The sequence below is a fragment of the Haemaphysalis longicornis genome, unplaced genomic scaffold (genome assembly GCF_048455015.1).
Source record: "Haemaphysalis longicornis isolate Haplotype H1 unplaced genomic scaffold, Haemaphysalis longicornis Haplotype H1 scaffold_3, whole genome shotgun sequence".
In the NCBI taxonomy this organism is placed as follows: domain Eukaryota; kingdom Metazoa; phylum Arthropoda; class Arachnida; order Ixodida; family Ixodidae; genus Haemaphysalis; species Haemaphysalis longicornis.
The window spans coordinates 181,561,176-181,633,264 of record NW_027526335.1 but is presented as its reverse complement, the minus strand read 5'-3'; the positions used below and the strand labels follow the sequence as shown (position 1 = coordinate 181,633,264).

Genomic DNA, 72,089 nt, shown 5'->3' with positions numbered 1-72,089 from the left:
CTACCACAGAAACGGGAGGATTTCGGCTTCCTTGTAGCTCGCAAACGTGTGAATGCACAGTGAAGAAAGCAAATCCCAAAAATCGCTTAAGAATCCAGTTGTCATGCCAAGCCCAAGACAAAAAGGATGTATTCCCATGAACCCCCACGACGACATGGCTTACGAGGCGCAGTTTCCTCTCTAGTATACTTACTAAGAAACTCTATGGGCGCGTAAACCCTACAATCAATCAATGAAATACTTGACAACCAGTGACCACTAATTGAACACACTTTTTTATAAAGACCTATACGAAGCACGAAAACAAAACCATTATGCTACTTATATGTCACAGCGGGACTATTAGGTCACACTACTAACTTTACCCAAAATCTATATGGTGTCAAAGATTATTTCAATAAAATGGAACACGGTTACATAACATTTGGTTGTCGAAGTTCGTGCGAGCTCGTGATATAACCCCGTGTTCTAAATTGCGGCAGTAATGCGAATGTTGTTTAGCAGTTAGTATCGAAATATATTGACAAAATTATTACACTTTCTGAAGCAACGTACATGTACATGGTTTTGCAATAGTAACTTGAAACCAGGTTCATATCTTTGAAAAAAGGGTAATATTGGCTAGTATACACTACGTTGACCATTATTCGCATGTTTTTTTTTTCCAACGTAGGAAGTTTAGTGATGTTTGATTGGGTAGTTGAACTACAAACCACATGGCAATAGTCACGTTATGATAAAAATCAGAAACTATAAACAAGAATTTTCCCACTTTTGGGTAAGCAAAATCTCAGAAACAATAAAAAATGCATGAGCGACCCTATAAGACATTGTAATAACACAGTCTACGTGAACATTTTGGCCTATGTTCCTCAAAAAAATACACCAAGTAATATAAAAGAGGCAAAATCTCAATGTGCCTATTGTATAACCAGAGAGCGAAGGCAGTTTCATTCTTTAATTTCTCGTCGTATAAAGGACAGGATTCCTTGTTCGTGATTGATGTCGAGAAAATTACAGCGACTCCAACATTGTACTCTTTACAATGCTATTTCGATGAGTGAACAGGTTACCTGAATTTAAACCTCTAATATTCTTTGCATAATGCACACATGAACACATGAACACATGACATTGCACACGAACACATGAACATGAACAGGGAAACATGCACAGGAACATGCACACGAAAACATGCACATGAACACATGAACACGAACACTCAACACATGACATTGCAGCTGCAATGTCAATGTTAACTCGGTAATTTATATATACGCTGAAAGCAATGGCCCAACAATGCTGTCATTGAGCACACCGCCACAAACTGTGTTCAGGGGGGAATTGTATTGGTGTATATGGACTAATCGCTTCACTGCTGCAGATGTGAGTCGACGAGTTTCACAAAGGGGCCTCGTATACCATAAGGGCGCAGTTTTGTAAAATGAAATCAAAGGTCTCAGTGCCTGCGGGTATGCCTAGCGGTCACTGATGTTGTACAAGCAAGCCGATGTACTTTCCTTCAGTGCCAGGAAAACAGTTTCTGTAAAAATATTCTTCGTAAAACCAACCTGAGAACTGGTAATTATTTTATGTCTATGTAGAGAGTAGGACATACGGTTGCGTACTATTCCTTCTAAAACTTTTGAGAAAACCATATTTGTACCCACATTGGCTGACAATTCGGTGCGCGGTTTTTATCACCGCCCGTGTAAACAACTATAACTTTGACCAGTCAAGCCATTTAGAAAAACAAATCATGGCAAACAAGGAAAGATGGGGTTCTCGCAGGGGTAATACTAAATATTAAACGTTTCATAGGCCGCATTTAAAGCTCATCTGCGTCTGCACAAACCAACACTTGACAGTAGTGAAACCTCTAATTATTTCATTTGCACATGTCGGCAGAACGAATGTACTTTCTTTTGTTCTCTAACCTAAAGACGGTATGAAGCCTGGATCGTGGGAGTTGCCCTCTGTGTGTAGGACGAAATTGTTACTAGCTTTTCTCACAGCCGCAATGCGTCTAGTTTTTTTTTTTAGAGATAAATGATTTAATATTTCGGTATAACACAACGCCTTTCTAAAATACCGTTGAGTCATTGCCAAGTCAGATCAAATCCTTTTAATACATCTTCTTCGATTACATTGTCCATATAACAATATTAGCGATGCTCCTTGAAAACCTTCAACAAGCAACTAAATCTCGTACACACGTTTGCTTCACTGATTTTTTTTCCAGTGTCCACGTTTATTACAGCTTATTATTATTCATAAATGACGTACAATACATTCATTTGTACTTTCCTGAAACCCAAAGGCTAGCGTCGGGTCCATCATAGCAGATACATGCAATTCAATTGCGGCAAAGGCACACGAACATGTCTCTCTTGAATAATAAAATTTCAAGGATGGCATCACCAATTAGTAATCTATTCACCCAGTTAAAATTATTATAAGTGGCAGTCATAAAGTTTACAAATTCAGACTGAGTTTTTCAAATCCCACTGACTTTCGCCAATGCCGACTGCATATCAGTCAACCGTGTCTAGTAAGATGATTTGTGTTTCTTTCTGTTATTCGTCTCATAAAAACCTTCATACGGTACTTCCTTCGTATCTGAAATGTGTAATCTCGCGGATGCACAATTCTTCCATTCTCAATAGCTATGCTCAGTCGGGATCAATTTGAAGGTGATCGCTTGGGTGGCAAAGAAACAAGCAGCAGCGCCACGTGGTGGGTTGTATCAGGGTTGTGTTATGCAAGAGACAACTAAGAGAAAGAAGGTAGTGCTACCTTTATCTCCAAAGTTCTAAAAATGGACGCTGTTAGGTTGAAAGGCCCGTTTATCGATTCTCTAGCGATCACGTTCAAATTGAACGTGGCTGCACATGAAGCGGAAACTTTGTAGAGGAGCAATAGCACATGTCGGGCCGATCTGGAATAGTGGGATAGAAAACCCGCCTGCATTCGCCTCGCGTAGAGAGTGTTGATAAAACGGTGGTAATATCCCGCTATCGCCTCTGATTAATATTTTAGGGCGGAAGCTCAACCGCGCTAAATATTTCGAATCGCAATTAACCTTCAACCGCCGGAGCGCAAGCTGGGCCTTTCGTATTGCTTGGCTCGCTCGTAGCCTAACGAGCGTGTAGTACATCAGCCGTCTGTTTTCACAAAACATACCAATTTCAGCTACATTTCTGATCGCTATTCAAACGCAGTTTTTCAAGCAGATTGTTTGCAGACAGCGTTTAATTTGCAGAGATTGCGGCCCACTAGCATATTGAACAGTGGATATGCAAGACAGGTTGAAAAGCAAAAAGAGAGCAGGATTGTGCTTGGTACATGCGCAACACAAACACGCACGGACGCGCGCAGGAACTCACACACATTCACGCTCACCCAAACAAACACAACGAAACCCTACCGTCAAAACTGCACTGCAAATGTGCAGTTCGACTATCATGCCCACGAAGCAATACATGTACGCGGAACACCTGCCAGTAGAAGTCCAACATAGAATGGTTGGGATAGAAGAATCAGCCCTTTGGCTTTTTTGTTGTAAAGCCCACCGGTATTAGATAAGGGCCATCTGGTAATGCCATGACTGCACGGCGGCAATGCTTTCCAAACAAATGTATAGAATCGCACGCGTCACAAAAAGCTGTCCTTCCTATAGTAAGTTCATGAAAGAGTAAATAGACGTGTCAGGGCAAAAAAGCAATTACCACGATTTAAGGATGGATGTGGCTGGTCACTTCTTAAAACACCCACACACACACTCAGAGAGAGAGGGAGAGAGAGAGAGCGCGTGGAATACCACTCGCAGAACTGAACAATAAATCTTCCCCTAGCACGTCCTTATTAAAGCAATACATTTAGATGAAACAGCTGCCAGTAGTAGACCTCCAAAAAAGCAGCCAATTAGGAAAAGAGTGAATTTTGCTGTTTTTGCTGTACCAGATTGGCCAGTCGCTCAACAACTGACATCTAATAATTTGATGTCTGATTTACTAGTCTTGGCCAGCTGAAAGTTGGGTTCCTATTAAAACCCGTTGCTTGGACAGCTGCTTTGGTTTACAATAAAATGTATGTCAGGAAAAAACACAACGAACACACATGGACGTGTGAGGAGTTGCATCTGTGTTAGCGCGCATGATAGAGAAAAAATTCAGTGGGCGGGATAGAGTCAGTAACACCCTCCGGGAAGTCATGTGTTGCTCCAGCTGACTGCTCCCGGGTCACCAGAAAGGCGGGGTACTCCAGTATGCTCCTGGAAAACAGCGTGTCCCGCCGCTCAAGAAAGGAACGGGTAGAGGCGGGTGTTAGGACGGCCTTCTGTGCACATTCCAGAATCATATGTAGGAGGGTAACTAGTTCCGGACAAAAGTTGCGCACACCAGTGTTCCATGTGCATAAAAATAAATGCATTTGGGTTGGGTGGGCGCTTTTAAGTGTTTGAGTGCGAGTTCCTGTTTTACTGCTGGTAGTGTAAGGGCAGGAAAATATATATATATATTGTAACGAAGAGTATGAGCGGACGCGCCCCAGAGCAAGTAGAACTAACGCAGCGATATCCGCCTATGCGCTATGGCAACCGCTGGGTCATCGTAGCTGTTGACCATCTTACCCGGTACGCCGAGACTGCTGCGTTACCCGCTGCTACGGCCCGCGACGTTGCGTCCTTCCTTCTTCGCCATTTTATTGTGCGTCATGGGGCGCCCCGCGAACCCCTCAGTGACCGCGGTAAGGTTTTCCTATCGGAAGTCATCGAGGCGCTTTTGACAGCGTGCCGTACCGTCCACCGCACCATTACGGCCTACCATCCGCAGTGCAACGGCCTAACCGAGCGCTTTAACCGTACACTGGGCGACATGCTGGCTATGTATGTGGCGTCGGATCACTCTTACTGGGACGTCCTGCTTCCATTCGTCATATACGTACGCTTATAATACCGCCACACAGTCCACAACCGGCTTTTCTGCTTTTTTTCTTTTGTATGGGCGTGAGCCCTCCTGCCCCATCGACACGATTCTTCCATACCACGCCGATGCTTTCGAAACCAGGCCGATTTCTGACGTTGTGAAACACGCCGAAGAGTGCCGTCAGCTAGCGCGATCCTTCACGACCGAAGAACAAGCTCGCCAGAAGACTCGCCATGATGAGTCCACACCTGACTGCAGCTTTTCGCCCGGCTCTCTCGTCTGGCTGTGGGTCCCGAATAAGTCACGTGGGCTATCTACTAAACTGCTTTTGAGATACCACGGCCCCTACCGCGTTGTTGAACGCACGTCTCCAGTAAATTACGTTGTCGAGCCGGTCACCCCTTCTGCCGACCAGCGCTGTCGCGGCCGTGAGCTCGTTCACATTTAGCGCCTCCAAGCTTACGTCGAACCACTCTTCGTATCGTCCCCGAGAGACGCGAGGATGGCTCCTCTTTGACGGGGGTTGATTGTAACGAAGAGTGTGAGCGGACGCCCCAGAGCAAGTAGAACTAAGGCAGCGCTATCCGCCTATGCGGGTATGCGGCGCATCGGTGTAAGAAGACGAAGAAGCAGAACGCTCGGCGTCTCGGCTCGCGGAACCCTGCTCTCGGCTCTCGCGTATGCACCTCTCGACCGTGAATAAACCCCTCTCTAAGCGGCTACCCAGGAGTCGGCTATCTCCCTTACAATATATATATATATATATATGCATGTGTGTGTGTGTGTGTGTATGAGAGAGATAGAGAAAGAGAGAGAGAGAGAGAGAGAAGTGGTGTAGGAGGTGAAGTGACTTCGTGGTCAGTTCGTGAGCCTGTTGACGGGTAAACTTGTTGGCCGTTAGAGAGGCATGGACAGGTGTCCTCACCATGTCCCAGTGGTTAGTTGAATGGTGTGCTCTTGCACGTGTCGTTGCGACCACCCACTGAAACATCGGAAGGCTGCTTGTTAATCTGTATGTCCTGTCTCAAGAATAGAGTGAGGTCTAAGGCAGCGGCGAGTTCTTTGGTGTCACAGGGGAGAATATTTGGATGGGCGCACATGCGTACGAATTGCTTCAGGAGGTAGCCTTTCCAACCATGGTTCTGGTGCCTCGCAGTGAGCTGCATCGGTGCTGGGTCCGTCAGAGCGATTGCCATACTGCGTCCACAAGCTTGGCTGCGCGCGATCCTTCCATCGGGATGGAGGCTGGTACTGATTTTCTTGGGGAGCCGACATACCGAAATATGCTTTCACCACTCGTTCCAGGGATGGCCAAAGTGGGTTTTCTCGGCTTACGTCCCTCGAATTTAGATTTGTTGGCTAAACGATGTCGAGTTTAGATTTCTGGGGTGAACAATGTAAGCCGCAGGCCTGGGAACACTGGTTTACTGTTGCAACAGCAAGCTGACGTGTGTTCTCTAGCTCTCCGAGAAAATCAGTGTCATTGTCCAGGGCTGTATTCATCGGCGAATAGAGCGTGATGAAGGATAAGTATCTCCTTTAACAGTGGCGGTAAACTCAGGAAAGAGATATTAAAGAGGAGGGGAGATAACACCAACCGTTGAGGCGCGCCACGGCTTCCAAGAAATATAAGGTCACATCTGATGTCGCCGATTTTAGTACAGCCAGCGACCTGTGAGAAAGTCTAAAATAGAGTATATGTCCAGTTACCACAGCATGTCGGAATAAGGTGAGAGAGAATCCCCGCATGCGGCGCGTTATCTCCAACACGTTCTATTTAGAGGGCGAGAATTGTTCGAGGGGAGGGGGGTGTGGCAGGCGCGCAGATATCACCATTCAGCACGGCCAAATTCTATTGGTTTTGTTAGGAATCTTGAAAGTGTGCATAAATCTCGACGCTATTAGCGGCAGTTATACCGAGCCTTAAGCGTAACACCAGCCATGCCGCATACCCTGAGGCATACCTGCCAAGGCAAACGTCCGGAATTTCTTGTTTTATGCGAGCCCCACGCGATATTCCCTTTCGAACTCACTGAATACCGGGAAATTTTTGTTAACCTACCATCGTATAGTGGTTCTTCTTCATCAACTGCTAAAACAAGATTGGTGTTAAGGTGTACCTGGTGTCCTTGTTACTGTCTAAGTTCTGCAATAACTAAAAAAAAACCTGTATTGCCTAGCCAGTAGCGGAGTTAGTTTAGGCGTTTACGTGTAGGGTTCGAGGCCCAAACAGGTCTGCTGTCTTTTATTTTTGGGATATTTGTTCATATAAAATGCTGTATATAATTAAAAACCAGCACAGAAAGACAAGAATGCAGACAAGACAACAAGGACTGCACTGAACTTGGGGTTCAGCGCAGTCCTCATCCTTCTCCTCTGTCTTTGTTGCGCGGCATTTGGGATTATGTACCAACACAAGTTTTTCCGTTGTCGTTTGGATTAGTTCTGCCCATGTTTTTTTAAAAGGAGGGTCTGTTATCTCCTATTCCGGAATAGGTGCGGGGGGAGCCCAGCACCACGTTTATTTAAGGTTTAAAGGCGCTTCAGTGACTTGGAAAGGGAATTTCGCCCAATGCTCACACATCGTAACTTACCACCGGGGAAGCGAACATCCGCACGTGTGTGGTGAACAACGCCTACTCCTGGGATTTCCTTTCCGTTCCACACTTTAAACCCCACATCGTCTTACATGTCTAAATAGCGGCAGGCGCTTGTCCATCCCTGGGAGGGGCTTTCAGTGGTTCTCCCGTGTGTACACGAGTCACGGGTCCAGCCGATTTATCGGGCGGTCCAGAGTACGGACTGCCGTAGGCAAAGGCTGACACATTTGTTGCTTTTTCTGGTCTTGAGTGGCATTGAAGGACTGTCCCACCGAGGCGATCTGAGCATAGGTGGGTGTTCTTCACCGTCGTCGGCATCGCTGCGGGCAGTCGGTGGACCCACTGATCTAGGGCCCTTTACAGCAAATGCGCTTCGTGGTGGACAGATGAAAAAGTTATTTCTTTTGCAGTGCGCAGACAGAAGTGGCGAAGACCGGAGATGCCGAGCGGAACGCGTTCCGCTCCCCGCTAGCAGACGACGCTCGCTTTCCTAGCGCAACTCGCAACCGCAGCGCCGCGGTGGCGAGAGTCGCGGCCGGCCGCCTTCTCTCCACGGCCGCGGCGGGGAGATACGGAACTGAAACTAAAGCGTGGCAAACTGTTCGCATGGCGACGCAGTGAAACATCCCCCTCGCGAGGGGCACGATCAAATGCAGAGCATTTCCGGGGGCGCATGACGTTAAGTAGTTTGCGTTACGTTAATGTTGTTGCACTTGTGGCAACTGCTGACGATTGAGCGCTTGTCAGCAGTAAAATTGGAAGCCTCGGCGCACGTTGAGTCCGAGAGAGGGGAGAGAGTGTCCTTGAAACGTGCCTGGGCGCGCTATCGAATGTTGATCGCGCTGATAGCGAAACGTCTGAGCCGGGCATGTCGAGGCGAGCGATGCGGACAACTACGGACGCCAACAACGGGTGACATCGTGAGTTAAAGAAATGCTCTGCATTTAAAAGGCACCCCATCCTTAGAGATGTTAACTCGCCAACGCTTTTTCCGGGATTGCGACTTCCGGAACTCCCACATTGTGACCCAACGTGCCGTTTATCACATAACGGCTGATGTTACACCCAAAGAAGGTAGCGTCCGGCTGTGCGTCGATCCATGGTGGAAAGCCATGGCGAAATGCTTATCTTTTTAGTCTCATATGGACTAAAGTGAAACACAAGAAGAAATCGTAAGTAACGGGTCTCCACGGACGCGGCACTTACTCTCAAATTAATCAGCCGCACTTATACTCCTCAGTCAATGATAACTGGGCATAACAACGAGAAACCGAAAACAATGTTGCACAGATTTCTACGATATACATGACTGAGGCTCACTCATGCTCAGAACAGGTACGCAATCTCTCTTGGAGACAGTTCGAGATCACGAAAACTATTGCACTTTTAACGGCAAAGCTGCTTAGCAAATCGTAATTTTTCGTGTCCGCCGTTAAAGATACCAAGAGATTTCCGAGCGCGCGCACGAGAGCGCGAGCCTCGCGGCGAACGCCCGGCAGTTAACAAAACCAAGAATATGCCAATCGCTCGTGAGTGCGTGACTTGTGACGACCACCTAGCGTTCCTTGAGCACGTTTGTCAAGGCAAGTATACCCAGTTTGTATGATTGGCCAAGAGTGTGGTGACTGCTGGCAATTAGAAAAACCTAAAAAATGCCGAGCGCTCATATGCGCGTGCCTCGGGCGACCGCCCAGCGTCCCCGGCGCGCGTTTGTAAAGCCTAGCATAACCATTCAGGCAGATTTGCCAAGATTGGCTAAATAACTCCAAGGAGAAAAAAAGAGGGTATATATATGTGGGTACATAAAAAAAGTCAAAAACGACGCTATATATGTGGTAAGTGATGAATAAAAATCCAGTTGCTATGCGCTGGTCTTCGGGTATTTTTCGTTCAGTCCTCGTGCTTTGTGCTCTCAAGTTACAGTCATGTATGAAACCAATCAAACGGAATTTGTGCGTCGGTTTCGGCTGGCGCCAGTCTTTCGCAGTCCGACCGGAACATGGAAGTGATCTGGTCGGCGGTAAGAGCTGTCCTCGTAGATCAGAGGCACCTGTGAGGAACCTGGCTTCAAATGGCATCTAGGTCACTGTGATGGAGAGGGCGCCACTTCTGGCCTGAAGGCCCCCATCAATACCTGATTTTTTAGTGTCAAAGGCGTGAAATGCAACTGCCGCAGCGTCAGGGCTCTGGAGCACTGCTTATGGATAATGGGACTTTCTTTGCCCGCATGCGCTGGTTGGGCAGGCCAAAGGCCTATCCAGGTGATAACTTCTTTTGTTAACCTACTCTATCACTAAGGAGCTCTACTTGTTAACGAGCTCTACAAGCTAACAGACATCGAACAGTGAGCCCAACAGTCTTACAAAAATCGGCACCATTTCAAAATTTAACCATGCAGACGCACGCATCCAAAATATGCAACAACTAGGGTGGACCACACTGCGCCACATAAATGGTCCCCCCAACGCTGCCTGCTCCCGGAAAATGCTGTTGGTTGGCCCAGGGGGTTCCGCATGCCGATCACTCATACGGCACTTCGATAGCTACACAATTCTAGCCTAACAAAGACGTAATATGGCACCCAATATTTTCAAATAGCACGGAGCGAATAATGTACGGGGTGATGTTAATGTACCTTTTGTTCGCAGCGTGGAACCAACAAATATGATGTAGTAGTGCACAATTCGTGAATACGTGTTGCCAAGCTAACGCCTTTAAAGCACTCAAGCAGACCTAAGCACCACATGGGATTTATTTCTTTTTTGCCAAAAATAGAGATCTGAGTTTCTGCGCATGTTTCTCAAAGTCCTCCCATCCAAAGCAGATAGCACTCTTCCCGTGTGGCTCTTAACAGATGAAGTTTGTGTTTAAGTAACGGTACAGCTGTCGTAGAAGTATAGATACTGTTGGCGAGGGTGGGGGTCTATTTCAGCGAGTAGGGCTTTAATCGACCACATTTTGAGGAAATCCCCATGGTGGGGTAACTTTCTGTGATGGAAAATATGACATCCACCTAAAATGCAGCCGCACGGTACTATGGAAAGCTATACAGCTTTTTCAGAAATTTACAAAGACGTCCTGGAAACCAACCTCCCTCGTCTGAGGACGTCTTTGCTCATCTGGTAAATCAGCTTGTAAATTTAAATGAGGAAATCAAAACCTCCGCTCAGACAATGCCATTCTGAAGCAAGAATTTCAGTCTCTCAAGGAATATTTTGCCACCCACCGACAGGAAACGCCGGCAAATTTCGTCATCAATTCCGGAGGCCTTGAATTCCGTACCGACGCAGGGCCAATTAGACAAGACAGAATCGACGGCTCTGGCTACCGTCCCCATCGCCGCGCAGTACCATACGCTCGCACAGTGGATGGCATGACGGGCCACCCGCCTTCAGATGGCCATGACACCCTCTAAGCAACAAGCCACGGCGATCCTTCAACGGAATTGCCGTAGCTACCGAGGTAACAAAGCCTCTCTACAACAGTACATACTTACTTTAGACCCACCACCATATATTATAGTATTACAGGAAACAAATGGACCCATCAAGCTCCCGGACTACCTCTCCTATGAAGGTCCCTTAAAAAAAGAAAACAAGCTTTGGGTCTCCCGATGAGTACGTCTACAGCCAAGGAGCTCATCGAAGGACGCCATTCCAGTCAACGCCTTTGACGTTCCCAAACCAAAGCAGGCCGCGTGGTCCTTAGAAATATTCAATAGTCATGCCCTGACCAGATCCACCTGGTCACCATCAGCGACACTTGGCGCCAGTCCATTTTCGTGCACCCCATTCCCAGAAATATGCACCCGAACCGCCACCCTGGTCGTAGAGAAGCCCGGAGCACAGCCCACGAAAAACTTTACAGCAGCCGATCCGACGTAATCTACACAGATCCGCCCAGTTACCCAGATAACAAAACTATGGTGGCAGTGGTAACATCTAAGAACGCCCTCATCACCACCGCTTCAATCCGTACAACTTCTTCCCTGGACGCTGAAGAATTAGCTATTGCACTCGCCCTTACCCAAACCACCTCGAAGATTATATATGCCAATTCACAAGCCGTTTGTCTCAGGCTCTTGTCGTGACGGGTGGCCCCCACCACATGCCAACTTCTGAAAGGACATCGCCATGCTCGTCGGGTATACATTGTGAGCACTCCCTCCCACTCTCCATTGACAGGCAACAATTCTGCTCATCAACGGGTTCGACACCTCACTCACCGAGCCGCTGAGACCGGGGCTGTTCCCACACCTCTCCTCACCTACCAAGAAATGACCCAATACTACCGAACCACGAGACAGACCTTCCGCAGTCCTCACACAGCATTGACCAATCGGAAAGAAATCACAATCAGACAATGTCGAGGAGTCGCTTTTTCCCACCCCATCCGTATGCCTTTACTCTTTCCTAGACAGTACTCTGATAAGTTTGAATTCTGCCAGTAACCAGGAACCCTGACACACATATTATTCGACTGCACAAAAAACTCAGACCTTCCGCCCCTGAACCCGTTCCCTTTCCTTGAGCAGTGGGAGATACTGCTGTGGAGCTGTCGACCTGAGGACTAGCTTCTGCTTGTGACCAGGGATACGGCAGCGTGGGCAGATCATGGGCTCCTGATTTGATGAACCACTCTCATATTATTGCATTATGAAGTAGTCTCTCTGTCTCTCTTCCTACCAACTGCGCTAACCAGGAGGCTATTGGTTTGTAGCACGAGAGCGAATTGGTCAACAACTCGGATTAATGGACAGGCGTTAGTCGACCATATTTAGGTGAAATCGTCAAGGTGGAGTAAGTTTCTGTGAAGGAACATAAGCGCTGGGTGGTGCCAGGTTCGAATCCTAGACCAGGGCGAATTTTTCTCCCACCGCGAAGTTTCTGGGAACGCTCAATAGCTTTCGTTTGTTGCTGTACGGCTGAATTTCATGTGGGTGGCATATTTTCCTTCACAAGTACGGCTTTATGACCCACGAAGTACATGGAGATGGAGCATACGTTTTGAACAGTCTTTTTTGTGGAATGCAAGGTTTATGGAAATGAGCCGCGTTGCGACTGTGTCGTGGGGAAGTTTGCTGCGTGTTCACAGTTCTTATCGCACAGAAGCCCTCTCATGCCTGGGGCACGTTTCCGAGCAGAAACAGACCTAAAGTAGAAGAAAAGCATACTAATTCAGATATCAACACGCTAAAGCAACCTAAAACAAGCAAAGTAGCCCAATTTAAAAAAAAGCAATCATGCACATATGCTTACCGCAACTAGCTTTCGCTCAGTTGCTACGGAATGGGTAAAACAACCTTAAGGAGACGTAACCAAATTTTAAAAGAATCTGAAGCAAATGTACCAAACTACGAAAAGAATCACGCTAATCTCCAGAAATATTCTTGAAAAGCAGCAGAGAAAAACATATAAGAAAGCAAATACTCAAGTGTACAAAAGAAGACCTTCGAAGTGACCTAAACGAAAAAAACTACCGGAAATTTTGTTCATTATGCACATATTTGCCATAAATAGGCAACTCGTGGGACAACAAAAAATGAGTCTCAAGCAAAACATTTTCAAAGGGAAAAAACGGTCGCCATATCGTCCTGCGAAAGGGGGTGTCCAGCGAAGATGTTGCAAACCACTACGCGTGCTGCTGGGGGAGGGTGTGAAATGCGCCTCGTCAACTTGGCTCGCTTGTCGCTTGGACTCGGCTTTTCTGGCGGCTAATTGTGGGTCTTGCCTGTCCTGACGCATGCGCTCGGCGACACGACATTTCCCCACCAACGACACGACATTTCAACGACACGGCAGCGATACAAAATTTGCCGACCAATGACACAACATTTTCCGACACGACAACGACACGACATTTTCCGATCAACGCGTGGCTAACAGCTGCGCTGTAAAAGAACCAGTGCCTGCGGGATTTGAACCGGGGTCATAACACGGGCCGCTACCAGAATGGGACAAGAATTAGCTTGATGCGTGCGTCGTGACAAATGCACGTGGCAGCACGTGCGTAGAACAGGTGCGCGTGGAGGACAGCTCTGACCATGGGGAAGCTGTAGCGTGGAGCGCGGCCAGACTGTCTGCTAGAATAATTCGCGGCGAAGGATGAAGAGGAAGAAAGACGCTGGCACGATTTGTTGGCGAAGAAATATGATAGTCGTTAGGCTTTCCCCTTGAAACAACATAAACAGACCTAAGTGCCCGAGAAATGTTTTAGCGGTGCAGTTACTCCCAACAACGGATTCAAGAAGCTTGGCTGCTTTGAATACCAACTGATGAGCATTGTTTTAGGTTCAGGAGGGTGAATAACGAGAAGCTTAGTAAAGTAGTGTGGCCTGCAAAAACCAGGTTCGCAAACGTCTTTGACGCTTCGTTGGGTCTCTTTTTAGGATTCCGGTCATTTGAAAAGGAAGGTATTAAATGTACGACCAGGCGTTACATTGAGTGACGAAGGCGATATTAAGTCCATTGCTCTTAACCCAATGCAAATTAAGGGCCTCGGAGGCGCTTCCTGGTAAACATAAAGAGAGCCCGTTCACCGTTGCTTGACGAAGGCTCCGACGCCGACTTTCGCGGTTTCCAGCTCTACCCCTTCAAACCTTTCCCCACCGAAGGCGTAAGTTTGGGAGCTCTGGGTGCGTGTTAATACGCTAATAATTACGCCAATTAACGATATCAATGAGACTGCTTGCATCATTTTTATTTGATACCTGACGGCCGTCAGTCTTCAGCATGAAAGCTCTAATATAGCACCTAAGCGTTCACAGGCTACAAAAACGGCAATTCGTATTTCTAGTAGCGCGTTGCATTGGACGATTTACAGGTCATCACTCAGCCCGCTGCAGGTTTCTCCATCATAAGCATTATTCTTGACGCTGACGTCGCATATATCGTCGTAATAGTCAATGCAGTGCTGCGGAACATTGTCCTGGATGCCTTCCACAACCCATAACATGCATTCTGCGGGAACAAAAATTGCGTTAGTGCCATGCGTCAGGCAGGAAGCAACAGTTCAACCGTGTTCGACCACTTCAGTATCGCACATTCAGCCCGAAATCGCAGTGTTTTTTTTTCAACACTTGATCCACGAATCACAGTGTTAAATATATCGGAGCAATTTAAAGCGCTTAGCAAAAGTATGGCCTAAATTACCTCTAACTCTGGTTCAATCGTGGTTGACAACGTGTGAGGATGCAGACGAATATTCGATTGGCTCGTGCAATGCATGTTCTCTAATGCTCTTGAATTTGTAGGACATATCTGAATAGAATTCATTGCACTCCTGAAGCAGGTAACGACTAAAAACGGTAAAACCACAGAGTAGGCCTCACACGCAACTGAATCGCCTTATCGAAGACTAGCGGGGACATCCGCCGATTCCATGGTGTACCAAAAAATATTGAGTTGGGGGTAATCCACCTAAATTTGCCTCTAAAGTCAGATTCGCCTGATTAGTATTTCTGAAATAATTTTGTGGACGTGAGTAAGTGTCACAGGTATCACCAAGAATCGTTTTTATGTACGAATGGGACAGAGGTACAATCATCTATTTCCGGAAAAACCGGACAACCTTCTTCAGCCAAATTGTATATCCATACCATAGGTCGGCTTACTCACTCGTGAGTGCACTGATTTGTACCCATTTGTACTCAAACCCACGATTGAGTATGATGACGAGTGAGTAAATACCCAGACGAGAAAAGTGAGTGTGATGACGAACCCGAAGAGACGCTATTGCATGCATTCGGGTACAGTCTCCCCAGTGTATGTGACGACGCCTGCGACTAGACGATTGTGTTGAATTTATTTCGCGGTTGCGACCTGTGCGGCTTGTGTTTGAGCCTCTCTCGGCTAATATCGCATCATAGCCTTCAGAAAATGTTTTGATGTTGAGGAACTGCGGAGGCAAATTTTATGATTGTTCAACGCATAATGTCTAAAAGGAGGATTTTTGTGCTTTTTTTTAATGCGTAGCGTTCTTTGCCGAGTACCCCCACAGCCAGGACCGTGTAGCAACCTGCATTTCTACAAAAATGCAGATTTCGCGAAAGTTCCCCCTGTAATCGCTATAATACCATAAATGGAGATAACTGGTCGCACAGAATTTCAAGAACCTGACAAATAAGCAAAATACAAACAATTACCGACAAATGGCGAAACATGTAACGCCCTGCATTTCCACAATAATGCAGATTTCGCGAAAGTTTCACTTCTAATCGATATAATAGCATAAATGGAGATAATTGGTCTGACAGGATTTAGAAAAACCCAAAAAATTCGCTGGAAAAAACTCCCACTGAGGGCAAGCGGTTTTACAATGCTACGCATTGGTAGATAATTATCTGAATTTCTGCAAAAAATGTTCCTCTGATATTGCACATCTATAAATACATTAAACATTCAGCGCAATCGTCCAAACCTTTCTTAGCAACCCACTGAGCGTTGTAAGTGCGCAAGCTGTAGTGGCGACACTTGTGTTACTCATTTGAGTCAATACACCCACATCATCGCATGAAAGAAAGGAGTTTATTGCTAGTAGAAATTGGTAGTTGAGCAAAAGTGAGTACGGAATACGTACAAGTGAGTGCATATTGAGTACGAGTACAGGTTAGTACAGATTTATTACGAGTACAGGTGAGTATGAGTGAGTGCAAGTACAAGTGAGTAGAGATTGAGTACGAATACGTATTGACTGAGTACAGATTGAGCGCTTGTACAAGTGAGTGCAAGTACTCGTGAAAAGATGACTTGGAGTACTGGTGAGCACATTTGAAATGAGCATGGTGTAAGTGCGTACGAGTGATTTTAAGTATGGACCAGCTTTTTGAGTATGAGTTTGAGTGAGCACAACGTGAAGGAAAAAATTGTGATTCAGCTTTCCGTTGTGCTGACCTGTGGCCAATCCACCGCTCCTGAAATGGCTCAATCGTGCACGCCGTCCGCAGGCCAACATTAAACAAAATAAGCATTGCGGCAAAACTAATTGTATTCAGAATTCTTTGTAGCTCGCAACCAAATTCCCATTTATTTCAGTTTTTATCCGCATAATAAAACTACACTTTTATCGAGTTCCTACGCCTTATAGAAATTTACAGGCGCGGCCACCGTTACAGGTCACAGTGCCGAGCAGTGCCACGACTTGTGTCACGAGTAGTAGCGCACTGCGGGCCGCTCCACGCGTTGCTGCCGCGTTACATCTAACAGTGGCCGCGCTCGTACTTTCTAAATTTGAAAACGCTAGGCTTAACCCTTTTGGGTGGGCGTTGATCCTCTCCGCGTTCGCTTCCTTAGGTGATTAATTTTAGGATTTCGTCCACCATTTTACAGGTTCCTTACGACAAAATATTAAAATTGGGTTTTGAAAACTTTTACTCGTAAGAATTGCAAGAAGAAAAAAATGCTACATGTAAACGGGCTGCACCCACATCGAGAAACACGTGATTAACCTCAAATGTCAATGAACGCCATCAGAGGTTTGTTAGGGGACAAAATAGTTCTGAGGCACTATGATACATTCCCTATATAGTCAAAAATAAGGCATCTCATGTGTTTCCTGTCCATTTCGGGAATACTTAAGGCGATCGACGTGATGTCCAAATACATGGCTTTAAAAACTGCCCCTGCATAATTGTTGCCTGACGCAGTGATCAGCGACTTGTAATGTTTGAGAGTAGGACACATTTGGTGTATGTAGGTAGAGCCGAAGGCTGGAAGCAAAACACTCGCAAATTCTACAGGTTGCTCCAACTTCTGAAGGTGGCGCTGAGGAACCTATGACTGCCAATAGCCTGACTCATGTCGAATACTCGTGGGCCAATTTCTTGTTCGCCAACTGTAACTAACTAGACAACATAAATTCCATAACATAGTGTCCTGAGCGGCCATTACGGGCCATATAGATAAAATACGAGTATGTTTTATTCCAAAGATTTCATGTTTTAAAGTGCCTTTACTGTTTTGAGAAATAAATAATTGTTGAGAAATAATTGAGAAGTAAATAATAATAAAAATAATAATAAATAAATAAATAATTATTCACTGAGAAATAAATAATTGAAGCCAGAATTTCTATTAAACCCGCGGCAACCTGTGTTTTGTGGCGTCGGTAATGACTTATCCGGGACAGTTAATGAAAACAGAAGTTACTATGTTGATTAGGGCTGCCGCCAAGCCTAGCGAAAAGCCTGGTGGACGGTAACCAGGCTTTCCATAGCCTAGTTACCGTCCACCTCTATTGATACGTAACGATACTGATCAAGCACCACTGGCCGCACACAATGTTTTACCGGACTTGTACCGGGCTTATTATTACTGTCGGTAGTAATTGTGCCGTGAAAGAGGGTGTACGACTCGACAGGAAGAGTCACATAAGTGGCAGTGTCGCTTATGCCAGTTGGCCAGTGTCGTGTCAGACAAGCCACCACGCCCGACGGCTGTGCAGTGTCCGCCGGAATAGTGCCTGCCGTACGGACTGCTGCTTCTAGTTTACGTTATGGCTCATAAATTCCATTGTTTAGCCCACCATTCCTGCTGCTTTAAAAGGAATGGGCACTACATTTGAGCGCAAATAGCTCGTTCTAAAATCTTATAATCCCTCTCCAATTTGCGTTGAATTCTGCCAGCCTAGCCAACCGCAACAAACTGTCCATAATGCGTCGTAAGCACAGTGCGGAGAAGTCGCTAGTGAGTCGCATGCCTCTTCTTTGTTTATGTCATTATACAACTTATTTTAGCGAAATTTGTTAAGGTGTCAGTGTTTTTCTAGAGAAGCAATCTTTCGAACGAACCAAACATGCATTTTTTTCCTTCAGGGCCCCGTTAAATATCAAAGACAAAACAAAATTGAGCATATAACCGGCTGTTTAAACCTGGCAAACATAAAGATAACATTTTCGCAAAACCTACGGTACGACATATCCGTTCAGAAATTGGTCAGTGATATTTCGCATTTGCTACTTTAAAAATGGTGCGTGGGTGTCCATGTAATCTTTTTTTTTTTTTCAGTAAGAATGGGCACTATTTGTCACATCCTGTTGCATTCCAGCTGCCGTTTACGCAACAAAGGTAGTTTGGATGATTTTCGGGGTCTTTATTTTCCTAAAACTCGCTCCAGGCAGATTACTTTAATACTCAGTCGTTCGAACTCATTGAACGAAGTAGCACATGAGTCTGCCTTCTCCTTTTGTACCTATACCAACTCCAGTGCTAAAACTTTTTTATATAAAACAGACAAAATACCCGACTCCAACATTTGAACCTCACAGTCCCAACCGGCCTTCTAAATCCCTTCATCACCTCTCATCAATATGTGCGTAAATATTCGGCAAAAAGTTTTTCGCCAATCCCTCCTGTTCGCCTACAACATTCCGCAAATAGGTGCGACCACTTTGGAGCCCAAATGTCACTGCTGCTTTTAGTGAATTACACCCGACACCCGTAATTATGTAGTCCACATACCTTGGGGACGAACACACCAGACATAATCGCTCATTCCTCAATTAAAATCTTTAGCACGAGTGGTATGGCGTCGCATTGCTTCTGGAACCCACCTGGCTGTTCACATCGCTCCCTTCGATCTCCTTCGTAACTACTCCCAAGTCCCTAAGACACAATATTCAGCTCTTCCCGATGCGAACACCACGGCTGAAGCGTCATAAACTGTCCTTCACTATAGCCTACAGTAATAAAAGACAATAAAAGGTACAAACAACAACCTGCTGCCAAAAATATGGTACTGGCTGGCTTCCTAAACTGGGATGTAAGGGGACATTTAGGCTCTATATTTTCATCACCTTGCTAAGGTGGCGTGTACCCGTAGGTGAGTGTTCACTTCGAAAAAAGTGGTCGCGACTGGGTCCCTCTTCTTACCAGGCGTGTCCAGCTCAGTTCAATAACAAAACTGTTCCCGGCAGACCCTTCACACCACTCACCAAGTCGTCCCTCGTAGGGGATCTCGAAGATTGTGCAGTTGTCGTAGTCCGTGTAGATAAAGTTCAAAATCCTCTCTGGACTGTTCGCTGAAAAATGAGTTGTAAGGAAAAACTGTAGTAAGCATCCGTTCAACTCGCCTAGACTTACTGAACGAATCATTTTCCAACAGGATAGAACTCTGAAAAACGCCGAGCGAAAATTTGTCGTTCCTTCGAACTTTTTCAAAATTCTCAGTTTCTGGAGTTTCTCCTCGAGGAAACACCGCCAAGGCCACGCCGATGTTTTTCGTTGTGCTATTTAGGGTTTATAACTGCGGTGGAAGCATTGCAGCGTGACGCCCTTCTGTCCAACACAGCAGATCACCTGAAAGCAAGATTTTAAGTGCCCCACATCCAGCCTAAGACGATTACGGATTGTTGAGGGCGGCGGGTAAACAGCCTCAATGATCATTGAGGCTGTTTACCATGCTCCTGCGAAAGTGCGCGTATTGTAGGCTTCGAAGCCTACAATACGCGCACGTTCGCAGGAGCATGAGTAAGGCGGTGTAATTCAGGTGTTATTTTAAGGGAGCTTGTGTTTCCTAGGCTCGTTGAACGGCACAATTTTGGTGTCTGTCTGTCTGTCTGTCTGTCTGTCTGTCTGTCTGTCTGTCTGTCTGTCTGTCTGTCTGTCTGTCTGTCTGTCTGTCTGTCGGTCTGTCTGTCTGTCACTTAATCCAACGACTTGCCTTCCGTCCACCTTACGAGTAGAGACGTAAGCTTCCGTAAGATATCACGGGCGTGTCAAAAACAGGCTTTTTTCAGAAACTTCGGCAAAATTGAAAAAGAAGGCGATTTCGCAAAGATCTATAAAAAAAACTCGAAATGCCTCTTGAGGCGAAAGCCTTAGGTGTCTCATCAAACGCGAAAATTGACCGTAGTTGCTGGTGACTACGCCAATGAAGCCAGATTACCTCCGCTGTAAAAAGAAAATAAGTGCATAAAATATGCATAAAAACATATTTGGGTTCGAATGACATTTTAACCCTGGTCTCCAGAGCTGCAGCCAATTGCGGTAACTGCAGCGTTAACCCGGTACCCTGCCAGGATGGAGCAAAAATTTTCCGGGTGCGTGCCTCATGACAGGTGAACATGATGGCACCGCAAAGACGATGCAGCCGTGAAGAAGTCTTTGATAATATCTGGCTTTCGCCTTCAAGTCATTTATGAGACTTAACTGCCCAATAAATTTTTCCGTTGCCATTGAAAACAATATACTTGTTACACGCTGCATCACAAAAATCCTAGGAGAGCTTCCGCTCTCAAATTCTGCGCGCGATTTCACGTATGGCATTGATTTGAGGAAGCGTTTTCCTCACTGCATACTGGTTGCATCACAACAAATTTCACCGGAGAAGCTGTTTGTTGCTTCGATCTTATCCTTTCCAAATGGCTGAACATGTTATTGTTCTCCGCCGCTGCTAACGCGGTACCCCTCGGGTTTTTCGGGCGTACCAGTGGATAGGCTGCCGGTTTCGAGGCATAAAGATCTAGGGTTCGATTCCCGGGACGTCCCTAACCACATCTTTTCTTCAGGCGCGCACTCCCAACACCCCCTGTTTGGCTCATTGCCTCTTCGCCTCTGTCACTCACACTTCGAGATTTTTTGGTGCGACACACCGATAACAGATAACGCTCAGCCTAAACAGCCGCACTGTTAAAAAATTCCCCCGCATTTCCCCGAGGGGGAGAATGTGAAAGTGCGAATGCACGGTTGTCGGCCCGCTTGCGGCGCTTGCGCTCGGCCCCCGCAGCCCACCGCCTCGCCGCCTTCTCTTCCATCTCTTCCATCGGGTTTGTAGTATCACGTGTACACCACGCAGTTATCAAGCCGCTATAACGCCGCTGAGTCGCCAACGCACGCCGCTGACGACGTAGTTTGAATGCGTTAAAGATATAAGGCGCGTCACTAACACTGATATCAGCGTCGCGTCCGTGGCTTGGTCGGTAGAGCGTCGCGCTGCGGCCGCAAAGTCCTCGGATCGAAACCTGGCGCCGGATGCTGTTTCTTTTTTAAATATAGAGGAGCACTGCGGACGCCACCGCCGCCGCCGCCGCCGGCGGTGGATGGTTTGGGGTCGCTTATAAAGTGCATTCGCACTTAAAAGCGCCGTGTTTCACGGCCTGCTGGGGCCCGAGGAATTGAGGGCAAGCTCACGCTAGATTATTATTTTCGCAACTTATTTTAGCGCATTGCTGCATTATCGGCAGGCGAGCCTCGGGGCCGCCGCGGTTACCACGTCATGGTGGCTGCTGGGATGCGCCTTCTTCTAGACAAGGAATTTATCAAATCAACCGCTTGTCGACAGCCGCGATTCTGCGGAGCTCCCGCTTTAACGAAATAACTCGCGGTTGCCGGCGACATCCTTATATCGGGTTTTAACTGTAATGTGAATAGGTCGCTCCTCATCTACCACGCTTCGCGTCATTTGTTATGTCGCGACATAACAATATTAGGATAAACATGGGTTTTAAAGCAAAGCTTTCTAGCTCTACCCGTGGCCTCCGCGACTTGCTGCCGGCGGCGCGCCGTTGCTCCGGCCGTCCCATTCGGCGCGGAAGCAAAGGGAGCGGTGTAATTTTGCTAACTCCGACACACGCCGCGAGGCGGCGCCGTTAGCCTAAGGTTGAAGCGAGGCTCGTCTGGCTGACGCTGCCTGCGCTTTAGTTGTAAATCAGCCTTCGTTGTCGCGTCTTCGTGCTAGAAAACTCTCAATATGTGGTCTGTGTATTTTGACTCGATCCTACAAGTACAAAGTTGTTTAACGTACGTTGTTTAACACCCACGATTGCCTTTGCACGCAGCTTTAGTGGTCGTTTGCTTGAAAGGCGAATGCCATAGACCAGGGTTCTGTCATCTCCGGCAGAGTGAATGCCAGCGTGCTGAATTCGTTTTTCGCTGTTACAGCATTTTCGCGCGATATCGCTGCCCGAAAATATGCTTTTTTGCCTTTTAAGTTGTTCCGAACGCTCTGGGTATCCGTTGTGTGTGTGTGTGTGTGTGTGTGTGTGTGTGCGTGTGTGCGTGTGTGCGTGTGTGCGTGCGTGCGCGTGCGTGCGTGTGCGCGTGTGCGCGTGTGCGTGTGGGCGTGTGCGCGTGTGGGCGTGTGTGTGTGTGTGTGTGTGTGTGTGTGTGTGTGTGTGTGTGTGTGTGTGTGTGTGTGTGTGTGTGTGTGTGTGTGTGCGTGTGTGTGTGTGCGTGCGTGTGCGCGCGCGCGCGAGTGCACGTGCGCGAAAACAGCGTAATACCGATAAGCTCTCGTGTATTGTTTATAGGCAGGCGACTACGATAGTCAAATAATCTGTTAGGCTTCCACGGGTACGAATCAATTATTTTTTGCGTTTTATTTAATATGCTTAGGGGTTTCAAGTACCTACTGCAATCTCGCTACCAAATTATTTGCCGTGAGTGAAAAAGTCATGGTATTCCGCGATGCCTTTTATATCGCTATCGTCTCTACATATGTATTTTTTTTCGAAAGACTGTTTCTGAATTTCTAGATTTGCTGGTGTAGTATATTCTGCACATAATTTGTTGCCATGACATATTAAGGGCAATATTTTTTTTCGGTCAGCAGTTAAGCTGATCACTAATATCTGTATGCACGACATCGGCTGTAAGTAAGTTGTTCGGGATATTAGTGAATAAACACATCAGGTGAAGAACTATACCAATCGTTACTCGGGTAAAGATTTTTATAACATTACTTAGACCACGCCCATTTATGGTAGACTGGAAGTCTCTCTGTACGTTTGTATATGCAAGCATGCATGCCAATAAACGGCACCAGCATGTTTACCCTGCCTATTGCGGAAGAAATACCGATAGCCATTTCGACAGTATACACTTCAGATGCTGAAGTATACGACGTCTCTGTTAACAGTATCGCGGTAAAAATTACGACAAACGTTTCAAGTAGTGTTGCCACGTCATTTACTTTATCTGTCAAAGACCGCACGTTTAAAGGAGAAAAAAAAGGAAATGACATAGGGGGTATTTTCGTGTTTACTAATGGTTGGATTTCGGTCGGTTGAATTCCAATAATTTGGTTCTTGCTCGGAACGCACGGAATATGCGTTCCGTGCGTTCCAAACAACATGTACGAGATTTTCAGAAATTAAACCGGAAAACGTGTTGTGTTTTGGAACCATGCGTAACTACAAAAAGAATACGGCTGTGCAATGAATTCGCTTATGCATCAGCCAGGGCATAGTCTACGTCGAAAATTCAAAGGCACCAGTAACTACCTTCCCACTGCATTGGTGTGCGGTAACTTTTTTATTATTAAACGTCGCACACAGGCTGCGAAGGCCGAGTTTTCGTCCTCTGCGCCCGCCCGCGCCAGGGAAAGCGGCCTTAGGCTACGCGCGCCACGGTGCGGCGAAAAGTGCGGCGCGCCATGGTACGCCCCCTTTTCAACTTACGCTCTCTCCGGGCGATTGGGACGGCCGGATCAACGGCGAGCCGCCGGTAGCCGATCGCAGAGGCCACGCTCAACCAGCCAGCGATTCTTTCGTGGCATGCGGGAGAACAAACTCCCAACGTGGCGGAGGAGGCGGCGCGTGGGGAAAGGGATCGGAGGGTTTCACTTACGGAGCACACTGTAGACGGCGTGACGATTTACCCAGCGTTCCACGCGCGGAAGTGCCTGCTTGCCGGCGGCGGCGGCGTCGCCGGTACAGCTTTGTCGTCTGCTTTAGCGACGGTTGTTTTGGGCCTGTTTCGGAGCTTCTTTACGTCCATTGCGCGCTGCCGTCACACGGCTTGATTAACTTGTTCGACAGCGCCTGCAGGCTGGGAACCTCTTTCCCTCTCACAGTCACCTCACCTCCTGGGTAACCCGGACCCGACGGAATTAAGTGGTCGTACGGCAAAGATACGTTCAGGATTGGTTTGCCGGGCGGGAAAACAAAATGTACAAACCACATACAGACATCTGGCCGCTAGAGAAACGCTAACTTTTGCGCACTGCATGCCACGAAAGGGACGCCGTTTTCTAGGTGGTGAATACCAATTCCGTTGTTTTAAGAGGCATTACAAAAGGCGAAAATAGCAACTGGTTCTGGTAAATAGCGGTAAGAGAAGTTCCCTCAGCTTTCCCGCAATTCTCAAACATGCTAAGCAAACTAGTTTAAATCGGTATAAATGGGAATCACTAAGCTCACAAGCCGCATTGTTTCGGTGTCTGCGCTTGTGTCGTGCGGTGGTGTAGCCCCAAGCTAGCCGATCAGGATGGCTAGGTTCCGCTGTATCACCCTTCGAAAGACGCTCCTTTCCGCTTTCTTTCTCCCGACTCGCGGCCGGGCTACAGCGGCGCCCCAACGAATTCCAGGTAACGGCTGGGAGAATCTCTGGTTTCGCTCTTTGTAGAGCCACGTGTGCGAATTCACGTGACGCGGCATGGCCAACTGTTGTGGGTGTAGTTTAAAGCTTTGCTTCCCAACCAGCTTCACAGCGTGGATTGGAGCCAATTTATTTACGTGCACAATTCTTTCTGTATACACACTCCTCAGAAGATCAAGCTGGAACATAAAACTGACGAAGGTTCTTTTAAAGTAAGCAGTGTTCCCTGTAAGATATCCCCGAGGATCCATCCGCACATTCGTTGTATACGCGGCGTATTATGTTACGGGCCTCTTCTTCATCCGTTTAATTACCGGAGGATCTTATACGCAACAGATTTACACCTACGTCCATACGTCCATCCTCTATTTCATATTTCTTTCGTCTACACCCGACCTGGCGTAAAAAATGTCAGTTATCGTTCGACTGATGTTGTTGAACTGATGTTGACGATTGGGTTTGTTGCTAGTACGTATGTCTTTTCTCATGTTCTCGTTAAGCTATTTTAAAGCGCGTTTTTTCTTTCACGCGTTGCGCAAACGTAATGCGCCGCTTTTTTATGCGTGTGGTTTTTCAGCGCATAGCCATGATTAAAAATGCTTTGTGATTACCCCAACCCCATCGCCCGCGATGAATTATGCAATTCAGCAGCCCCTCACCGTTTTAAACCTTTTCCGTCACACTAATTCACATGGGCGATAAAGGATTACGATGTGCTTGCGCTTTCCTTTGAAATGAAACTAATCAGCACTCCATTTGTCCATTTCACTACCGAAAAGGGAACCCTTCAGTATAAAATCCCACTTCCCGAAATAAATCGTCGTGCATAATTATTTTTCTCAATTTTGCATCCGCCACCAGTGGGCTGACGCAGTCGCCCGCGCCTCGCTTCAGCTCCCAATTTATGCTGCCAAAACGCGGATTGACAACAGTATACGGCCTAAGCACTGTCACCAGCGTCTGTACAACGACGAAAGGAACCACTCGACACCTGGGTGAGCCGCATTAGACCCCTGCTGCCCAAATTATCACCGAGAGAGAGAGAGAATACATTTATTGAGCGTCTAAATTGGGAGTGGTTCCTTATTAACTCGAGCCCATATGATGTCATGGCCGCCTGCGCCCGGTCGACCAGCGCTAGCTGGGTCGCGAGTGAGGAGCTTGACATCAAAATCTCCCATTGCTCTCTAAAAGAGAGGGTGGGGGGATGGAGGAGGGGTGGATTTTCTGAGCTGAAGTCGCACTCACCAATTATGTGGCGGAGTGATCCTGGTTTTTTACAAAATTGGCATTCGCCGACCGACATTCGCGACCTTGCCGACTCCTCTAGGCCTACATTGTAGGCCTAGCTACATCGTTTCGAACCACCGCCGGCGCCTCGGGCCCGAGATGAGCGACGCGCTTCCTCCACACGCATCGCCAAGCACCGACATGGATACTGACCCTGAAAGCGGGCGAACCCTCCCGCCAGATAACCCATGGATTACTGTTCTGAAGAAACGCGCCAAGAAGACCACTACTACCGCCACGACGTCAAGCCAAGCCACCGGGCAACCCCAGGTATACACAAAGCGTCGACTCCCAAGCCCTCACCCCGGGAGCCTCCGCCACGTCTACCGCCTACCAACTGCACGGTCATCTTCCGCCCACGAGCCGGCCTCAACTTTGCTACCCTGACCATCGCTGCACTCATCGAAGCTCTGTCAACCAAATGTGAGCTGCCGCTTCCGACTTTCTACCTAGCCGTCACTCTCTTCGTACAACCTACTCCCAATGTACTCGTCGCAAGCACCGCGGATCGCGAGCTGGCCGTAAGGCTGAGTGAGATACAGCAACTGCAAATTTCAACTTCGACCTACGAGTTTTCTACGTATATGAAGCCACCACCGGGAACTTCTCGCGAGGTCATCCATGGCCTTGACTCTTCGATAAACAAGGACAACCTAGGTGCCTACCTTCAGGGCAACTACCCCACCCTCCTCCACGCGCGCATCATGGGCAACACCCGCTTCGCGCTTCTCACATTCCAAGGGACTCGCGTGCCGTTCTACGTGAAGGGGGGCAGTACGCTTCGCCGCTGCCGTCATTTTCGCCGCTCCATGTAAGTGTGCCGCGTCTGCGGTGAATTGGGGCTCCGTGTGGACGTGTGCCCTAACCCTGACAGCCCGAAATTCCTCCACTGCGTACAACCGACTCCGTCAGCAGACCATGTGTGTATCGCTAAATGCCGATTGTGCTCCCAGCCCCATACCACGGCGGGTAAAGAATGTCCACGCCGCTTCATCGCCAACTCGCCGACCAGCAAGACATCCACGCAAGCCGCCAAGGTAAGCTGGTCTGCTCTCGCCTCTCGCGCTCCCACTGCTCGACTCCCTTCCCAACGCGACACACAAAACTATCCCCCTCTATCCCCACAAACGCCACTCCCCGCTACCATTCCCCCGGCACTCCTCGACCTGATAAAAAACATGCAACAACAAAATGCCGACCTACTACACCGGGTCATCATCATCATCATCAGCCTATCTAAGCCCACTGCAGGGCAAAGGCCTCTCCCATTATTCTCCAATTGCCTCAGTCCTGTGCCAACTGTGACCAATTTATCCCCGCAAACTTCTTGATCTCATCTGCCCATCTAACTTTCTGCCGCCCCCTGCACCGCTTGCCTTCTCTAGGGATCCACTCTGTTACCCTTAATGACCAGCGGTTATCTTGCCTTCGCATTACATGCCCTGCCCACGTCCTTTTCTTTTTCTTAATTTCGAGTAATATGTCCTTAACATGTGTTTGTTCCGTGACCCACTCCGCTCTCTTCTCTGTCCCTTAATGTTACACCTATGGTTTTCCGCTCCATTGCACGCTGAGTCGTTCTCAATTTAGGTTGAACCCTCTTAGTGAGCATCCAGGTTTCTGCCCCGTAGGTGAGTACCGGTAAGATGCAGCTGTAATACACTTTCTTCTTCAGCGACAATGGTAGGCTGCTATTCATTATCTGAGAATGTCTGCCATATGCACCCCACCCCATTCTTATCCTTCTAATTATCTCTGCCTCATGGTTGGGATCTGGGGTCACAACTTGGCCTAAGTAGATATATTCGCTTACCACTTCCACTGTCTCGCCATCTATTTCAAACCGGTGTGCTGTCCCGAGGTTATTGATCATTACTTTAGTTTTCTGCATATTAATTTTCAGGCCCACGGTTCTGCTCTGCTCGTCCAGTGCGGAAAGCATGCTTTGCAATTCGTCCCCCAAGTTACTTAGCAAGGCAACGTCATCAGCAAATCTGAGGTTACTGAGGTATTCTCCATTAACCCTTACTCCCACCTGTTCCCAATCCAACGTTCTGAATACTTCTTGTAAATATGCTGTAAATAACATTGCAGAGATTGTGTCTCCTTGTCTGACACCCTTCCTTATAGGTATTTTACTGCTCTCCTTATAGAGGATGATGGTAGCTGTGGACCCATTGTAGATATCCTCCAGTATTCTTACATAATGCTCATCTGCCCCCTGGTTCCGTAATGCCTGAATGACTGCTAAGGCTTCGACCGAGTCAAATGCTTTCTCATAATCTATGAAGGCTATATATAGGGGTTCAGTATGCTCAGCGCACTTCTCTATCACCTGATTGATCGTGTGAATATGGTCCATTGTTGAATAACCTTTACGGAACCCTGCTTGTTCTTTAGGTTGACAGAAATCTAAGGTTCCAGTAATTCTGTTAGCGATTACCTTGGTAAGTATCCTGTAGATGACTGACAGTAAGCTGATTGGCCTGTAATTTTGCAAGTGCTTCATGTCGCCTTTCTTAAGGGTTAGGATGATGTTCGCGTTCTTTCAAGATTCCGGTACTCTTGCGGTCACTAGGCATTGTGTATACAGGTTTGCCAGTTTACGCCGGGTAGAAGCCCTTGAAGCAGAGCGAGCCACCCACTCCCAACCACCCCCAACCACCCTCGCCCGTCCCCGTGGTTACCCCTCTCCTCACACAAGCCGACGTAGAGGAAATCATCGACGCACAATTTACAGCCCGCAGCATCCCACAAGCTCCGCAGCAGGTACAGCAGTCTACAGAATGCCTAAGCAAAATTATAACAGACTCCGCCAAAAGTATCTTCGATCTGCTTTCAGAACGCATTTCCTTGCTTGAAGGCGCCCTACTCCCGGACAACCCACCTCAAGCCAAAAAGTCTAAACCTGACGACCAATAGACCCACAACGCATGTGCCCCTTACCATCTACCAATGGAATCGCCGATCGTTTAAAAGCAAAAAAGCAGCCCTCGAACTATACGTTTCCCCAAACCCGCCGGATGTCATTGTATTGCAAGAAACTGACATCCCATGCCCCAGCCTTTGCGGTTGTGATACACCAATCGCCCTCACCAGCGCACGGCCATCGTTATCACCCGGTCACTAACAGCCCAGGTAATACGGATTACGTCACCCATCGATCACGTCCTCGTTAAAATCCTTCCTCATCAGCCACAAGCACCAAGCCGCTACATACTGAACGTCTACAGCCCGCCCACACAACCCCTATCCGCAATCGAAGCCCTCCTCAGCGCGGCGGTGCGGCACACTCGCAACAACCCATGCTTACTCCTCGGCGCTTTTAACGCACCTTACCTTACATGGGGCTATCCCCACGCCTCCAAAAAAGGCACATCCTTTCTACAAGCAACACAGCACCACCACTTCACCCTGCAGAACGATTTGACTCTGCTAACACGTCTAGGCACTAGCGTGACCCGAGACACCATACCGGATTTGACATTTAGTCGCAACACCAGCGACCTTGTATGGGATCTGCTGCCAGATACTTTAGGCAGTCACCACTACATCATTGTTCTCACTGTCCCACTCACGAGTATCTGTCACAAGATGGGCACGGCGCAGCTCACTGACTGGCAAGCCTTCCGCGAAGCTCCACTTCCAAGCATACTGCTGACCGATAACCTAGAACAATGGACGCAACTCATTGATCTACAAAACTTTCCCGCCAAGAAAATCACGCTCACGCAGGATCTACCAGCAGTAGACAACCATCTCGGCCATCTATGGACGGCACGACGTAGCCTACTCGACCGATGGCGCCGAAATAAACACAATAGCAAGCTTAAACGTAGTATTGCCCAGAGAACAGAAGAGGCTCTTAATACGACAAACAACTGCAAGCCCAAAACTGGCGCTGCTTCTGTGACCAAATGAATGGCACTCTTACAACCAACAAATCTTGGCACATCCTACGCCACCTCCTGGGAAGCGCCCCTCTAAAACTGCCACTTCACAAAACATAACCCGACTTATACACAACCACTCTCAACCGCCTGATCAACTACTCTCTCAAATCCGCCACAAGTTATTCGGACCTGCATCATCTCAAACAACTCCCTCGCACCCGGACTACGCTGGAACTCCCAATGCTCAGCTCAATGGCCCTTTTACCATGGACGAGCTCACGCAAGCACTCACCCGGCTAAACCGCACAACAGCACCCGGACACGAAATAATAACGTACAAGCTACTTCGTAACCTTAATGGCAACCACTTAGAATCCCTCCTTGCCTGTTACGACCACCAGTGGAATAACGGCACAGTACCGCCCCAGTGGCGCCGCCCAGATATCACTTTACCTCTCAAGCTTAACAAACCCATCACTTTTGACAACTTACGAGCGATCTCCCTCGCAGCCTGTGTGGGCAAACTTTTTGAACATCTGGTGTCTCGCCGTCCAACGGACTTCCTTGAAGATACCAACTGGTTACCTCACATCATGTTGGGGTTCCGTACTCACCTCTCGGCGCAAGACGTCCACCTCCAACTCAAAGAACGGGTTCTCGACTACCTCAGCCAAAAACATCCCAGTTCCGTCCTTGCTCTCGATATACAAGGCGCCTTCGATAACGTCACTGACACAGCCTTTCTTGGCCAACTTCAAGCCACGGGCTGCGGATCTGCCACATATAACTACGTGAGAGCCTTTTTGACAGATCGAACTGCCACTCTTCACATTGGCCCTCACCAGACAGAGACCTTTCACGCACCGGCAAAGGGCACTCCCTAAGGCTCCGTCGTCTCCCCACTACTTTTCAATATAGCGCTCATGGGACTCTCCAAAGTGCTTGAACAAATCCCCCACGTGTCGCACGCCTTATATGCAGACGACCTCGCCATATGGTCCAACACAGGCTCTCCCGGACAACAGCAAGACAGTCTTCAACAGGCAGTCGACACTACGCTCCAATATATCCAAACCCTGTGGTCTCTGCTGCGCCCCATCAAAATCAACCTTACTCGTCCTCTGAGCGCGATCCCGGGGCCGCCCACCAAACCCTACCCCCGACCCCTCACTCACTCCCCACCGTCAATCCCCACCGTCAAGACCCTCCGCATCCTAGGAGTCCACTACCACCACGACGGCTCCGGGGCCGCGTACCTCCCAAAACTTATACAGTCTCCCAACTTAAACACCTAATTTAACGAATATGCTCTCACCGACATGGACTGAAGAGAACAGATACCTGCCGTATCATTCAAGCAATGCTGATCAACCGCATCACCTACGGGGCACCCTATCTTACCTTAAAACCACAAGAACATGCCAAGATTGATGTCTTAATACACAAATCTTATAAAAGAGCCCTAAGCCTGCCTACCTTCACTTCTACCGACCGCTTATTGAAACTGGGCCTACATAACACCCGCTCAGAAATTATTGAAGCCCATCTCCAAACCCAACTACAGCGCCTACAACTCACACCCGGCGGTCGGCGGTCGTCATCTGCCAGTGGACTCACCACAACGGACTCCGGACTCGCCACAACGCATACCTCCATCAATGCGACGCAACATCTATGTTCTTCCCATTCCGCGTCATATGCACCCTACATACCACGCCGACCTTCGTCACCATCGTACACGCCTCCTCATCGGAAAATACGGCAGCGACCTGACCACCCTTTATACGGACGCCTCTCCCTAACTTCAACGACGAACTCACGTCGCTACTGTTGCCCGCTTCGACAATGCCTTCCTCACCTCGGCAACTGGCAACTGTCTGCACAGCGTCTACTACCACGGCCGAAAAAGCAGCCATTGCCCTCGCAATGACCCAAGCCATGAGATCGATGCCATTATTCGAAAGGCCTTTAAACAAGCCCACGGACTTCCGTCATGCATTTCTTCGTCTCGTTTGATGGCGCTAGGGGTGCACAATACCCTAGACGAGCTTACAGAGGCGCACCTGAACGCCCAGAAAGCACGGCTAAGCACTACCCCGACCGGCCGGCAAGTACTTATGAACCTGGGATACGCCCCTTTAATGGAAATGGAGACTGCCGAAGACATTCCACCGGAAATTACGTCGAAGCTAAAAATTTCTCCCCTGCCAAGAAATATGACCCCTCAACACCATGAAGGCAGAAGAACAGCCAGGGCACAAACCCTTGAAAGACTGTACTGTCACTCGAAAACAACAGTATACACAGACGCAGCGGAATACGCACGTGCAAATACCAAAACAGAGGTTGTCGCCACCCCCACTCGTCTTATTACTGGTATCACCCTTCGCCAGGCTACCATCCTCGAAGCGGAAGAAGCGGCGCTCGCATTAGCCATAACCCAGACCCAAGCCCAGATTATTATTACAGACTCGCAAGCCGCGTTCCGGAACTACATAGCCGGAAGGAGTTCCACGAAAGCCCTACGCATTCTGGTCCAAAACCCTCCTGAAAGAACAATCAAAATCATGTCGACGCCTGCCCACTCATCCCTTCGCGGCAATGCAGCGGCTCACGCTGACGCCCGAGATATTTCTCGCCGGGCACCGCAAGAGGACGATGAGAGGACCAGACACCCACTTATTACTTAAAACGACGTCACCCAACACTAGATGCTCACACGACGCACCTTCCCGCCACCGGCAGAAAAATTAACAAAAGAACAACAAGTCATCCTCCGACAACTTCAAACAAACACATTTACACATCCTACACGGCTACATGCCATTCACCCCACATTATACTACCCCCTGTGCAGGCACTGCGGCAGCCCAGCAACGCTCTTCCATGTGGCTTGGGCATGCCCTTCAAACCCAGACCTTGCACCAATCCCCAGTCCTACATACGAGCAGTGGGAGAGTGAACTTGCCAGCTCGGACCTAAGTAAGCAGCTTTGGCTCGCTGAAAGGGCGAAGACGGCAGGTCGCACCAACGGAGTCCTGGACTGAGGACCCCGCCCACTTAGATGCTCGATCGCGTTGTTTAATAAAGTTTTCTCCTCCTCCACCTCCTCCCAGCATAACAATACTGTCTGACTCACAAGCTGCCTGCCGTCGTTTTGCACTCGGACGAGTCTCGGCTCTTACCCTGGCCATCCTTTCTCAATGCCCCACCCTCCCTCATGCCCGCATAGTGTGGACACCCAGCCACACTTCCCTCCCTGGGAACTACGTTGCACACGCCACCTCCTGAGCTCTCCTTCACCGGGCATTCCCAGAAGAGGCCAACAATGCAGCCAGTACAACAAACTCACGTTCGCCCCTTTCGCAAACCTACACTGACATCCTCTACCACTACAGAGCAACCCGACGCACCTGTCCCCCTCCCCTTTCTACCGCTGACGCCCGCATTTGGCGCCGACTTCAAACCAACACTTATTCCGATCACCTCCATATCCACCACATATCCCCTACTAACTGCCCACTTAACTGCCCCAATGCGATGAGCCTAACAACACAGCTCATATCTCGTCTGGACGTGCCCCACCAACCCTCCACCACCCAGATCCCCTATCCATCAGCAGTGGGAGTGCGCGTGCAGAGCTGTCAGCTCGACGACCAGGAGGCCCTGATCTCTCGGGCGAGGATAGCACCCGCGGCACGCGGCCTACCGGAATAGGATGGCCGCCCACAGCTCCTAACTCTTTTTCTCCCCTACCCCGTCCTTGCTGTTTCAATAAACGCTTTTCCTCTCTCTCTCTCTCTCTCTCTCTCTCTCTCTCTCTTTTCTCTCTCTCTCTCTCTCTCTCTCTCTTTCAATTTTGCATTCCACTAAACACCACTGTTAGAAAACAGCCATTGGCTGCCCTTGAAAAAAATTATTTCTTCCTGGGAGAAAAACAGTTTGATGCGTATTGTTCTCCCTTACATATACCGAAGCCATTACATCCGTCTACGTGACATTCCTCACGACCATGCTATATTTTTTTCTAAAACATGTCGTTTTCAGTAAGGACACCTCGTAATGAAGAGCTGTAAGAACTGCCGCAATGAACAGCCCGTTCGGCCATCTCCGGATTGTGTTGCATGACCAGGGCACAGCGAGGCACACTTCTTCACATATGAAGATCGCTGTACTTACGATCATCATCGGTGTACACTGCTTCGTTCAACGAGGCTCCAGGTTCTAGATGAATAACAAGATGCTTTCTGGAAGGATAAAATTTTGGCCAACAAGTAATTACTCAGAAATATTGACCGAGGCTTTGCGAAGAGAGTACGGGGTCATAAACATTGTGCGCCCCCAGAGAACGTGTTCTCATAGCCGTAATGCCAGGAAACTGTTCGTAATTTATAAACGTCTATACCCTGGGAAATACATTTCCACGTTATTTAGCCCACAGGAAACACGGGTGCATTTGAGGTATAATGGGAACAGATAACCGAAAGCAGCCACTTGCTTTTAAATAGGAATAAATGCGTCACGATCCCATCCCCCTCGACCTTGCCAAGCATGAAAAAGACAAATGCCGTCGGAAGGAACTTTTTACGTAGGGCTTAAGAGCTAAGGTGGAGCTCCGTCGGACGGCTGTGTGTACGGTTCATAATTTGGTGCGCATCCAGGGTGTTTAGAAGCCTTGAATCCAAATAATAAGTATTCTAAACCATCAACATGGTGTGTTCAAAATATTACATCGCCTTCGAAATCGGCGTATGTCTGTAAATTCAAAATTTCTACCGTCTTTTTCAGAAGCATAGAAAGGCATCTCGGCGGATTTCCTAAGGCCACATCACATGCAATGCGATGTACACAAGTCTCAATAGTACTGATATCCATTCAGCGGACGTTTTTGTTTTCATAACAAACCTAGAAACCTTGCAAAAGAACATGATCCGCACAATTTGCAACGCATCATACGACAGCCCAACCCGGCCAATTTATCTAAAATGTAATGTTGTACATATTCACCGGTTTCTAGATTACAGGTTCGCATGTTTCTGTAAAAGAGATACGCAAAGAAATGATAATTTTTTCCCAGCCTTGTTGCACTCGAACCACATGACACACCTTATGCCACAAGAAATCCCCACACTTTCGTGGTGCCCCGATGCAGAACGAATTATGGGTTGTATATGCTAAGTTATATCTTGCCGAAATTTCTGAACACCGCGTTTATTCTTGATTTGCACAATATATCTTTTTCTATGCTCCGTAGTCATTTCATTAGTGATTCTTGATGCATTGTTACACCCCTCAAAAAGATGTGCTTATTATATATATGTGTATCTTTTTCTATTGATTATGCTAAATATTTTTGTGTTAATGTACCGAAGTTGGGTTGTTAATTGTGACCACTTCCGACAAAAACGGATGGCGAGGCCTGTCAAGCGGTGGCTTAACACTGCTTTTTTTCTCGCTGCCCTCAGTGTTTTCCGACTTGTTTCTGTTTGTGAAAAAAGCTGAAATAAAGTTTCAAAGTTTCAAACTTACTTTTCGTGACCGTTGAGCCCCTTCAAGAACCAAATGTAGGTTGCACTCGGCGCCTCAGGGTCGTACTCCACACGCCTAGTGGTCAGGCAGTCCAGGTCTCCATCTTGGTCTTCATTGAAGATGGCGATAGAGTAGGGAAAATTATCAATAATCTGCAAAACGAAATGCGCCAATGGGGTGACACCGAGTACCGGAGCATTGCATTAAAAACAGGTGCAGAAATGAGCCCCGTATGTAATATACAATTTTCGGTCATTCCAAATACTGCCACGTGAGAACAACATGGGTCATTTCATGCGTGCATTGTAGAAGTATATACAAGTAAACGTGGATGTAACGAAACTCATTGTAATGAATTCCTGGATTTAACGAAGTTTTTCAATTCCCCATTGCCACCCCCATTGAAGCCCATGTGTTTGCGACCTGCAAGTAACGAAGGAGTTGCGATGGTTAGCGTTTATGTAACGAATTCGCAACGTTGGTTAGTCACTGTTCTACGCCATTTTTCTGAGGAATAGGATAGAGAAATGCACTAATTTAGCGAAGAATGTCCGCATCAGAAACTACCGTGCGTTTCCACGTGTGAGTGCGGCGTCGATTAGGTGCTAGACCTCCCCGTCAGCGTGTAGTTGCGCGTCGCCGCTGCTACTTGTAGTGTCGTTCCTTCTGCCAGAAAACGAAATTTTTTTTGTAATTTCAAAACAAACTCAAACTTCTCCGCCGACGAGCAAGAAGAATGTCGCCACCCGGTAAAGTATCCTAGCTGGAACCCTCTTAACAATTTTGAGTGCGTAAAAGAGCCTCAAGATCGCAAAAAGGCGCTCTTTCAGCACACGTTTGGTCCTTGAAACGTGTTAATGCAATGAAAAGTGTCGAAAGGCAAAAGAGATACTTGAGAGACGTTTGGGCATATGGTAAGTGACCTTGCTTTTCTAGAGTGCCGCGTAGTGATTAAAGGAGCGATGAAGACAAAATACAAGTTAGGTTTATTAGAAAGAGTGCTTAGTCCCGATAACAATGATACCAATATCATCGCAATATTCGAACAAGTAACGCAGATAATAAAGAAAACGTGTGAAGCAGTCGCGACCCCCTAGCCAATTTCCCGCAACTTTTATATGACGTCACGGAACCTTTTTTGTGCGATTGGCGGCCCCCTAACTGACCTGTCGTGACGACACATGACTGGACGTCTGTAATGGGGCCTCTAGTTCCATTTGACCGCATCACTTGAATTGATAACATCACGTGCAGTTAACGCGCTGAAAATTATATTTTTATTGTTGGCCCATATGACGTCATTCTTGCTCATAACACGTCACTGTGGCGCAAAGTTTGAAAGTTTTTATATACTTCTTGCTTAATTTTTGTTAAAAAAACATCTTTTGTGACTCTAAGAGAACTGAGTGAGATACTGAATCCTAGTTCTTTCAAATTAAACGAAGTTGTATTTTCTCTTCATGGCTCCTTTCAGCTCGTGAGGAAGCAGCAGGCGATAATCACGCAGTTTTTCACTCTGAAATAAATCCTTCAATGGTGAGTTCACCGTCACTGACGTCTAGCAGTCTGGTTTCATTTCTGCTTCATTCACGCAAGCGTTAACTCGAAACCTGCATGTAACGGAACCCTGGATGTAACGAAAAATTGCGAATTTTTGTCAACTTCGTTATATCCAAGTTTAACTGTATACAGTTAAACCTTGATGTTATTTACCTCTGTGTAGCGAATTCCTGGATTTAACGAAGTTTTTTAATTGCCCATTGCCACCCCCATTGGAACCCATATGTGTTAGCGGCCTCTATGCAACGAAGGCGTTGCGACGGTTAACTTTGATGTAACGAACTCGCTACGCTGATGAGTCCCTGTTTTTTGAACTTTTGTGAAAAACCTCTTGGAGAAAACGCATTAATTTAGCGAATTCAGCCCGCACCGTAAACTAACGTTTGTTTCCACGTGTGAGTGCGGTGTCGGTTAGGTTCTAGGCCTGCCTTGCGTCGTGTAGTCACGCGTCTACACGGCAATATGTGGTGTCGGTTCGTCGTTGATTAGTTCTGCTACCAAAAAAGAAAAAAAGTTTCGTCTTTTCAAGACAAGCTCGCAATTCTAAATGCCGTCTCCGCGGCCTAAAAGGAGAACGTGACCGCCTGGTACATTGTCCCACCCGCCGCGGTGGCTCAGTGGCTAAGGCGTTGCGCTGGTGAGCACGAGGTAACGGGTTCGATTCCCGGCCGCGGCGGCCGCTTTTCTGATGGAGGCGAAAAGCAAAAACGCCCGTGTGTTCGAGATTTCGGCGCACGTTAAAGATCCCCAGGTGGTCAAAATTAATCCGGAGCCCTCCACTATGGCGCGCCTCATCGCCTGCGTTGCGTCGGCGCGTTAAACCCTACAATCAATCAAATGGTACATTGTCCCGGCTAGCACCCTGTGAACAAATTTCGAGTGCGAAAAAGCGCATACTCTTCAACAAAATTCGCTTTGTCAGCATAAGTTTGGTTCTTGAATCGAGTTAAGGTGCCGAAAAGTGTCGAAAGGCAAAACGAATACTTAAATTATGTATCTGAATACGGGGGAAGTGACTTTGCCTCTTCGGGGCGCCGTGTAGTGCCCATAAGCTCGTGGGAAAGCAGCAGGCGCAAATTACGCAGTTTTTCACTGTCCAATAAATCCTTTCAGGGTGACGTCACCTTCAGTGATGTCTAGTATTTTGGTTTAGTTTCTGCTGCATTCCCGATAGCCTTACCTGGAAAACTACATGTAACGAAAAATGGCGAGTTTTTGTCAACTTCGGTACATGCAGGTTTAACTGTAAAGAAAAACAGAGAAATAAAGAGAGAGAGAGAGAAATAAACTTTATTCACGGGGGTTTCAGTGCTACCTCCGAGCTGGACGGAGGTGGTCCCCTTCCCTCGGGCATTTAAATACTGCTTTCACCGCCCAACCCCTGGTGACTAGACGTACCTTACCCCCCAGGTGGGGGCTGCCCAGAAACACCTTGCTTTCCGGGCATCCACCCGTTGGAAGCGATCCCTAGCCCGGGATTCCCTGATCGGCGGCGACAGCCCCCGTCCGCACAAGAGATGAAGCCGCAACCCTCAAACGACTTAAAAACAACAGCTATGCGCACTGCACCGTCCCACTGCACCATCCACTCTAACCAACTGAGTATCAAACTACCCGCAGTAATTGTCCTTTTCATGGCTCCGTATACGATGAGCTATTGAAGTGCCAGTAGACACGAGGTCTGCAACCCATCCTCAACCATTCCATAAAACATTGCACGGCGCGGTTGACCAGTGAGCGCAATGGAATAAAAGCGCTCTTCTTCTGGACGACACATGCTGTCTTCACTAGTCACGGAAACATAACGGTGGCGTTGTGTTATCGTAAACTGAAGCGCAGTGCTCTAATTGAAGCCATGAGGAACGTTTCCTTGCAATTCTGGGGCCTACAACACCAAACCCTTATTTTATTTCTTAGTTTGCAATGCAAGGTTCTAGTCATTCAACTCCAACTGAGTTTGCCCTTTTGTGGAGCACGGCGTATAATATGCCCCCACAGCTATCCTCCCATTACGCTATCCTATACCCAACCTGTCAGCAGGCCGTGAAGCCAAATACTTACCTAACAAATTCAGTGTGGAGGAGCCAACACCGGAATTGAGGGAGGAGGTGGCGAATGCTCAAAAAATTCAAGAAAGGGAGACCTTCGAGAATATCGTTTACGGTTTCAATGGACGAGATATCAGGGCCTCCCCCAAGCCTTTCTTTGTTTCATGGTCCACTGTACTGCGCCACCACTGAGTCAACAATGTGCACCCAGTTTCACGATCGAGCACAGGCGACACGTTGAATCCAAAATTTGTATTCCAGACACAAAACTCAGGGAACGACTGGTAGCGTCACTCTGACTTTCAAGCTGAGGCAAGGTCAAGTAAGCTCCTCGTGCTGTTTCACCGCGCCAACAGAAGCGCTTAAGCTACCGAGTGAACCAATTTGTGGCGCTTACGGCTTCCACAGTAAAAGCGTCTAATCGCTCGCTCGTTTTTCACTTTCTAACAACTATGGTCTAGAGACAAACAAGTATTGTACCCAGCGCTGCAGGTCTACTGAACGCGACCCAGTGTGCTAAGCAGTTAATATTGTTGCGCCCTTCCAAATGGAGACGCAAGCGGGCTACACACAGGAATCGGCGATTTATTAGGCGACACGCCAAACTGCCACTGTCAGCACAAGCGAGAATCGAAGGCGACCAAAATGGCGACCAAAGCACAAGCACGCACACCTCTTCACCGCCGTCTTCGGTGGTCCGTTTTTGTAGCGTGAGCTACACTGGCCAAAGTTGAGCAGTTTCGCGTGGCTCCTGGAGAACCGTGCTGTGCAAGCGCGGCACGTAGCGGTCCGGCCCACTTGATGATGATGCGGGGATGGCAGGGTGTGGAACCGATTGCTCGTGCGGGGTAGCAACACCGGCGTGCGCCTGTGGAACCAGCTTAGCTGTGGGGAGATTGGTTACGCTGCGCCGGAGCCGCTTGATAAATACACATGTGTCACATAATGCGTATTCCGTGTGTGTGTCATTGAAGCAGCAGTAAGCATGGTAATCAAGCTACTCCTAGACAACCAGGAAAGCCAAGAATAACCAGCTGAACCTTAACTCACGATACGTATATCCTGGCATAGCCGAGCTAAGCCACTGCTAATTTTTACACCGCGCCATAGTCCGTGCACATTCCCATAGGGGGAATAACAGCTATGTCGGGAAGGCGCCGAAGCACACGCGACGTCCCCTCCCCACCCCCGTCTCTAGAAAGCCACCAGGTCGATGCAGCACGGAAGTGCACGAAGGGGCCGGACATCGGTAAAAGTAAGGCTTCAGTCGCACAACTTGCACGATCTGGGGCCGACTTCGAGAACGCAATGAAGATCTTAAGCCAGAACCCTCCAAAGAAAAGGGTATTGGTTGTCTGGACACCCGCTCACACTTCTCTCCGTGGCAATGTCTTTGCCCACGAGACTGCTCGAGGTCTGACCAGCCGAGCGCCACGAAAGAGTTGGCTAGAGACAGCCATCCCCTTGACATCATTCCAGGAGGTGACGCAATACTACACTCTAAGAAATCGGGGGAGCAGTTGAAGAGTCCAACCGTCATTGTACTCTTGCAAGCGTTGGTGGACTCCCCTCGAAAGCTGCGGGGAGTTGGATGCAATGCTCGCTCCCCATGAGGAGGAGAGCAAAACTGACCGCGTACTCTTCTCGTGCGCGGCGGAGTGCAGCCCCAGTTCTGCTCCCGCACCAGTGAAGAGTAAACCTGCGCATCGTCTCCCATCTCCAGTACGAAGAGTACAATTGCAATTTCATTCTTGTCCAGTGCGGGAGTAAGCATGGAGATGCACTCCTGCCATCTGCGCACACCAACTCATCAGCGATGTTTGATTTGCATACGAATATATTATATAAAGCGGTTGTGTAAAAAGCGCCCGATTACTTCTGCCGCGCATTCTAAACGTGCAAGAATATGAATTCGTGTAACGATTGCTCGCAGCGTTCAGTGGCGGCAGGCGGCAAACCGAAGGAACTAATCTACGGACCGCTGCAGACGGTCGCTTTGAAAGAGTTTGATCTATAGACGTACGCTTGTCCCGCGCCTAGTCGAGCTAAAAAAAACGGATTGTAAATCTGAGATCGATTGAGAAAAATAGTGTTGAAAGAAGTGAAGTCCGCGCTCTTCTGATAGCTCAAGCTGCAAGCGCAAAACGAACCCGACCCAACAACCGTGGCTAGTGTCGCCGAGATATAGGCATGTACATACAATAGCTTTTGATAGGTTAAATAAAGGAAATCCGTATACATAACTGGTATTAACAGCAATATGGGGCCTGTCTGCAAGATCGGAGTGTGAGGAACAGGCGATATCACTGCGAGGGCATCTCAAATACAGCCTCTACGGTGAAAACTATCTCGTCGGCTGACGAGCGACGATACAAGCGTACACACCGATCGGTTGCTGGAACTCAAGCGCCTTTGTTAAAGGGACACTGAAGTGATATGTAAACATTGCGGGATTACTAGCGCAAATTGTAGTCCGGAGTCCCCAGGCCATGTTTCGACCACTCTAGGCGCGTTTAGGCGATTTTATTTAGTAGAAAAACTAATTCGAAAACGCTGTCCTCCTCTCTTTACGCTCGCCCATTTTCTGTGGCGTTTTCGTGTGACGTCAGGAGGGGATGAGCTGGCAATTGGCTGCGCCACGGCTGCGCTACTGCACGGCTCCCCGGCCGACAGAGTCAGTCGGCCCAGCGTTTCGTCCGCCGGACGCCGGCGGGTCGTCGCAATCAAGGAGGTTAAAAAAAAATTGCTTGGTCGAAATTCGTTCGCTTAGTTGAAACGAAGCCAGGACACGTTTGTGAATGGAAGAATGTGCCTTTCTTTACTTGGTTTGTTTGTACACTGTATCTAGCTCCAAGTCAAGGTCGCTTCACACAAGCGCTGCACATGCGGCGCTTCGCTGACTGGTACGCCAGTAGGAAAATATAAGGCCTCTTGAAGGCGGGAGAAGAGTCAGCGAAGTCAATATAGGTACTAAGCAAATAAAATCAACTGATATTTTTACGGTACAGCGTAAAACTAGGGCGCGGGAAGCACTTTTTTGCGCTGGGCGAAGAAGCACAGCGGTCAGCAGCACGACTACGCATCTGCGAACGCTTTTCCGTCTACGAAATGCAATTGCTAGACGTGAGCTACTGTGGAAACTCGGGCGACGCTTACTGCACGGTCGCAGTACAACAAATAGTCACCTAAGCGGCTTGAAATGCCAAAACTAAATAAAAGTGTAAACCGGTTGTACAATATATACCCTATATTAGCAAGGCCTTCGCGTCCCGCTCCGTGGCCTAGCGGTCTGGGGCGCTAGGAATTCACCGCAATTGTTTTGCGAGTCACGAGTTCGAATCCCCGCGGGTACGTACTTTTTTTTTTGTAAGTTAACTTTTTTGTTTTCCGCTGATGTTTTCTATATTGAGTTCACCTTTTTTTGGGCCGCAACGTTCATGGCTACACGAACTAGTTCACAAAACGCGCGCAGGCTGGCACTGGCGCGCTAGCGAGTTCTCGTTGGCGTGCTGTTGCCATAAGCACCGACTGCTTGCAGGCAGTGGGCACAGGCCAGAATGAACAGACCCTTGGCCTGGTGCGAACACGCTTTTTACGATACAGGCATGAGGGAGGCAAGCTCCAAATATGGGGGAAAAGCGCATGACATTTGGGCGTCTGCGGGTACGCGGAGGGCGTTCATGCACTGCGTAGGTCTCGGCTAGTGAATGCTACGACTACAAGCCGTCCTGGGAGGCTTATCTTGTGCATTTTACAGCCGACAACATGGCAGAAGCGCGGTACGATGATTACTGAGATATTGAGAATGCCCATCTAACAACGCCATTGGTTATGTTTTACAGAACCGAAACCGAAACCGAAACTTGTGTGATTGCTAACCTTGGGCATCGTCCAATCACGGCGCCCCTCCTCCCAACGTCACAGCCTTAGTTGGTGCGGCCGCCGCAAACCGCGCATGGTAGTTTTTCTTCTTTCGCGCTTTGTAAAATAATTACCGATTTGTCAACCGGATAAACGATGAAAAGTGTGCTAATTTGAGCCAGTCTACGCAGTGCAAGCAAAAACGGGAGCTTGACAAATTCACTTCAGTGTCCCTTTAAGCAAAGAGAAATGATGACCCCCCCCCCCCCCCCCGCGGCGGCGCAGGCGTGGATCACGATACGTAACGCGTCATACATCCGGGGGATCAGGTAACGCGAACCGCCCGAGCAAGCGTGAGAAAGGCACCTTCAGCGAGCCACGAAGTGCGCGTGTTCTGCAAAAACCTACACAGGCGGTGAACCCGCCAAGGCCGGACGGGCGACTTACAGGCCGCGCCAGACCGTGATGTCAATGTGCTACGAACGAAGTGGGCTTTCAAGCAGACGCTTCGTGCAACATGGGAAGTTGGACCTGCCCTTATCGTCATACTTGCTTCGAAACAGGGCCTCCTCGATTATGAGTCCCGGATCGTCCGCGGACTGCCCGAGACGCGATCCGGCGCTCGATTTTCCCATGTATTCCTATGGGGCTTCCGGTCCGAACGCAGTCCTCGGACTGCCCGCGGACCGTCCAGGACTGGTAAATCGAGGATGCCCACAGTATACGACGCGTGTTGGCTAACCGCTGGCCGCTTGTGCGTCAGCGCGACATCATGCACACGCGAGCAAGTCGTATACGCCTCGAGCGCGGCCTGTAGGGGCGCCACTGAAATCCCCCTAGCGGCCCGTTTCGAAAGCAGGCGCGGGAGTCTCCGTCCCGCTCCCCACTGCCGCCGCTGATTTTGCGGCATGCTCACGACTGAGATTTAGCGTTGGCAGACGTTGGAAATCCATGGTTAAGTGTAGCAATCACTCTGTTCGCAAATGAGGTGTGTTTACGAGAGTGTAAATGTTTCTGACGCGATCTTAGTGTGGTATATTCGGTCTGTATAAGCGCCAGGTGTGTGTCACAGGCCAGCGTCGCGGAACCGGCGTATGCATGGACCTGATTGTAGTTACACTGCCCTGAATTTAATAGCAGTGTCTCCGTAACCACCGGTTCCTCAGATGTTCATGCTACCGGTTTACACTACGATGTAAATCAGTTTTGTGCGCCTACATATTCAGCGGAACGCTCATCCTGACAGCACGCCAGTTAATTTTGCCAATAATATACCTCAGATATTGATCACCACCATTTACAAGCCAGTGTGTGTTGATTTCGGGAATATTCAACGTAAGTACGACGGATAATGCAGAATTATACTCGGGGATCAGCACACGACAAAGGGTCGTCTTGTCGTGAGGTGAGCGCCCGTAAACATTCAACTGCTGCATATATCCTCCGCGAGCAGCGCGGAGACGCGCTTAGAATATAATTCGCGTCCGCGAGAAAACAACATCGTCATATGGCGCAGGGAGCCTGCAGAATAAAGGAGAAACTGAAATCAGTGGGCCTTATCACATACCACACTCTTCCAACGATTTCATCGCTTGTGAACTGCCTACCCTATATACTTCCAAAAATGCGTCCGCCGAACGATCAGCTGTTCGTTGAAGTCGAAAAACAAAACGACAGTGAACGCAAGATTTGTGTGTGATTACTAAAACGTTCAGCTTGATTCCGCTCCGCATTTGTACACAGCGTCCCCCTCCCCTACCCCCCCCCCCCCCCCCCTATATGTCTCGCGAAATAGCAGTGCATTTCGCGTATAGTTGGTCTGGTGAGCTCTACCAAGCTTAAGTTTCGACGAACGTCTTTAGCGTGTCAAAAGCTGCACTGTATTTTTTTTTTTTTCATTTCGTTAGAGCTATTATGTTTCTTCCGCACTTGCACAGCGTGTATTTTTCCGTGGTTTCATATTAGATTGCCTTGGTTCTTGCTTTAAGGCGTGTGTGGGCACATATTTCACGATCAGGCTTGGAATATACCTAACATGTTCACATGGTTTATATTCTTATAAAAGGCATAAATTATTGTCCGGGATCGGCTAATCAAATCCCCGAAACACATTTTTCTGCGACGTATATATTCGAAACGAAGCCGCATTCGTTGTCCACGCTGCAAAATGTATCCAATCTCTCACTGTGCCAGTATCAGGTCTAAACGAGGCGACAGAATAATTCATTTGTGCCTGACGTGTTTGGACGTGACAGGGGTGATATGCTGCTACCGTCGCCGACGCCCGGAAGAGCGGCGACAATGCGTGCAGAACCGCGTCCCCTGCTACCTCTTGCAGGCGATCGCGTGCTCTACGAAGACGCAGCTGCTTTTTAAGTGACCTAAACGTACTCTTTGCTTATAGACGTCACCATAACAAGTTTTTTTGGGGCGCGGAAAGGTGAAAAGAGGCGAAACAGAACCAAAACACTGCACGAGCCCCTATCAGCCACGCAGCGCACATCCCGTCAACGCCGTGGAGAAGCGGCGGCAGGCGGCGCAGCGATCGCGAAGCTCGAGGCGTATATTCGTTCATTCGTGCGTGCGTGCGTGCGTGCGTGGTACTAGTTTTTCTTTCGGACGAACATCACAGCGGCGACAGCGCTGAGGCCGATTTCGGAACTATGCGCAGTGCGCAGTGTGTAGCGATGCGCGCGCTATGGCCGGTCTTTATCCGCGGCTGTCGCAGGCTTCGCGCCTTGAACTTGGGATCTTTCGCAGCTATTACGACCTTGGATTTATCTACCGGACGAAGAAACGCTGGCGGGAAGTAGAGGTAAGCCATTAGTTAACCTCGTATTCTTGTCTTGTGTATTTAACGAAGCAGAGTTACTCTCGGTACTTCGGTCCGCGGAAGCGGTTAGTCCTAACGTTTTCATGACTGATTTTGACCGTTGCTTAGTTTTGAAGGGCGGCTTTTGTACCCGTGTGCAAACAGCGTCGATTCTTGCACCGTTTCAATCCCTTTGATTCGTGAAGTGTTGGTATCCTTGCGGAATGTTTTCGCAGGTAGGAAGCATGGTCGCGCGAGTAGTCGCAGCGCTACGCTGTACTCTTAGCTCGGCGGCTAGGGTTAGAGTGGCGGCCGTGCAGTAGCTGTGGCTACCTGCGCGACTCCAAAGAATTGCGTACAATAGGCTGAGTTATAGGAGCGCGCCTAGCGCGTGGTAGTCACTAAATTACAATAATTTTAGTGACCGCCGCGCGTGCAGCAGCAGACTGAAATGCTGTTCAGACAAGTTTTTTTACGTTTTGCTTGAGGGCAGGATGGACGGAAATGGGACTTTTCGGGGCGTACTCATCGCACTCTTAAGGGGTAATTACATGCCTCTAAGGCGATGAGCGACGCGAGAAACCTCACTCAGTGTGTACGGCAAACAGGTATTGTGTGCGACACAGACAAGCGAAATTTTTTTACACAGGCCGCTGACGGCGGCGTCAGCGGCAGGAGACGGGCCGTCGCCGTCGCGGGTTTATCACCGGACAGAAGCAGCCCACAAGCGAGCGGCAGCAACGACGACGAAGGGCATTGGCAGCAATGCATTACTTTTTTTCGTTTGTCGCTGTCGCCCACACTGTTTGTTGTACCCATTACATTACTTTTTTCGCGTGGGTTGTCGCCGTCGCTCGAGCGTTCTGATCGTTCAATAACGAGCCTATTGGTTATCATCAAATGTTGCGATCTGCAGCGTGCATGCAACGAAGCGTACTCGAGAATGAAGAAAACAGTAGCTATATGACCCATTAGCAACTTTTCCACGCTGGTCTTGTGAACGTATAATTGGCCCTACGTTGCAGTCGGCTGAGGAAAAAATCCAATGCAAATTATTCAGGGATTATAACCTTACAAAAAGAGTTATGTTTCCTTAAATTTTGTGCAATGTTTTTATACCGGGAACGATAGCGGGGTAAACAGTTTAAGCTACGGACACGTAAGCACTGATGGGCTTGTGGCGCAGTGCGTAGGCAGACAGCTGTAGGGCGCGCTGTCTGACATGACATTGGCCAAGTGGTACAATGAGCGTGGTGGCATCCAAGGTCACCACATCCGCATCTAGACTGGTTACTGCGCCAAGCAGTATGGCATTCCAATACGGGTTCAGTGCGTGCTCTCGGCGCAAAAACTAATCTATCACCCAATAAACTTCATTTAACGTTGTCAAACTCGTTAATATTTTTTTCATTGTAGAACTTATCTTTGCTGTCCCCCTCTTTCTCTCTATGTAGGAACCACGGGAAGACGCTACTTGCCCGAAGATTTTTTTTTTTTTTTGAGAGCGAGGGAGAGATCCCCGAGGCGTCAGCAGCAGTGGCCGTCGCATTCAAGACACTTCTCCTCACACCCTTGGACATCGTGGATGGGTTCCCATTGCTGCTGTCTGTGTTTTGGCCGTTCATTGTGTAGTACGCTTCAAAGGCGAAGGCACCTTCTTGCTTCTGTAGACGTTACTTTGGCTCAAGCACGGTGCCCTGGTCGGTACTCTTCTGAAGGCCGCCACCAACATTATGAAGCAGTCAGCTCGAACGTGTTTGTTTTTAATACCAAGTTATGCCTTTTTAAATCTTACTAGCGCATCCTCATTTGAGAACCACCCGCCTAAAAAACCCAGTGGGAATGTTTCCTGCGGTTTCCTAGTGTACCACCAAAATATATCTGTTGCAAAGTTGCCGTGTCAATGGCTTTGTATCTTTGTGTTGATTGCACCTTGTAATGCGTTAATAGTAATCCACGCTGAATTGTTTTAGTCCCAGATTTTTCTCAAAATTTATTTGTAAATATTTTTTATGTGTGTTAAATAAGAGCTGGCTTTTTCAGTCCATGTGAAGCACTCACTGACGTACTAAGGCATTTTGTTTGATGTTAATACTGTTAACTATTCTCCCACTGCTGTATTTCTCCTCGGAAGAGTCGCCGAATGCTTCCAAAGGGAGTGAAATATGAGACAAAAGTTTTTACTCCTAGACAGAGTGCCCAGCACTCCTCGAGTTCTTAGAGTGTACAGGCTAGCCCGGCTAACGCTTCCCCCTGCACACCCCTCTCTCAGCAAGAAAGAGGAGCGCTACTGGCGTCTCCTGCAAACAAACAAATTTCCCCATCCTACCAAGCTGCGCTTTATCTGGCCTACGCAATACCACCCGCAGTGTCGATTCTGCAAAGCACCCTGCACTCTATACCACATGGTGTGGGAGTGCCAGCTCAACCCCTCAGTTTCCGCGATTTCTAACCCCTCGGTTGAGCAGTGGGAAGGAGAACTGGCCAGCTCGACCGCCGAAGAACAGCTGCGGCTGATTCACCGGGCTGAGACGGCTGGACGCTCCAACTGGGTCCTGGACTGAGGAAACCGACCACTTGGCTCTTTTTCTTTAATAAAGTTTACTCTCTCTCTCTCTCTCTCTCTCTCTCTCGAGAACGTCCGGCGACGCCGGTGCTAGTTAGTGCGACTTCGCACGTGACGTCGCTCACTTTTCGAAGTACTGTGTACGGCCAAAGTATCAGCGCATGAGCTTTTCGGATAGCTCGCGGCGCCTGACTGGGGTCCACACCCAGACCCCGTCGCCAGGAGCGAAGGCGGCGTATCGATTCTGTAGGTCTCAGCGGGCGCCGTTGCATAGCTGGGGCTGCTGAAACCGAAGCCGGTCCAGTGGGCGCGCGTCTTCAGCGCGGCGTATAATCTCGTGAACAGAGTTATCTTGGTCATCGCTGATGTTCGAGATAAGTATCGCGCCAAGAATTTTCGATGGTTTCCTACCGTAAAGAAGGGCAAACGGCGTCATTTGCGCACTCTCTTCTTGTGCAATGTTCCACGCAAACGTTACGTATGGTGAAACAGCATCCCACGCCTTGTGCTCAACATCGACATACATGCTGAGCATGTCGGCGATGGTTCGGTTAGGTCGTTCCCTTAAGCCGTTTGTCTGCGGGTGGTGTGCGCTTGCTCTTCGGTTGGACGTGCCACTCAAATTCAGGAATGCTTGTAGCGGTTGCGCCGTGAATGCTGTTCCACCATCGGTAATTAATACGGCCGGGGCGCCATGACGAAGAACAGTCCTTGCGAGAAAAAACTTGGCGACGTCATGGGCTGTAGCTCGGGGAAGTGCCTTTGTTTCGGCGTACCGGGTGAGATAATCGGTGGCGACTATTATCCATTTGTTCCCTGTTCTGGACGTTGCACAAGGGACCGATTAAGCCCATGCCAACTTTTTGCAAACGGATGCTGGGAACCTGCACGGGCTGCAGCAGTGCGGCTTGCTGAGAGGCGGCACGTTTCGTCGCTCGCAGTCACGCACGGTGGCTGACAACTTTGGCCACTAGTATTTCTTTTTTATCCAAGCCCGCGTACGCGCGTAACCGAGGGGACCGGCGCTAAGCTCATCGTAGCAGGCCAGAAAGATATCATTACGGAGAACGCTTGGAACGACGAGCAAGTAGTTGCTCCCAGTCGAGAAAAAAATTTATCTTTTACAGCACACCGCTGCGCACGGAGAACGACGACAGCCCTCTACCAAATGTTTTCGGCACAGTAGTAGTGCGGCGTTGCAAGAAGTCAAAAAGGGGTCGTAGTTCCGTATCCTCGCGGTGCTGCTCCGAAATGGTCGGTGCGTCCAGAACTCCCACTCAACGGAGTCGTGGACTGAGGAACCCGCCCACGACCCCGGTCGACTTCACTGTTAGTAAAGTTTGCTCCTCCTCCTCCTCCGATGAGAGCATCGTGGTCGCTGTCGTCGTCACCGCCGGGGGGAAGGCCAACAGGAGCTCTTGAGAGGCAGCCTGCGTCTGAATGCCGCTTTCCGGATTTGTGTACGTACGATGGTCATGGGGAATTCCTGGAGCCTTAAGCTCCATCGCGCAATACGGCCAATTGTGTTCTTAAGGTTTGTGAGCCAGCCGAGGGAATGGTGGTCACTTCCGACCGTAAAAGGATGCCCATAAAGGCATGGTCGGAATTTGAGAAAAGACCAAACAAAAGCAAGACACTCTTTCTCGGTGGCCTAGTAGTTACTTTCGGCCCGTGGTAGTGTTCGGCTGGCGTAAGAGCGCCGATCCCCACATTGCTGGCAACCATGCGGACCATAGAGTTTCATATAATAACAACTAGAGAGGAATCTGGCGCTGCGATCGTCCGCCGCAATGGGCGTGATAGGTAGCTCTAGATTCGGATTGGCGCTCGATGGCTTGTCGAAGTTGCTATGGATTGAATCGTGCAGGCAGTTTCGTTGTCGTTTTGGACTTCCATGAACGCGTTTGCTTGCCTACGCGGGGTGTTGGAAGACGCGTTCAAAAATACGTTTCTCCTTGAACTGCATTCCCCGCGCGCACTGACGCCGCCCTGAGTGGAATGTTTTACAACCAGAGTTGCGAATTGGATGGGTTATCAATTCGTTAGCGGCACAGTGAGCACCAAAAGGCAAATGACGGTGCTGTGTGTGGCGAAGTTGTGTGTGAATTAGGAGTTGCGGTGCTGCTCATTCCGCAGAGAACTATATTTTCGAGGCTGATGACGGTTGCGAATGGCTTGGAACAGCCACACCTCTCGTGCGAATGCCGGCTCCAACGGCGTAGACCAGCAGTACTGGCGGCTGATAGGAACGCTGCTTGATGAATGTCACTAATTAAGGCTAGAATAACTTCTCCAAAAAGTAATCGGTTTCTTTTTTAGGAGCAGAAAACTTTTCTTCATATTAAAAACTATAAGTGTCGAAACCTTTACGAACAGTTGTTGGAGAAGTCCGCATCCAGCTGTAATTGGCGGCAAATGGCAAACGTACTCCGCAAACCTCCTCGACTCTGCGTTTCTTTCTAATTGAACGCGCCGTTTTATCTCGTACAAAACCTGTTTTTGGTTACTAAATTTTGGAGAAGTCCGCATCCAGCTGTAATTGGCGGCAAATGGCAAACGTACTCCGCAAACCTCCTCGACTCTGCGTTTCTTTCTAATTGAACGCGCCGTTTTATCTCGTACAAAACCTGTTTTTGGTTACTAAATTTTGGAGAAGTCCGCATCCAGCTGTAATTGGCGGCAAATGGCAAACGTACTCCGCAAACCTCCTCGACTCTGCGTTTCTTTCTAATTGAACGCGCCGTTTTATTTCGTACAAAACCTGTTTTTGGTTACTAAATTTTTGGTTTGCCAAGTAATTTGTAAACAGCGAACCGTGCAATAAGAATGTCCTTGATAAAAAACCCGTTTCGATCCTTGATAAAAGGCCCGTTTCGATCCTACGCAATCCGGTTCCAGAGCTACCCATCATTCCCATCGGAGCGTAAGCGCCGTCTCGGAGTTCGCGTCTCCACTAGCGCTAGTTTCCCCTCTAGTTAATTGTATGAAACTCTATGGTACGGACCATAGTCGCGGCATCCTTGTCCGAACGGGCCAACACGGGTGGTGTCTGTATGCGACGCGGCAGCTCGTCAAAAGTCGCTTGCTTGTCATCGCCCCAGATGAAATCTCTTCGTCACGCGTGAGGAGATTGAGCGGAGCGGCAATGTGGGAGGAGTTCGCTATGAATCTGTCATAATAAGAGCAAAGCCCTAGAAAACGTAGAAGGCTCGTTTTGTCGATATGGGTGCAGATCTTTGTGACGGCATCATGTTTATCAGGATCCGGGCGTACGCCGGCTAGACTGACAACGTGACCGAGAAACGCTAGTTCTTCGTACCCAAAATGGCATCTTTCTGGTTTTAGTGTCAGTGCGGCACATCGGATAGCCTGAAGAACGGATCCCAGGCGGCACAGAAAGCGTGTCCCAAGACCGTCCCGTCTATGGCCGCTTTCTGGCATGTCCGGCCATCATCCAGGTTCTGGCAGCCACTGATCATACGATGAACGGCAAACATTCGGCAACCAGCGCTTTGGTATTTCCGGCCGCCCGTGTTCAGAGGCACAACGGCAGCTGCCCGGCTGCCAGATATTCAGTTGCCTTTCGGCTGCCGATGTCGGAAGCGGTGTTCAGCCGAAGCACGGCAAGCGACCGGCCACAGGATATCCGTATTCTTGTGGCAGTTGGTGTTCGAAAGGAGACCGGCCGTAGCGCGGCTGCCGCGCATCCGCTCTTTCAACGGTGAACCGCGCGTCCGGCGGCAGCATATTCGTTTTCTTCGGGCAGCCGGTGTTATAAAGGAGACCGGCCGACTTAAGGCCTCAGAATGTACGTTTTTCATTTGGTTAGCGGTCCTCGGCCGAATTACGGCAAGCGAACGGCCGCAGAGTTTTCGGCAACCGGTGTTCAGAAGGAGAGCGGCCTTCGTAAGGTATCAGGTTACACGTCATTGTGCGAACAACGGCGCGCGTCTCAACCCGAAGGGCACGAACTCAGCCCAGCTTTCGCGCCGCGCGTCATCACGTGGAAAACAGTGCGTCTCAGAGTCGTCCGTCGATTTGCTCCGACAGGCTTCCACTGAGGAGTACTTCGCATTCTGTCAGCTTGCAATAGCAGTACTTCCGCGAGATCGGCAACGTGCACAGGCCGCTCAGATAAGCCACTGCACAGTTCTCGGCACCATTGCAAGGGAACACCATGCGCCGACCACGAGCTGAAGAGCAAAGACGTCAAACACGCTAAGTGCGCAATGTTTACAAGCATTGCTCACAGAGGTACATACACGCCTTCTGTCGAAACGAAGACCGCCGACAACAGCAGCGCAGGCTATCGTTTCCGGTTCCGAAGGCGACTATATGACGTCACCGTGAACCAGCCAGACACGCCAGAAGATGTTTCGTCACGCCAATAGCGATTTCGCTAGTGCTGCCGATTTGTGGTAGCTGGAGGCCGGGACAATTGAAATAGATTTTAATGGGATTCCAGCCTCGGATCGCTTTTAAATGCAGAGCATTATAGTAACTCACGATGTCACCCGCGTTGGCGTCCGTAGTCCGCATCACTACGTAGTCCGCACCCTACACTATATATAGAAATAATACCTTCCGGCGCCAGGTTTCGATCCCACGACTCTGCGGGCGGAACGCAAGGTACACGGCACTTTACCGACTGCTCCACGGAGCCGACACAGAATGGAAGGTTACGCACGCGCCTTATATCCTTGACTCATTCAACCGTCGGCCACAGGTGCGCCCTCTTCCCCGCGTCCTCCTCGCCTTCTCTACGCTCGCAACACCCTCTCTCGCCGCGTTCGGTTCGCGTTCATGTGGTGGCGCGATTTCGGCGCTATAACACTCTCCCGCGAAGGGCATTGGATTGGATTCGATTGGATTGGATTGGATTGGATTGGATTGGATTGGCTTGGCTTGGCTTGGCTTGGATTGGATTTGGATTGGGTTGGATTAAAGGGACACTGAAGTGATATGTAAACATTGCGGGATTACTAGCGCAAATTGTAGTCCGGAGTCCCCAGGCCATGTTTCGACCACTCTAGGCGCGTTTACGCGACTTTATTTAGTAGAAAAACTAATTCGAAAATGCTGTCCTCCTCTCTTTACGCTCGCCCATTTTCTGTGGCGTTTTCGTGTGACGTCAGGAGGGGATGAGCTGGCAATTGGCTGCGCTATCGCACGGCTCCCCGGCCTTCAGACAGAGTCAGTCGGCCCAGCGTTTCGTCCGCCGGCCGCCGGCGGGTCGTCGCAATCAAGGAGGTTAAAAAAAATAGCTTGGTCGCAATTCGTTCGCTTAGTTGAAACGAAGCCAGGACACGTTTGTGAATGGAAGAATGTGCCTTTCTTTACTTGGTTTGTTTGTACACTGTATCTAGCTCCAAGTCAAGGTCGCTTCACACAAGCATCGCGACGCTTCGCTGATTGATACCACGCCAGTAGGAAAATATAAGGCATCTTGAAGGCGGGAGAAGAGTCAGCGAAGTCAATATAAGTACTAAGGAAATAAAATCAACTGATATTTTTACCGTACCGCGTAAAACTAGGGCGCGGGAAGCACTTTTTTGCGCTGGGCGAACAAGCACAGCGGTCAGCAGCACGACTACGCATCTGCGAACGGTTTTCCGTCTACGAAATGCAATTGCTAGACGTGAGCTACTGTGGAAACTCGGGCGACGCTTACTGCACGAGCGTAGTACAACAAATAGTCACCTAAGCTGCTTGAAATGCCAAAACTAAATAAAAGTGTAAACTGGTTGTACAATATATACCCTATATTAGCACGGCTTTCGCATCCCGCTCCGTGGCTCAGTGGTCTGGGGCGCTGGGTATGTCACCGCAAGTGTTTTGCAAGTCACGAGTTCGAATGCCCGCGGGTACGTGCTTTTTTTTTGTAAGTTAACTTTTTTGTTTTCCGCCGATGTTTTCTATATTGAGTTCACCTTTTGTGGGCCGAAACGTTCATGGCTACACGAACTAGTTCACAAAACGCGCGCAGGCTGGCACTGGCGCGCTAGCGAGTTCTCGTTGGCGTGCTGTTGCCATAAGCACCGACTGCTTGCAGGCAGTGGGCACAGTCCAGAATGAACACACCCTTGGCCTGGTGCGAACACGCTTTTTACGGTACAGGCATGAGGGAGGCAAGCCACCAAATATGGGGGAAAAGCGCATGACATTTGGGCGTCTGCGGGTACGCGGAGGGCGTTCATGCACTGCGTAGGTCTCGGCTAGTGAATGCTACGACTACAAGCCGTCCTGGGAGGCTTATCTTGTGCATTTTACAGCCGACAACATGGCAGAAGCGCGGTACGATGATTACTGAGATATTGAGAATGCCCATCCAACAACGCCATTGGTTATGTTTTACAGAACCGAAACCGAAACTTGTTTGATTGCTAACCTTGGGCATCGTCCAATCACGGCGCCCCTCCTCCCAACGTCACAGCCTTAGTTGGTGCGGCCGCCGCAAACCGCGCATGGTAGTTTTTCTTCTTTCGCGCTTTGTAAAATAATTACCGATTTGTCAACCGGATAAACGATGAAAAGAGTGCTAATTTGAGCCAGTCTACGCAGTGCAAGCAAAAACGGGAGCTTGACAAATTCACTTCAGTGTCCCTTTAAAGTGGATTGTGTTGGATTGTGTTGCGTCATAGCCGCGCCACGTTGCGTCGTAGCCTCTCCACGTTGCGTAACAGCCGCGGCAGGGGGTTCACGGCACGTTTCACGTTTCACCATCCACTTCATCGACAATGTCTACGCTGGAAGACAACAATTACAACAACAACAACCAATACGTAATCCATAAGACTTGCAGGCACGCCCCCCGCGGAAATGCTCTGCATTTGATCGTGCCCCTCGCGAGGGGGATGTTTTGATTTTTTGCTTTAGAATTCGCCAACAGTGTCGCCACACTAAATATCTACGGCAACGCCTAAAAATAAAAGCTCCCAATTTTGTATAACCCCATAAAAATCAGCAACGTTCATGTTTTTCAATGCCAGTCGTATGGTACGCTTCATAATGCCTGATTCTTCGACTAGCCGTTAGCCGGCGCCGCAGGAAAAGCCCACTCTGGAGTAAGCAGCGGCTGTAGTATTGGTGGAAAAAAAGCAGAAAAGTCGATAAAGTGTCATCCCAAGCAGGGGTAGCGGCAGGGCAGAATTAAAAAGAAATCTGAGTTGAGGGTTAACTAAATTTAAGTTACTAAGATAGGCTAGATGGCGCATGCCGTTACGTCGATTCAAAGGGGAGGCCTTTGATCATAATCATCATCATCACTTTGTCGGGAAAAGCCCACTTTGGCGGCGGTTTGCGCGCAGGCGGCCGCGGCCGCGGTGCAGCAATCCTCCCTGTTCTGTGAGACTGTGGCACAACCAGCACAACCACAGCTTGGGGAGTGCGCTGCTCTTCGAGGCTCGAGCGGAAGCTCTCCGTACTCTTGTGCGCTCCGTACTCGCCACTATCGGGGCGCGCGGTGGCCCCGCGCCGTTTCACACCGGCTACGTCGCCGCTGAAGGCCTGGGTCGCACTAGAGAGGCTTTCTTGTCGCACAGGCCACCCGTTTTCGGGAGCAACGCGGTAGTAGACCATGTACGCTGTCGTAGCCTACGCGGGGGCAGCGGAGGCTCGGTAAGCGCCACTCGCCAACACCAGCGGGCTGGGCGCACGAAATCTCCGGACAATCCGGCCGCCGAGCCACCGAACGACCATCGAGAATTTTCTCGCCCCGCCGCGGACCCCTCGCCGCGGACCCCTCGCCGCGCACGCAGTCGTTCCTAACGGAGATGCTCCCCGAGATGCAACCTCGTTGTTGCAGCAAGCCGGTATATTGATCGAGTCTCTTTCAGGCGCTCTAAAGGTTTCCCTGGAGGCACCGAAGCTGTCAAGGTCACTGGTGAGGCTGGAAATACCAGTTTACCGCGGTTACGAGGATACCATCAGCGTGACCGACTTCACTATATGGGACTCAGAGACAGCGATATGCTCGCTCGTGTCGTGCCAGTCGTGCTTACAAAGCGAGCAGCGCAGTGGTACCAGCTTGCCGGTCACCGATCCGCCACGTTCACTGAACTCAAGGCGGCAATCCGTCGCCAATTTCTTCCAGTGGACTGCCATCGGAGGACGCGGCGTGAACTGGAGCTGCGCACACAAGCTCCCTAGGAATCCCTCCTAGTGTTTGTGCGGAGTATGGAGAAGCTATATCAAATCGCCGAACCGACAGCCCTGAACGATGAACACGTCGAGAGGGTTATCAGGCAGGCGCAACCCACTTTTTCATGAGTCTTCTGTACAAACTACTGAAGCCAACTATACCGTTTGTAAGGCGCCAAAATTTGGTGTCAGCACTCCTTTAGAGCTAAGCCCCGAAAAAATTTGTGCCCGGAGGAATGTAGATTTAGCTTGTTAGTTTGTAGACTGAATCAAGCTTAGTAGTGTCTATCAAGTCAAAGTAGCTCCTTGCAAGCACACATGCAGTAAGGATATTGGCTTACGGCACTTCGCTCACTTCGCTTCACTTTAGCTGTATGCTGCAAAGGCCTCTGCGACTGGTACGCGAGTAGAAAGTCCAAGGCCAATAAAGGCGGAAGAGTCTGCGAAGTTAAGATAGCTAATAAAAAAAGATTAGTGCCCTTCCGCTCTGTGAAGAAGGATGACCTCCAAAGTAGCCCGCCTTCCACGGAGTGCACGAAACAAAACACGCTTGTTTGTAATTTATGACAAAGCATACTTCCTAGCCAATTAACTGAATAAAATTTGGAGCAGACCCGAGCTTTATCCTAGCGGTCAAAGATAGAGCGGTCTCCTTCCCTGCCGCGTCGGAGACATCTTACCGTTTGGGTAACACGCCAACCCAACGCATTCTACAATGTCGCATTGGGCTGTTTGACGGTCGCGCTAAACCTCACGCCAACACAATGCGCATGCCATCAGTAAGGGTATAAAACCTATATGTGCGCGTGCCCCCCCCCCCCTTACTAACCTCCTCTCCCAACCCCTGCACGCGTAAACCGGCAACCGGTCATGAGCGGGTGCTTAGAGGTTGAAGATACTGTCGAACATGTCCCTCTGAAAGCCCTTTAAGCTGAACGAGGGATATTGGCCCACGTCGGCGTTCCAAGCGGATCAGTTGCTGTTTATCCGGGAGGGATTTGCAGCTACACGACCAGCTGGAACTTCGGGCGGCAACGGCGGCGGCAGAGGCTTTCCGTGGTTTTTGCGCCCATTCACGCTTCTGTTCGGGCGGATTAAAGGGACCCTGCAACACTTGCCATCGACTACTAGTACTGTATTTTGGGATAAAGTCTATTGTCCCAGAAATCTCCTCCCGCAAGAATTATGAAAATCCGTTCACAATTAACGAAACTACGCGCGATGAGAAATCGCGCATAATCGTTCCCTCTCAACTCGAGCGCGGACAAGGCGACGAAAGCTGCGCGCTCTCTCCCGGAGAGGGGGGCGGCTCGCGGCGTTCTCTTCGGCGGCCTTCGATATATCATATGCCGGGTAGTTTTCTCCTTTTCTCCGCAACGCGGAGGTGCCTATTTCCGGTCTGGTGCCACAAAAAAGCAGGCATGGGTGCCTGCTCGCAAGTGCGCGCTCGGGCTGGTAGGGCGTTTTTGAAGCAATAAACGTTTGTAGTCGAGTGGTCCCGTTGAAAGGGAAGTATTGAGCTCATCACTCAAACTCCGCGCGCACTCAAAACACAAAATAAACGGCAAAACTGTGCCTACAGGTTCAGGCATAGAAGAGGTTCGTACACAGCGATGACGACGGCGGAAATGAGAGAATCTAGCCGCGAAGTTGACCAGTGACAGCCGATCGGGCAGTCATGGCCTATGTGACGTCCCTTAGGCCATGCATAATGAGGACAACTGAAGAGAGAGCGGTTTGTTTTTCCGCGTCTTTCACATCGATTTGCGCGCTCACCGCTTCACGTGCACGTGTAATATTTGGCTCAGGTATTCCTGGCAGTGTAATCTAAACGTCGCGCAGGTTTACTCGCACTGCTCAAAGAGTGTTGCAGGGTCCCTTTAAGTTTCCGCTCTTCTTCCTCCAAGCGGGCGACATGCGTCCGTTCCCATAGCGAGTTAACACCTCGAGGGCTTCGAACTCTATACTTGTGGACACACACGTGGGTCTCGCTTTCGCTACCCAGGCGTACGCATCTCATTTTATGTGCGATACACCAACACAGACCCAACCGCTCGGTTGCGGAGGACAGCTGACTGGGTGCATTAGGCATGAGACTGCCACGTTTAAACCACCCACCGCCCCAACGCGTAGGTCATCGGTAGCGGCATTAACCCCTGCTGTGCGTGCATGCCCCCTCTTCCCCCCCCCCCCAAAACCCGTGCGCGCCTAATCGGCAACGGCGGATAGGCGCCTTAGTAGGCGTGATAAACACTGGAGGATGGAGAAAGAAAGACTATATGCTGCCAGACTAAGATCTGTTATTATTCTTCCGCCAGAAGAATGATGACCAGCTGGCCAACGAGGGCCGCCGACGCGAATATGTTGCTCGGAATGGCTATCAAGCTATAGAAGAATAACGTTCCCACGCCTGCGTTCCAACGGAGAAAGTTGCTTTCAACCATCAGGGGCGTGCAGCTAGTGAGCTAGTGGGCGAGGTGGAATTTGAAGCGGCAACGGCTGCGCACATTCTTGGCGGCGGCGGTGCGGCGGCTTTCGGGCGTGTTTTTAATTACAACCATTCGCGCTAGTGTTGATACTCCGCAATCACCTGATAACGGCGCTACGGCCGCTGTCAGCCGACTGCGCAACTTGTGAAAGAGGCATCAGTGGTGGCGAGAGGAATAATCGTTCTGATGACCGTGGTGATGACCGTCGTAAAAGAGGGGTTGGCGGTTTTGAGGAGGAGCCCCGGGGCGGCGCCGAGTAAATATGATTCACCGACATGGCAACGGGGATGGGGGGGGGGGAGGGGGGGAGACATATACTGCTCTGCAGTAATAAAATCAATCGGAACGGTTATTCTGAAGCGTAGCACCATTGTACGGGAAGCGCGACTTGCGCAGGGTGAACTAACACAACGATGAGCAGCACGACCACACATTTGGGATTGCATCAATTGGCCCATATCACCATGGTTCCTGGGGAGGAAATATGAAGTATATATGTCATACAGGCTGTTTTGTTTCGTTTCAGCATTGCGCTAATCTCGGCTGCTAATCTTAGTATCTTTTCAACAGCACCTTGATTGATTGTAGGGTTTAACGCGCCGACGCAACGCAGGCGATGAGGCGCGCCGTAGTGGAGGGCTCCGGATTAATTTTGACCACCTGGGGATCTTTAACGTGCGCCGAAATCTCGTACACACGGGCGTTTTTGCTTTTCGCCTCCATCAGAAAAGCGGCCGCCGCGGCCGGGAATCGAACCCGCGACCTCGTGCTCAGCAGCGCAACGCCTTAGCCACTGAGCCACCGCGGCGGGTCGAACAGCACCTTTGTGTAAGCGTCGCCCAAATTCCCACAAATACGGTATCAGTAGAGACTGCGTTCCTCGGGCAGCAAAAGTGATCACGAATGCGTGGTCGTGCTGCTGGCCGCTGTGCCAATTCCCTTGCGCAAAAATTGTTTCCCGTACCTTAGTTTTACGCTTCACAAGAAAGGTTTTTGTTGATTTTTTTAGTACCTACATTACTTCGAAAACTCTTCTCCCACCTTTAATTGGCTACTAGGGTTTCTACTAAGGCTCCAGTACGTGTCACAGGCATGTGCATGTAGCTTACAGCTCCAGTGAAGCGAAGTCAGCAGCATCGTACGCCAATTTCTGCATTGCATATGTGCGCTTGTGTGGAGCTACTTTGACTTGGTCTACCCATACTTCTTTCTCCGTGGGTCTACCTTACTGTGCTTGATATAGTGCAAACTAACACAATAAAGCCACATTCTTTCGGGCACAAATGTTGTCGGGGCGTAGTTAGAACTGTGCGAACGAATTACGAAGACCCCCCGGCGGCCGGCTGACTGACTCTGTTGAAGGGTCGGTGAGCGCGAACATATATGGGGCAAAGAGGGCTATTTTCTTCATGGGGGCTAGATAGCTTTAGATATAATCACCAGAAACGATAGATCATGTGTTTTGCCTATATGGGGGGGGGGGGGGGGGGGAGGGAGTATATTTTTGGGACGCGCTACCGAGAACACTTTTGAAGTGTTTTTATACCCTTACGGCATACGTTTCCTTGCAGTGAACAATGAAGATGTAGTGTCTTAACCATGGCACTGGGTATCCGCAGTATATAGAACTCACGGTATATGGTATGTGCAGCTAGGCGGTACAGTGATGATGCACGTTGTGCTAGGCGGCACTCTAAAGAGGGCGTTGGGCGATTCATTTGAGCTATTAAATCTCGAGGAGGTGTTGCCCGAGAAGAAGGAGGAGGAATAAACGTCCCTATAAAGCAGTTCGCCTTGGGGAAGAGTCCTTATTCCAGGACCCCTTGAGACCGTCCGGCTTCTTGAGCCCTCTTCACCAGCCAAAGCTGGTCATCAGGGTCCGAGCTGGACAGTGCTCTCTCCCAGTGCTCAGGGGAGGGCAAGGGCATTGGGGTAGGTTAAATGTGGTAAAGCGTGTCCGAAGCCTCACAGAAGCGGCATTCCGAGGAGTAGAGGGTGGGGGCCAGAATGTGGGCTCTAGTTGGATGGGGAAAGGTGTTGGTTTGGATGCATCGAAGGTGGTGTTCTTGCTCTTTTGTGAGGTTTTTGTGTGCAGGAGGGTACATTGTTCGCTGCGGGCGTTAGTGCTGCGTGATTTCTGTGTATGACAAAAGGGGACAGACACGCCACTGCTCGCCGAACTCCTGACTAGCCCGGTGTGTCAAATCTCGGGCATGCTGGTGGGCAGCTTCGTTGCCGGGGACGCCGGCGTGGGCGGGAGCCCAAATAATCCTTACACGGTGTTGTGGAGGATGCTGCAGTAGAATTTGTGTGGCGCAGATTGAGAGGAAGCCGCTCGAGAATGTTCTGCATGCTTGTTGGCTGTCTGTAATGATGATCTCTGCAGGGGTTTGAGCAATTGCTAGGGCTATGGCCACTTGTTCTGCCTGTAGTGCATGGGTGGTAGGAATTGATGCACTTCTTGAGCTGTAGTCACAACAGCGGTCATAGCTCTCCTCCCGGGATAGGATGCTGCGTCCGTGTATACTGTGGTGGAGTTCTGGCCGTACCGTTTGAAGATTCGCTGCCACAAATGGAGCAGCTGACCACCACGAAGGCATTTTGACCACCATGCAGCCTCACCTTCAGTATGTGCTAAATTTCACGATGCTCAATTGTAATGTTTTGTACATTGTCAAAGCCATGCAATAAAGAAAAAAAATGTAATAAGGGCGAGTGGGCAGATGCAGTAAATGTAAGGCGTCGCAATGAGTAGGTTCGAGCCTCCGCGTGAGTTTGTTTTTTTTAATTGATTTTTTTATAATGTTTTCTATACTGCATTCAACTTTTTATGCTGAAACCTTCATTTCTCCACGTACGAGGTGGCGAATTCGTGCAGACTCACACTGACGCGCTGGCGAGCGTGGTGGTGACATGAGCACCGAGAGCTTGTGGGCATAATGCCGAATCAGGCAGCTCTCGGCGTGGTGCTAACGCCCCTGTTACTACACATGGGCGATCCAGGCAAGCTCCGAAGCTGGGAGCGATGCGCCTCGCAGTTTAACGTCTCTGATGGCGCGGAGGGTATTCAGCGACTGCGTAAACCTCGGCTAATGAACGTTACGATTCTAAGCTGCGCTGACATGCTTATCAAACCAACTGTACAGACGGCAACATGGAAGAAGCACGGTATTCCGTCTTTTGTGTCGTCGAGAATGCGCAACCAATGATAACGTTGGATGCCAAGCATGTTGTTCCACGGAATCGAAACCAAAACTGTCTGAACTCCGAAAATAAACTACAGCAACTACATTACGACGCATGCGCTTGTTTTTAATAGAACTAAAGTGTGTCGTAAAGAAAAATTAGCATTGACACACACGCAAGTGCGTACGCACTTGGATATTGTCCAATCACATCGCAAGACGAATACTCGTCACTGTTGTAGTTGTTGTTGCAGCCCCACAAATGTCGCATGGTATTTTTTGCTTCTTTCAGGCTTCATTTAAATACTGCTGTTTCGATGGGATAAGCGCTGAAAAGTGTGTTTATTTGAGCCCGTCTAAGCAATGCAAACACCGACACAAGTTTGACAAGGTCGCTTCAGTGTTCAGTTACGTCCCTTAGCAACCCATGATGCTACACCAATTAAATTTATATTTTTTTGCTCATTAAGCTAAGCCACAGTTTAGATGTTATTATAATTGTCATGGCAATAAAGTTTTTTTTTGGTCCCAAGCCCAAAAGCTCAGTAGCTCTAGTTTGTTTTCTAACAGGTGTCTTTAAAGGGTTATTTTTAATTGTTCGCGCTCTCAACAAGTTTCGTAACGACAAGGAGTATAAATCGAAGTTTTATGCTGATAGGTCAAAAAACGAAGTCCAGCGGCCCCTTGTACGCAGAAGCCTCCTCCGGGTCAATCCCATGCGCACGGGCGAAAGCAGGTTTGTAAAAGTAAAAGGAGAGAGATTGGCTGGGTTTATAGACGACGTAACTATAGTCTCGCATCTACCCATAGTGGTCAGTGGGAACGGTGCATTGGAGGGAGCGAAAAAAATTAGCGGTGGCTTAGCTCGGCTATGCCAAGGTATAGGTAGCGTTCAGCTGGTTATTCTTAGGTTTCCTGGTTGTCTAGGATTAGCTGAATATCATGCTTACTGCTGCTAAAACGATTTACAATCTAATCCAATCCAGTCCAGTTCAATTCAATCCAGTCACTGCTCCTTGCGCATGCGCAGCACGGCTCTCCAGAAGCCACGGGAAACGGCTATCAAGCGTCTCCGGCGCAGCGTCAGACTTGGCTACTGCGCAACGGAGGCCGACAGCTGTGCACGCGCCGGCGCCAGTGCGGCTGCCGCGGCTATGACGTCGCTCCTCAGGAATGCGCAGACCGGTGTATGTGCAGACAATTCTCTACACACCCGTACACCAATTGGATTGGATTTCCAATACAATTAAATTTAAGCCAATCCAATCCAAATAAAATCCAATCAAATCCAACCCAATCCAATCTAACGCTCTTGGCGCTTGCGCAGCGCGGCCCTTCAAGGTCCACGCAAAACTGCTTAACCTCGGCCAGTGTAGCTTACACTACAAAAGAGCCTCTCTCGCAGCTGAGCGCTTCCGCAGCGAGCTACTGCGTTAAGCACAGCTCACGCGGAACGGCGGGAAAAGTCGGCGGCGGTGTAGGCGGAGCTGCGTCAACCTGGCATTGGCAAACACCAGTCGCTCCTTTATCGAAACGGGTCGGCTACGCGTCGCGCGCCAGTCGCCGGCCACGCACTGCAGCTTTGATGATTGACAATCTGCACTGACTGCATGGGTGCATTGCATTTATTGGGGTGACGTGCACAATTGCTAAATAAAATCAGGGAAGATTCAATTAGGAGATGGTAAACCATGACAATCTGGCCCCCAGCTGTCAGAATAGAACCAGCGTAAGACAACTGACATACGGAAGTATATTATGGAGAGTATCGAATATGCCGTAAAGAACGGAGGCAGCCTGAAAGCAGGGAAGAGGCGTCTAGGCGTGGGGAAAAATCAAATGTATGCACTTAAAGACAAGCAAGGCAATGTCATCACAAATATGTCTAAAATAGTCAGAGTAGCCGAGGAGTTCTATAGAGATCTGCACAGTAGCCGGGGCATCCAGGATAATGCCGAAAGGGAAACTAGTTCAGAGGAGGTAGACATCCCACCAGTAACGCCAGGAGAAGTAAGGAAGGCTTTGAAAAAAATGAAAGGGGGCAAAGCACCTGGTGAGGATCAGATAACAGCAGACCTCTTGAAAGATGGCGGGCAAATTGTACTAGTAAGACTGGCAAACCTGTACACGCAATGCCTAATGACCTCGAGTCTACCGGGATCTTAGAAGAACGCGCACATCAACCTAATCCATAAGAAAGGCGACATGAAGGACTTGAAAAACTTACAGGCCGATCAGCTTACGGTCAGTCGTCCACCAGGCATTGACCAAGGTAATCGCTAACAGAATTTCTGCAACCTTAGATTTCAGTCAACCTAAAGAACAAGCAGGGTTCCGTAAAGGCTATTCAACAATGGACCATATTCTTACGATGCACTAGGTGATAGCAAAATGCGGGCAGTATACTCAACCCCGGTATGTACCCTTCCTAGATTATGAGGGAGCATTTGACTCGGTCCAAACCTCAGCAGTCGTTCAGGCATTACGGAACCAGGGTGTAGACGAGCATTGTGTAAGAATACTAGATATTTACCGTGGGTCCACAGCTACCATCATCCTCCATAAGGAGAGGTGTAAAATATCTATAAGGAAGGGCGTCAGACAAGGAAACACAATCTCTCCGATGTTATTCACAGCATGTTTGCAAGAATTATTCAGAATGAGAACGGAAGTATTCAGATTGCGAACAGGTGCGAGTAAGCGTTATTGGAGAATACCTCAGTAACGTAAGATTTGCTGATGACGTTGCCTTGCTAAGTAACTCGGGGCACAAATTCCAAAGCATGCTTAGTGCTCTGGACAGAGTAGAACCGTGGGTCTGCGAATTTTTGTGCAGAAAACAAAAGTAATGATCAATAACCTCGGGACAGCACAATGATTTCAGAATATATCCACTCAGGCCAAGTTGTGACCCCGGATCCCAACCATGAGGCAGAGATAATTAGAAGGATAAGAATGCAGTGAAGAGCATTCGGCAGGCATTCTCAGACAATGAATGGAAGCCTATGATTGTCCGTGTAGAAGAAAGTCTATGACAGCTGCTTCTTACCGGTACTCACCTACGGGGCAGAAACATGGAGGGTCACTAAGAGGATGACTTAACTTAATTTGATTATAACTTAAATTGAGGATGACTCAGCAAGCAATGGAACGGAACATGATAGGTGTAACATTAAGGGACAAGAAGAGAACGGAGTGGGTCAGAGAACAAACGCGTGTTAAGGACATATTAGTAGAAATTAAGAATAAGAAATGGACGTGGGCAGGGAATTTAATGCGAAGGCAGGATAACCGTTGGTCATTGAGGGTAACAGAGTGGATCCCCAGAGAAGGCAAGCTTAGCAGGGGGCGGAAGAACGTTCGATGGGCAGATAAGATCAAGAAGTATGCAAAGATAAATTGATCGCAGTTAGCACACGAACGAGGTAGTTGGAGAAAAATGGGAGAGGTCTTTGCCCTGCAGTGGGCGTAGATAGGCTGGTGATGATAAAAGATGCAAATGGCGGGGGAAAAGGCGCGTCTGTCGCATACTTAACTGTCTCTGAAGAAGCAGTTACTCAGCAGTATTTCAGTCTTCTGTGAAGTTGGGCAGTCTCTCGAACGCGAAAAAAGAAAAACCGCTGGGCCTTCGTGAATACGTACCTTGAAGGCATCAGCGACGTCGTGCTGCAGTTGGCGCTTCCCGCCTGCTGAAAGTAGCGGCAGAGCTAGGTACCAAACGCTGAGGCTGGCTAAAGCCTGCACAAAATGGGAACGCATGTTTGCCGCTACGATGCGGTAGAATAGCCACCCCGAGCGAGGTCCAAGCCTTTATCGAATGCAACAAGCTAACGAAAACGCTTTTATGGCAATATTTTCCTCAATGTCATATATAGCAAGCATGCACGATATAAATATGTGTAATACGACAGTCGGTCACAAAAAGGACGACAGGGGGAAATCTCCTAAATGGACAGTTGGTACTGATGGGAAGCGGCGCTCTTGTCGTAATGGACAAACTTAATTGCATAGATGTTGCTCAGCACGGAAAATTTCCGCCACATTCGCCTGGCGGATGAAAAGGTCAACAGTAAAAGGTCAAAAGGTCACCTTGCGCATCCGCCGCGAAATCGCTGTACGAAAGTAGTAAAGTTTTGCATTAAAAGTGAAAATGCAAGAGTGAAGTAAGAGTGGAAGAGGCAGCAACAAACGCACATAGCCACGGCAAACGCGTATCGCCTTAGCGTCGGAGCTATGTAGCTTAACCTATGACGTAGTGCGTGCCGTAATGTGGGCTTGATGAGGCGACCAAGCGCGCCGCGTTTGAAAAAGGTTTTACTGGTGTGTGTGCAATTTAGGTGCGGTCACCGCCAAAGTCGTACGCCGTTCCATAAGTGAATTGCCCTCAACCTTATTACGTCTCATCACATGGATATCCAATTGGAGTAAATTAGTTACCATTTCAGTGCAGCCAAATATCCAGATCAGTGTAGTCGGAATAAAGGTGTATGCGTGTGTGTCTATCGTTCTTACGGTTGAGAGTCGTCGATGCTGAACAGAAATAAAAGTTTCTTGCACTTTCCTCCAAAAGTTTTTGTAACGTCAATGCATGTCCTCAAAAGCTTCACTGGTCATCCAGTTTCGCAGGGCCGAAGTGGCGAGGTAATAGTGTTATCCGAAATATCAATTTGTTGTAATCAAAGTACGCGAAACATTAAGCAAAAGAGTGACACGTCCTTCTCTCGCCAATGCGATCCGATGCTAATGAATATTTGGCACGGGCACATTGGTTTTCAAGTGCTGTGTACTTTTTTCGCGTGGCGGTTCTGTTTGCTTCGAACTCTTTGGCGTGAAAAGGAACAATTTTGGGGAAGAAGCTATACCTTTGCTGTGAGGATGGTGTTGCTTCAGTTTTTTGCCTGGAATTCGACCTACACATGACGGTGCAGCGCTGCGGCTATGCGTGGTAGAGAAAGGGGGATTTTCGCTTTTTATTACAGAAAAGGAAACTTTTTGCCGCACGTGATCTTCCCACTTTATGACGGGAAATCAGAACAGATCGTAGGGTCCAAGCGCTCGGAATATATAGAGAACAAGGCAAAATGTTGGTGAAGAAAAGGAATCACGAGAAAGTAAGAACGCTGGCGAAGGTTTGGAAGTACTGTGTACAAGGTCAACGAATAGTGTTTAGCACGAACAAGCATGTGCCAAACACGCCCCTGGAATAGTGCTGCACGTTGGAGGGGCTGAGTAATTCCCGCTCCTTGTAAAATGTTTAACGGATGCATGTATCCCGCGCGCACGATCACGCATGCACGCACGCACGCACACACCCACCATCCCACCCGACGAACCATTCACCTCCCCCCGCACACTCACACCCGCTATCATACTCACACACACATTCTGCTTTGTTCCGATCCCACTTACTGTCTCCACGGCCGAACGCATCGCACCTAACTGACTGTCTAGCTGAGTTCTATCTATCATTCATTATATAAACACTTTCTTGATGAGAATAAAGTCTGCTAGCAGCGTCATCTCTCAAATGCGTCATCTCTTAGACGCATAACAGAGGTGAAGTGTAGACAGCGTCACCTGGTGGATGGCTGAATTAAGGGGCGTCCAGCAAATTGCATTTCGTCGATATTACGATGGACCTCATGCTCGCGTCCTGATTGTACCCACAGCTCTTTGGTTAAATCCAACCACTGACCCAGAATTAGATTCTTTTGGATGGAACTAGAATACTCGAACAGTAGCAATACGGAAGCGGAAGGTTAAAGCGGAAATATCAAACATATCACGAATTTTAAAAAAATTAGCACTGGCTTAGCTCGACTATGCCAGGACATACATAGCGTAAGCTAAGGTTCAGCTGGTTATTCTTAGCTTTCCTGGTTGTCTACGATTAGCTTGATTATCCTGCTTACTGCTGCTTCAATGACACACACACGGTATACGCATCATGAGACACTTGTATTTATTTTTGCTCAACGTCTGGTCGGTTCTCTATTGTCACAAAGACGGCTCAGTGGTCAGTGTAGTAACACGCTGCCGCCTCTATGGCACCGACGCAGCTGGGGCGTCTGCCGCTGCTACGACGTCAACGCTCTGGAATGCGCAGACCGGCGAGGCGCAGACCGACGAGGCGCACGCGTCGGCGGCGGGTCCGGCGTGCCAGCTGTATGCCGTTTGACGTCACTGCTCCTCCCGCCTGCGTAGCACGGCTCCACAGGAGCCACCCGAAACTGCTCAATCTCGACTAGTGTAGCTCACGCTTTAAAAGATTCTCCGGAGAATATATAGAAGCAACCAAAGGCGAAGACTACGGAGGGGCTCGGGGACCCGAGCCCCCTCCGGAGTTTTCTGGAGGGGGGCTTTGCCTCCTTCCCGGAGATGCTGCACCCTGCCCCCTCCCCCCCCCCCCCTAAACCCCAGTGTCATTACCAATGCCACTGCAGCTGACATTTCTTTAGAGTTGCCGAGCCTCCCCCCCCCACCCCCGGGAAAATGAATGGAGGTAACCATGTGCGAAACACATTGGCAGGAGATATAACTAGAAAGGTACTGTGTGCATTTATTGAAGGTTGACACGAGTGACTATGATAACAATGATAATATTACTGCATAGATAACAGTCACTCCATCAACAATAACTATTTCAGTTAGAGCAGTGTGAGGATTACTGGAATATGGTAAAATTGGTTTCGGCTTACCTTACCGTAGGAGTGAACCACTTTTAGTATAACAAATTCTAGAGATGATGTACGCAGATGACGTTGTACTACTGCAGAATAGTCCGATGTACGCAGATGACGTAGTACTACTGAAGAATAATCCGTGCCGGGTAACTTTCAATGTCGTTCAACAATCTAGCTCTCAGGGTTAACTGAAAATAATCTGGCGTGCTGTATAATGTTAGTAATCCTTATCAAGTGCATAGCCACTGAGTGGGGTTATTTCCAGCAGTTACTGGCCATCCAATTCTGCAGGACAGAATGGCACATTTTTAACAGCGAGGCTGTTTAGCAAATCGTAATTTTTCGTGTCGGCAGTTAAAAATACCAAGGAATTGCCGAGCGCGCGCACGTAAGCGCGGGCTTCGTGGCGACCACTAAGCCCTTAACAAGACCAAGAAAATGAATAGCTTTCGTGTATGCCTGCCCCACGACGACTGACCAGCAGTTACAAAAACCAAGCAAATGCCACGCGCTCGTTTGTGCGTGCCTCAGGGCGACCACCCAGCCTCCCCGGTGCACGTTTGCAAGGTTTACAGGGTTTAACGCGCCGGCGCTTCAGAGGCGATGAGGCGCGCTGTAGTGGAAATCTCCGGTTTAATTTTGACCACCTGGGCATCTTTAACGTGCGCCAGAATCTCGTACACACCGGCGTTTTGTTTCTCTCCTTCACCAGAAAAACAGCCGCCCCAGCCGGAATCGAACTCTTGTTTTGGGTACAGTAGCACGACGCCTTATCCACTGAGCTAGCGCGGCAGGTGCACGTTTGCAATCCAAGCATACCCACTTAGCCCGATTTGCCACGATGGGACCCCTTCCCCCACCCCCCCTCCCCCCCAAAAACGAAAAAAAAAACTTCAGTGTTCGCCGTAATCGTGGCAACACTTGCTCGGAACGAGAAAGACTCCTGCCTTCGCTGTAATCGGGGCAGCACTTGCTCGGAACGTGAAAGATTCCTGCGTTCGCTGTAATCGTGGCAACACTCGCTCGGAACCAGAAAGACACGTCGTAGCGTACGCCTCTCCAAGATAATGTTCAATAATGATCACTTCCAAACAATTGACAGAACCACACACTTATACCAATAATGATGAAATAACGGTCGTTGCGGCAGCGAAGGAGAAGCAAATCGGCTGCAAGCGTGGACTTAAACCTTCTTGATGGTCGTGAAGGTTGCGTGAAGCTTAGCTACCTTCAAGTCTTATGCGTTAGTGTGAGCTCCCTTTACTTTTTTATGCGACATAATTACCCTTTACTTAGCTATCCCTGCGATTCATCAGTGTTGTCGAGGGGCAGTTAGCGATTGCCGCCTTCCCCCGAAGCCTGTTTTGCCCCTTGGTAACACGGGAGAGGATGCAAGACTTTTACAACAAACACTTCTGGATTATTCACAGCGCTGCAGCAGACAAGAGCGTGGCAGGCCAGACTATTCTATACCAAACTACACATGAAAATGACTTAAAACATTCGTGTTCTTATATCACATTCTGAGGAGAAAGCATTCAGTAGCGGAAAATTTAGGCACCGCTCTAGATAAGAATGCTGAGCTCATTTAGAAGGTAGGGGGCAAGTCCGCCACCATCCCAGAAGAAGCGGTTGCTTACAAAGCCATTCCGAATCTTGAATCTGTCTCAAAGATATCATCGAAAGTTTCGGGACAATTTGTACTAAAATAAATTTAAAAGGTTCCGAGCGGCAAACATTGGTATTCAAAATGAAAATAGATCATGTAGCTTTCCAAAGTGCAAGTACGCTCCGCCAACCGACTTAGTGGACGTTGAGTATCTTTTTTTTGCACACGAATATCGACTGTACGGAGGTACAACAGAATGGACTAAAACGCTGTCACGGTTGTTTTGCTAAGGCTTTTAAGCCGTTCTTACCCGCCACGGTGGCTCAGTGGCTAAGGCGTTGCGCTGCTAAGCACGAGGTCGCGGGTACAATTCCCGGCCACGGCGGCCGCTTTTCTGATGGAGGCGAAAAGAAAAAACGCCCGTGTGTACGAGATTTCGGCGCACGGTCCAAATTAATCCGGAACCCTCCACTACGGCGTGCCTCATCCCCTGCGTTGCGTCAGTGCGTAAACCCTACAATCAATCAATCAATCAATCAATCAATCAATCAATCAATCAATCAATCAATCAATCAATCAATCAATCAATCAATCAATCAATCAATCAATCAATCAATCAAGCAATCAATCAATCAATCAATCAATCAATTTAAACCGTTCTTCATTGCCGAATGACCCAAATGTCACGTACATCTGCGTAAATGACAACTCTTCTATGGCGATTTTCACGAAGAAAATGAAGTTACTTTACCAACGCTTAAGATTTCTCCGCTGTTTCCATTACTAGCGACGAAACTGTTTCTTAGATACTCTGCTGAAATAAATACGACTTGGGCCTATATATGCGTAAACTGAAATTTTTGACGCCTTCATATGTCTAAATAACACTTTTCAGGGCGTACTAGAGGCACCTAGAACCTTGAATTTTCTTCCCTAAAGCTCCGGTCACTAGTTATCGGTAACCGTGTGAACGTTTCAGCCTCCAATCCTTTCTTGTAGGCATCCTGTGCAGTGGGTGGGTACGAGGAAGGGGAGAGGCAACGCCCATTCCTTCTTGTGTGGTTGGCCTTGAGACAGCGAATCTACGTCTAGGGCGAAGATCTCCTTTAGCAGAGGGGGGCGCTGCGATAGCCGAAGCGAGCGGACGCGTTCACGTCGGTTCCATCATTTATAATTAATTTCGCAGTGCTATTTGCTTCTAATCGACGTTTTCTTTGGCTGAACATGTTCGAGAAGTCAAGGGGCACCGACGGATACTAAAAGTTCCCAAAGCTACGCCTTCTTCGCCGAATTATCGGACATTTGCTACCACCGCCGTTCTAGCAGTTCTAGGGGCCGCTAAGCCTCGGCGTGTTCTACGAGCGCTAGGCCTCGTCGCCGTCGCACCTGCCGCGGCTCGCCGCCTCGGCGGCCACCGTTCAGCCCCGAGATGGTGGATACTTCCCCTCGGGCAATGATCTCCGACTCCCAAATGTGCATCGAAGTTCAAGGCGAAGACATTTCACCCGAGGAATTCCACAGCGACGCCGGCTGGACGCTCGCGGGGGAACGCATGTCGAGACTCCGTCAACGAGACCTTGTCGCGAAG

At 49.0% G+C, this 72,089-nt stretch overlaps 1 protein-coding gene across 1 annotated transcript; it reads right to left on the bottom strand.

Annotated features, from left to right (window-relative positions):
- Positions 1 to 14,283: 14,283 nt before the first annotated feature.
- LOC144175577 (uncharacterized) lies at positions 14,284 to 65,988 on the bottom strand. The gene is made up of 5 exons (XM_077704634.1): positions 65,852 to 65,988; positions 35,550 to 35,701; positions 34,200 to 34,267; positions 19,455 to 19,541; positions 14,284 to 14,484 (listed from the first exon to the last, which is right to left on the bottom strand). The coding sequence occupies exons 1-5, from the start codon at positions 65,966 to 65,968 to the stop codon at positions 14,342 to 14,344; spliced, it is 567 nt and encodes a 188-aa protein (XP_077560760.1). The 5' UTR covers positions 65,969 to 65,988; the 3' UTR covers positions 14,284 to 14,341.
- Positions 65,989 to 72,089: the final 6,101 nt, after the last annotated feature.

Coding starts and splice junctions, on each gene's coding strand:
- LOC144175577 (XM_077704634.1), bottom strand. CDS start 65,968: ATGCGTTCCCATTTTGTGCAGGCTTTAGCCAGCCTCAGCGTTTGGTAC. Junction 35,702..65,851: donor ACGTCGCTGATGCCTTCAAG/GTACGTATTCAC, acceptor TTCGTTTTGCAG/ATTATTGATAATTTTCCCTA. Junction 14,485..19,454: donor CCCCTACGAGGGACGACTTG/GTGAGTGGTGTG, acceptor TTGTTCCCGCAG/AATGCATGTTATGGGTTGTG.